Raw genomic sequence first — 71,923 nt, forward strand, 5'->3', positions numbered from 1 at the left:
CTGGCGGTGTCCCCATCCATAGCATAGATGAGGCTGGTCCCATAGAGACTAAGTGTGATGGGGACATCTGGTTGACCTGGTGCACCATGGCTTCCATTCGTGGCACTGGCAGAGGCACTTGCAAGCGGGCAGGGGTGGTAGGAAAAAAAAAAGTCATAGCTTCAGTCACGTATTGAGGAACTGAGGGAGAGGGAGTGGAGAAGCCTGCAACAGCAGAGTCCTCTGGTGGTGACACATTCCATAGCATCAATGAAGCCGGCCCCACAGAGAGTAAGTGTGACGGGGACATCTGGTCAACCCCATGCACCATGGCTTCCATTTTAAAGACCAGCGGTGGCGCTTGCCAGAAGGCGGGGGTGGTAGAAAGAAAAAAGTCAGAGCTTCGGCCGCGTAGTGAGGAATGGAGGGAGAAGGAGTGGAGAAGCCTGAAACCACAGAGCCCTCTGGCAGTGTCCCCATCCATAGCACCGACAAGGCTGGTCCTGCAGAGACTAAGTGTGCCAGGGACATCTGGTCAACCCTGTGCACCATGGCGTCTGCTCGGAACATCAGCAGAGACGTGAGTGAAGGGGCGGGGGGCAAGGGGGTAGAAAATAATCACACCTTTGGCCACGTAGTGAGGAAGGGAGGGAGAGGGAGTCAAGAAGCCTGCAACCACAGAGCCCTCTGGCGGAGGCCCCTTCTATAGCATCAACGAGGCAGTTTCCATAGAGATGAAGTGTGACGGGGCCATCTGGTCGACCTGGTACATCATGGCATCTGTCCACGGCACTGGATGAGGTGCGAGAAGCAGGAAAAGGGGATATAAAAAATAATGTCACAGCTTTGGCCACGTAGTGAGAAAGAAAGGGAGAGGGAGTCGAGAAGCCTGCAACCGCAGAGCCCTCTGGCAGTGTCCCCATCCATAGCATTGAAGAGGTCCGTCCCGCAGAGAGTTAAGTGTGACGGGGCCATCTGGTCTACCCTGTGCACCATGGTGTTCATGCGGGGCACTGACAGAGGTGTTAGCGTGCGGGCAAGGGGAGAAGTGGATAGAAAAAAAGGTCACACCTTCGGCCATGCAGTGAGGAAGAGAGGGAGAGGAAGTGGAGAAGCCTGCAACAGCAGAGCCCTCTGGCAGTGACACCTTCCATAGCATCGATGAGGCCGGCCCCACAGAGACTGTGACAAGGACATCTGGTCGACCCCGTGCACCATGGTGTCCATGTGTGGCACCGGCAGAGGCGCAAACGTGAGAGAGGGTGGTGGGGGGAGGGTGAAGCAAAAAACAGTCACTCCTTTGGCCACGTAGTGAGGAAGGGAGGGAGAGGGAGTCAAGAAGTCTGCAACCGCAGAACCCTCTGGTGGTGTCTCCTTCTATAGTGTCGATGAGGCGGGTCCTACAGAGACTAAGTCTGACACAGACTTCTCGTTGACCCCATGCACCATGGTAGGGTTAGGGTTAGGCTAGGGTTAGGGTATGGTTAGGGTTAGGGTTAGGGTAAGGGTAGGGTTAGGGTTAGGGTTAGGGTTAGGGTAGGGTTAGGGTTAGGGTAGGGGTAGGGTTGGGTTGGGGTTAGGGTTAGGGTTAGTGTTATGGCTGGGTCTAGGGTTAGCTTTAGGGTAGGGTAGGTTTAGTGTCAGGGTAGGGTAGGCTTAAGATTAGGGTTAAGGGTTAGGGTTACTGTTAGGGTTTGGGGTTAGGGTTGTGGTTTGGTTTAGGGGTTATGTTCCGGGTCAGGGAACTCATACCCTTACTCTGACCCCAACCACAACCCGACCTGGAACACAACCCCTAACACCAATATGTGTTAGGGTTAGGGTCAGGGTATGTGTCAGGGTCAGTGGTAGGCCTAGCGCTGTGTGTTGGTGTTAGGGTGTGCAGAGTGTGTGGTATGTGCATGTAGCATGAGGTGCGCTGAGCTTGCAGTATGTTGCTGTCATGTGTGGTGCATGGAGCATGCGGTATGGTCCGTTTGCCTATGGTACACTCAGCATGCATTATGAAAATGTGTGTGGTGCACTGAGCACGTGGTATATGCCTGTCACACTCGGTGTGTGGATCACGTGGTGTGCACATTTTCCATGCGGTGCATGGAACGCACTATTTGCATGTTTGGCACATGGTGCGCCAATCGCGTTTTATTCACCTGTTGTGCGCGGTGGCAGGATGTACATTATGAGCCTGTCATGCGAGGTGCGCACATGGGGTGGTGTCCATCTGTTGCACACAGTGTGAGTTCTGCATGTTATGAACCTGTTGCACATGGTGTGCAGAGCATTCGATATGCTCCAGTCACTTATAATATGCAGAGTGCACAGTATGTGCGTGTTGCGTGCAGAGTGTGGTGTGCACTATACGTGTGTCACGGTCGGTGCGCAGAGCATGCATTAAGCGTGTATCACACATCGTGTGTTGTGCACTCGGTATGTGCATGTCGTACGCAGTGCACAGTGCACGGCAAGTGCGTTTCATTCACAGTGCACCATGCACATGTTATGCGTGTTTTGTGCATGCTTTGCAGATCACGTGGTGTGCTCATCTTTCAAAAACGGTGCCAGAGCATGTGGTATGGGCATGTCCTATGAATCAAATGGAGCATGCAATATGTGCATGCTGCCCACAGTGTGTGATGCAATGTATGCGCGTGTCGCACTCGGTGGGCAGAGCATGTGTATGTGCATGTTGCACAGGGCACCCAGAACGCATGCTAAGCGCATGTGGCACACACTGCGTGGATCGTGTGATATGTGCATTTGGCATGTGGTGCACGGAACGCGTGATATGCATGTTTGGCTCATGGTGTGCAGATTGCGTGGTATGCACCTGTGGCGTACCATGCGCAGAGCACACGGTATGCACGTGTCCCATGCAGTTTGTGGATAGTCCGTTATGTGCGTGTTGCCCACAGTCTGTGGTGCCTGGTAAGCCCATGTCATGCTCAGTGTGCGCATTATGTGGTATGCACATGTTGCACCCCATATTCATAATGTGCGTCATGCATGTTTGGTGCCTGGTTTGTGGATCACTTTTTATGCACCTGCCATGCATTGTATCGAAATGTACATTATGAGCCTGTCACGTGATGTGTGCGAACGGCGTCATATTTTCCTGTTGCGCACAGTGCACAGTGTGCATGTTAGGCCCCTGTTTGGCATGGTGTGCAGAGCATGCGGTATGCTCCAGTCGTGCATGATATGCTGAGTGCACAGTATGTGCATGCTGCATGCAGAGTGCAGTGTGCACTATACGCATGTTACAATAGGTACGTGGAGCGCACGTCAAGCGTGTGTCACGCATCATGTGTGGTTCACTTGGTATGTATATGTCATATGCAGTGCGCAGTGCGTGGCAAGCACATTTCTTTCATGGTTCACGCTGCACACGTTATGCGTGTTTGGTGCACGGTTCGTGTATCATGCAGTACGTGCGTGTCGCGCTTGGTGGGCAGATCACATGTATGGGCATGTTGCACACGGCACCCAGAATGCATGTTATGTGTGTGTCGTGCACTGTGCGCAGCTCGCATAATATGCACATTTGACATGCGGTGCACAGAATGCATGATAGGCATGTTTGGCGCATGGTGCGTGGATCACATGGCATGCGCCTATGGCACACTGTGCACGGAGTGCACAGTATGTGCATCTCCAACACAGTGCGTGGATCATGCATTACATGTGTGTTGTCAACCATGTGCGGTGCATGGTAAGCACATGTCATGCTCAGTGCGCAACTCACGTGGTATGCCGTTGGGTTAGGGTTAGGGTTAGGGTCGGGTTAGGGCGGAGTTAGGGTTAGTGTTAGGGTTAGGTTTAGAGTAAGGTTAGGGTAGTGTTAGGGTTACGGTTAAGGTTAGGGTTAGGGTTAGGTTTAGTGCAGGGTTACGGTTAGTGTTAGGCTTAGAGTTAGGGTAGGGTTAGGGTTAGGGCTAGGGTAAGGGTAGGGTTGGGTTGGAGTTAGGGTAGGGTTAGTGTTATGGCTAGGGCTACGTTTAGGTTTTGGGGTAGGGTAGGGTTAGTGTCGGGGTAGGGTATTGTTAGGTTTAGGACTAAGGGTTAGTGTTAGTGTTAGGGTTTGTGGTTAGGGTGGGGTTTGGTGTTAGGGGTTGTGTTCCAGTCGGGGAACACATACACTTGCTCTGAACCCAACCATGACCCCTACCCGGAACACAACCCCTAACACCAGTATGTGTTAGGGTTAGGGTAAATGTAAATGTCAGGTTCAGTGGTAGGCCTAGCTCTTGGGGTTGGTGTTAGGGTGTGCAGAGGGTGTGGTATGTGCATGTAGCGTGAGGTGTGCTGAGCATACGGTATTTTCCTGTAATGTGCGGGGCACAGATCATGCGGTATGGTCCGTTTGCCTATGGTACACAGAGCGTGCGTTATGCACATGTCGTGTGTACTGCACCGAGTGCACGGTATGTGCATGTCGCCCTCAGTGCGCGGATAATGTGGTATGCACATTTTGCATGTGGTGCATGGAATGCACGATATGCATGTTTTGAGCACGGTGCACAGAATGTGCATCATGCGTGTTTGCCACCCAGTGCGCAGATCACGTTTTATGCATCTCTCACACATGGTGGCGGAATGTACATTATCAGCCTGTCATGCGAGGTGGACGCATGGAGTGGTGTCTGCCTGTTCCACACAGTGCAAGTTCTGCATGTTATGAGCCTGTTGCACATGGTGCACAGAGCATGCGATATGCTCTGGTCACTTATGATACGCCGAGTGCACAGTATGTGCGTGTTGCATGCAGAGTGCGGTGTGCACTATACACGTGTCACAGTCGGTGCACGGAGTGCGCATTAAGCATGTTTTGTGCATCGTGTGTGGTGCACTGGGTATGTGAATGTTGTACACAATGCGCAGTGCGTGGCAAGCATGTTTCGTTCACAGTGCATGCTACACACATTATGCATGTTTGGTGCATGGTTCATGGATCACGCAGTACATGCGTGTCGTGCTCAGTGGGCGAATCACTTTTATGTGCATGTTGCACACAGCACCCAGAATGCATGTTATGTGCGTGTCATGAATGGTGTGTGGATAGTGTAATATGCACATTTGGCATGCCGTGTATGGAACGCATGATATGCATGTTTGTTGCACGGTGCACAGATCACGTGGTATGCACCTGTGGCGCACTGTGTGCTGAACACACGGCATGCGGGCCTCCAACGCAGTGCATGGATCGTGCGTTATGTGCGTGTTGCCCATGGTGTGCGGTGCGTGGTATGCACATGTCATGCTCACCGTGTGCCTCACGTGGTATGTGGTTGGGTTAGGGTTAGGGTTAGGTTAGGGTTAGGGTTAGGGTTAGGGTAGGGTTAGGGTTGGGGTTAGGGTTAGGGGCGGGTAGGGCACGGTTAGGGTTAGGGTTAGGGTAGGGTTAGGGTTAGGGTAGGATAAGGGTAGGGTTGGGTTGGAGTTAGGGTTAGGGTTAGTGCTATGGTTAGGGCTAGGTTTAGGTTTTGGGGTAGGGTAGACTTTGGGTCAGGGTAGTGTAGGCTTAGGTTTAGGGTTAAGGTTAAGATTAATGTTAGAGTTTGGGGTTAGGGTTGGGGTTTTGTGTTAGGCCTTGTGTTCTGGGTCGGGGAACACATACCCTTACTCTGACCCCAACCCAGTACACAACCCCTAACACTGGTATGTGTTAGGTTTAGGGTAAGAGTAAGTGTCATGGTCAGAGGTAGGCCTAGCCCTTGGGGCTGGTGTTAACGTGTGCAGAGTGTGTGGTATGCACATGTAGCGTGAGGTGCGCTGAGCTTGCGGCATGTTCTTGTCATGTACAGTGCAAGGACGATGTGGTATGGTCCGGTTGCTTATGTTACACAGTGCGTACTTTATGCTCATGTCGTGTGTGGTGCACCGAGCACGCAGTATTTGCCTGTCACACTCGGTTCACGTTATGTACTATGCACATTTTCCATGCGGAGCATGGAATGCACGATATTCACGTTTGGTGCATGGTGCGCGCCATGCATTTCATGCATGTTTGCCGCCTGGAGCAAGCATTGCATTTTATACACCTGTCATGGGTGATGGCAGAACGTATATTATGAGCCTCTCACACGAGTTGCACGCATGGCATGGTATGCGCCTGTTGCACACGGTGCACGGAGCACGCGGTATGCTCTGGTTGTGCACGAAATGTGGAGTGTGCATTAAGTGCATGTTGCACTCAGAGAGCGGTGTGCGGTGCGCATGTCACGCTCAGTGTATGGATAGTGCATTATGTATGTGTCATGCAAGATTCGCTGTGCAGTCAGTACGCGCGTGTCACACACGATGTGTGGTGTGTGGCAAGCGCGTTTTGTGTGTTTGGTGCATGGCGTGAGGATTGTGTTGTATGCGCATATCACACTTGACGCGCAGAGTTCCTGTTATGTGAGTGTCCCATGCAGTGCGCAGAATGTGCATTATGTGCTTGTCGACATGGTATACTTTGCTCGGAGTGCGGATCAAGTGTATGTGCATTTTGCAGGTGGTGCATAGTATGCGTGTTATGCACGTGTGGCACATGGTGCATGGATCATGTGCTATGCGCATGTCCCACGTAGTGTGTGGAGTGTGTGTTATGCACGTGTTGCCCGTGGTGTGCAGTGCACGATGTGCGCATTGGGCTTGGTGCACAGATCAGGTGTTATGCGCATGTTGCACATGTAGTGCGGAAGGCGAGTTATGCATGTGTGGCTCATGGTGCATTATCACATGGTATGCACGTGTCATGTGTGGTGCGTGGAACATGCTATATTTGTATGTTACCTGCGGTTTGCCGAGTGTGCAAGATTCACGTGTTGGGAGCAGCCCGCAGAGCATGCAATATACACGTGTTTTGTGTGGTGCGCGGAGTGTGCGGTATGTGCATGTTGCACGCAGTCGGTGACGCCTGGTATGAGCATGTCGCACATGGCATGGGTTGTGCATGGTATGCGTGTGTGGTGTGTGGTGCGTGAAGCATGCAGTCTGCACATGTGGTGCACAGTGGTGTGCGCATGTTACACTTGGTAGGCAGATCACGTGGTATGTGCATGATGCATGTGGTGCCTGGAAAGTGCGTTATGCACATGTGGCATATGCTGCATTATTGCGTGATATGCGTGTGTCCCACACAGTGCACGGAGGTATGTTATGCATATATCGCCATGGTATGTGGTGCTCGGTGCACAGATCACGTGTGTGCACATGTTGCACGTGGTGCACAGAATGCGTATTATGCAGGTGTGGCACACAGTGCATGGATCATGTGATATGCGCGTGTCCCATGCAGTGCACCAAGTGTTTGTTATGCGCATGTTGCCTGTGGTGTGGTATGCGGTATGCATGTGTCGCGTTTGGAGTGCGGATTGGGTGGTATGCACATGAGGCACACGTAGCATGGAGGGCGAGTTATGCGCATGTGACGCATGGTGCATTATCGCGTGTTATGCGCATGTCATGTTTGGTGCACAGAGCATGCTATATTCGCGTGTTACCTGTGGTTTGCCAAGGATGCTATATTCACGTGTTGGGTGCAGCCCACCGAGCATGCGATATGCACATGTTTTGTGCGGTGTGCGGATTTTGCGTTATGTGCATGTTGCATGCAGTCAGTGGCACCTGGTATGAGCATGTTGCGCACGGCACGCATGGTGTGCGGTATGTGCGTGTGATGCATGGTGAGTGGTGCGCGCGGTATGTGCATGTTGCGCTTGGTAGGCAGATCATGTGGTATGTGCATGATGCACGTGGTGCCTGGAAAGTGCATTATGTGCGTGTGGCACATGGTGCGTTATCATGTGTTATGTGCATGTCCCACACAGGTCACGGAGGGTGCATTATGCACACATTGCCACGGTGTGTGGTGCTCGGTGCAAGGATCACGTGTATGCACATGTTGCATGTGGTGCACAAAATGTGTGTTATGCACGTGTGGCTCATGGTGCACAGATCATGTGCTATACATGTGTCCCAGGCCTTGCATGGAGTGTGTGTTATGCGCAGGTCATCTGCAGTGTGCAGTGTGTGGTATGCACATGTCGTGTTCCGAGCGTGGATTAGGTGGTATGCGCATGTTGCATGCATAGATAGTAAGGCGAGTTATGTGTGTGTGTCGCACAGTACATTATCATGTGGTATGCGTGTGTCGCACGTGGTGCATGGAGCGTGCTATATTCATATGTTACCTGTGGTTCACCGAGTGTGCTATATTCACATGTTGGGTCCGGCCCACTGAGCATGCGATATGCATGTGTTTTGTGCAGTGTGTGGCGTGTGCGGTATGCACGTGTTGCACTCAGTGGGTGGTGCCTGGTATGAGCATGTCGCACATGGCACGTGTTGTGTGCTGTATGCGCGTGTGGCATACAGTGAGTGAAGTGCACAGTATGCACGTGAGGTGCGCGGTGCACAGTACACACAGGATGTGCATGTTGAGCTTGGTAGGCCCATCACAATTTATGCGCATGATGCACATGGTGCCCAGAAAGCACATTTTGCGCTTGTAACATGGTGCATTATCACGTGCTATGCATGTGTCACACGCAGTGTGTGGAGTGTGCGTTATGTGTGTGTTGCATGCGTTTCATGGCCCCTGGTATGCACATGTATCATGCGGCAGGCGGTGGTGCCAGGTCTCTGTGTGTGGCATGTGGTGCATGGAGCGTGCAGTATGTGCATGTGGTATGTGGTGCACGGTGCGTGTGGTATGTGTGTGTGACATGTGGTGCACAGAGTGCACAATATGCACGTGTGGCATGCAGTGCACGTGGTTATGTGCGTGTTGCACACGGTGCAGGGTGTGTGATACCTGTGGTATGCGTGTTTCATGTCTTGTGCACAGTGCACGTGATATTCGCCTGTCACGCCCGGTCCACAGAGCACACCTTATGTGCTGGTTGCACACGGTATGTGGAGCTGGTGATATGTGCGTGTTGTGGGCAGTGCGGTGTGTGAGTGTCATGCTTGGTGTGCAGAGCACGTGTTATGAGCGTGTTGTGCATTATGCATGGTGCACACGGTATGCACGTGTCAAACAAGGTGCGTAGTGTGTGGCAAGTGCATGTCATTCACGTTGCATGGTGTGTGCATTATGCGTGTGTCACGTGGGGTGCTCAGAGCATGCAGTATCTCTGTGTCGCACGTGGTGCATGGAGTGCACTATATTCACGTGTTGCATGCAGTGTGTGGTGTGTGGTGTGCAGGTATCATGCTCAGTGCGCAGATCACATGGTATGTGTGTGTTGCACGTGGTGCGCAAAACGCGCATTATGCGTATGTGGCTTATGGTGCACGGATCGCTTTTTATGCGTGTGTTACACGCAGTGGGCTGAGCACACATTATGCATGTGTCACACATCTTGTGTTGCACACATATCTGCGTGTAGTGTGGGATTCACTGGGCATGCAATATGTGTGTATTGCACACAGTGCATAGAGTGAGCTATATTTTTGTGTTGTGTTTGATGAGAGGTGTGAGCTATGTATTTCTCACACTTGGTGCACGGATCATGTGATATGTGTGTTGCATGTGGTGCACAAAACACGGGTTATGCACATGTTGCACACGGTATGGTTAGGGTTAGGTTTAGGGTCAAGGTCGGGGTTGAGGTCAGGGTCAGGTTCAGACTCGGTGTTGGGTTTGGCATTAGGGTTAGGTATAGGGTTAGGGTTAGGGGTTGGGGTTTGGGGTTAGGGTTTGGGTTAGGGTTAAGTCTTGGGGTTGCAGTTGGAGTTGGGGTTGGGTTAGGGTTAGGGGTTGGGTTTGTGGTTGGGGTTTTTGTTAGGGTTAGGGGTTAGGTTTTGGGTTAGGGTTTGGGCTTAGTGTCAGGGTCATAGTCAGTGTCAGGCTTGGGGTTGTTTGGGGTTAGGGTTAGGTATACGGTTAGGGTTAGGTTTAGGGTTTGGGGTTGAGGTTAGGGTAAGGGTTAAGGGTTAGGGTTAGTGTTAGGATTTGGTGTTAGGGTTTGGTGTTGGGTTTGACGTTGGGGTTTGGGTTAGGTTTAGGGGTTAGGGTTAGGGTTTGTGGTTAGGGTTAGGGTTAGAAGTTGGGGGTTTGGGTTGGTGTTAGGGTTAGGTTAGGGTTAGGGGTTGGGTTTGGGGTAGGGGTTATGGTTATGGGTTAGGGTTAGGGGTTAGGGTTAGGGATAAGTTTAGGGTTAGGGTAGGGTAGTGTAGGGGTAGGGTTAGGGTTAGGTTTAGGGTTAGGGTTAGGGTAGGATTAGGGTAGGATTAGCGTTAGGGGTTAGGGTTGGGGTTGTGGTTAAGCTTAGAGTTAGGCTTAGCGATAGCGTTAGGGCTAGGGTAGGGTAGTGTAGGGATAAGGGTAGGGTTTGGTTTAGGTTTTGGGTTAGTGTAGGATTAGTGTTAGTGTTAGAGTTAGGGTTAGGCTTAGGGATAGTGTTAGGGTTAGGGTAGGGTAGTGTAGGGGTAGGGGTAGTGTTTGCTTTAGGGTTAGGGTTAGTGTAAGATTAGGGTAGGGTTAGGGTTAGGAGTTAGGGTTGGAGTTGTGGTTGGGGTTGGTTTTAGTGTTAGGGTTGTGTAAAGGCAGGGTTGGGTTGGAGTTAGGATTAGGGTTAGGGTTGGGCTAGGGCTAGGCTTAGGGTTAGGGATAGTGTAGGGTTAGGGTAGGTTAGGGTAGTGTTAGGGTTAGGGTTATGGTTAAGATTTAGGGTTAGTGTTAGAGTTTGGGGTTAGGGTTGCAGTTTTGGCTTAGATAATTGGGTCGGGGTTGGTGTTAGGGTGTGTGGAACAGGCCGCAATGTGAGTGAATCACACATTTCTAGGGTGTGCGGTATGCACGTGTGGTGTGTGGTGCATGGATTGCGCTATTTGTACCTGTAATGTGTGGTATGCATATGTTTCACACCGTGCATGGTGCTCGTGGTATGCGTGTGTTTTGCTTGGTGTGCGCTGTCCTGGTATGAACATGTCATGTCTGCAGCACAGATAGTGTGGTATGTACATGTCATGCATGTTGCATAGTGTGCACAGTATGTGCATGTCACATGCAGTGTGCTGATCGCATGGTATGCTTGTGTTTCACACTCAGTGTTTGGTGATCGGTTTGCATGTGTGGCACTCAGGTGTTGAGTATGCGATATGTGCACTTTTTGTATGGTGTACGGTGCACCGTCATGCACAGGTCACACATGTTGCATGGAGCATGTGGTATGCACATGTCACGCTGGGGGCATGGAGCACACGGTATGTGTGTTTTTCACACAGTGCATGGAGTGCATGGTATGCATGTGCAGAACACAGTGTGCGGTGCTTACGGCATGTGCATGTTGTGCATGGTAGGCGGGGTGCACGGTACATTCGCGTGTCGCACCCGGTACACAGAGAGCATAGTATGCACCTGTCACACACAGTGCGCGGAGCTGCGTGTGGTGTGCATTGCATGCGGTATGCTCATGTTTCGCATGCTGAGCTGTGCATGTGGTATACCTGTGTCCTGTGTGGTACATGGAGCATGCGTTAAGTGCGAGTCATGTGAGGTGTGTAGTGTGCCTTATGTGTGTGTCACCCACAGTATGCGGATTGAGCAATATATGCGTTTTGTGCTTGGTACATGTATCGCAGGTTGCACGCGGTATGCAGAGGACGTGGAATGCATGTGTTGTGCACGGTGCACAGATCACCCCTTATTGACATGTTTCAGGTGGTGCGCGGAGCATGTATTATGCACATGTTGTGCGGAGTGTGCATTATGCACATGTTGCGTGAGGTGTGTGGTGTGTGGTATGCATCTGTGGCCCAAGGTGGGCAGATGAAACAGTATGCGCATGTTGTGCGCTGTGCACCCAGTGCACATTATGTGCGTGTTGTGCTTGGTGAGCAGTGCATGCAGTATATGTGTGTCGCGCATGGAGCATGCTTTATGCATGTGTTGTGCAAGGTGTGTGGTGCACGGTATGCGTGTATCACTCAAGGTGCGTGGATTGGGTGGTATGCGCATGTTGTGCATGGTGTGTGGAGTGTGCATCATGAGCGGGTTGCGCATGGTGTGTTGAGAGCATGGTATGTGCATGCAGCGCAGGGTTCGCTGAGCGTGCAATATGCACGTGTTGACGCAGTGCGCAGCGCCAAGTATGTACAAGTAGCGCGCAGTTCACCGAGTGCAGGATATGTGCGTGAAGCTCATGGGTCACCGAGCGCAGTATGCGCATGTTGCATGTGGTGTGAGGAGCACGTGTTATGCATGTCTTGTGCACGGTGCGTGGACAGCATATTATGCGCATGTCACATACAGTGTGCTGTGCGTGCAGTATGCGTGAGTAGCACGCAATTTGCCAAGTGAATGATATACGCGGGTTGCGTGTGGTGCACGGAGTGGGCGGAATGCACGTGTTGCATGTGGAGTGTGGAGCGCATGTTATACACGTGTTGCATGTGGTGTGTGGAGCGAGTGTTATGCTCGTGTTGCGTGTGGTGCATGGTGCGTGTGGTACGCACGTGTAGCATGTGGTGCTCAGAGCGCACTCTAGGCACCTGTAGGTCGTGTGGCACATAGCGCATGATAGGTGCATGTTTCGCGTGCTGTGCAGTGCACATGGTATGTGTGTGTAATGCTTGGTTCATGGAGCTCATGGTATGCACTTACAGGGCACAGGGTGCAGAGCACGGGGTATGTGTGAGCAGCACGCAGTGCATGGAGTGCATGTTATGTGCGTGTTATTTGTGCTGTGTGTCATGTGGTATGCACGTGTAGCATGTGGTTCATCGAGCGCATGGTATTTGTGTGTTGTGCACGGTGCACGGAGCATGTGATATGCATGTGTTGCACGTTGTGTGTGGCATGTGTTGTATGTGCATGTGGTGCATGGAGCATGGATTGAGCAGTATGCTACTTTCGCACATGGTGCATGGAATGCATGTGATAAGCATGTTGTGTGTGGTGTGCTGTGTGCAGTACATAAGTGTTGTGCATGGTATGTAAATTGTGTGATATGCACATGTTGGGTAAGGTGTACATAGCGCGTGTTATGTGCAAGTTGCACGAGGAGTGTAGTGCACGGTATGCACACGTAACTCCTGGTTCATTGAGCTAGTGATATGTGCATGTTGCACATCGTGCGTGGAGTCCATGATAATGCGCGTGTGGTGCACGGTGTGTGGAGCACGTGTTATGCGCATTTTGCACTTGGTGTGTAGTCACCTGGAATGCACATGTGGTATGCAATGCGTGGAGTGCGCAGTATGTGCCTGTCTCGCGAGGTGTGCTACATGTGGTATGCATGTGTTGTGCCTTGAGCACTTTATGCATTTGTAGCATGTGGTATGTGGTGCATGCAGTATGCACGAGTAGCACACGATTTGCCAAGCACAGGGTATGCATGCGGTGCGCGTGGTTTGTGGAGCACGTGTTATGCCCGTGTTGCACCTGGTGTGCAGCGTGTGGTATGTGCAATTCAGGCGCGGTACATGGAGTGCAGGTTATACACGTGTTGTGTGTGGTGCATGGTGAGCAAGGTTTGTGTGTATAGTGTGTGGTTTGCCGAGCACACAGTATGCGTGTGTTGCACGTGGTGCACAGACTGCACATTAAGCGCCTGTTGTGTGTGGGGAGCGGTGAGTGCGGTATATGCATGTTGTGCACGGTGCACAGGGTGCACGTTATGCGTGTGTTTCGCAAGGTGTGCAGTGCACTGTATGCGTGTGTCACCCAAGGTGCTCGGATTGAGTGGTATGTGCATGTTGTGCACGGTGAGCAGTGCACCCGGAATGTGAGTGTTGCACTCGGTACATGGAGTACATGGTATTTCCATGTTGCACGAGGTGTGCAGTGCATCATATGCGTGTGTCACATGTGGTGAGTGGTGTGCAGTATACAAGTGTTGGATGCAGAGCGTAGAGCACGCATTATGCGAGTTGCGCACGATGTGCGGTGCGCGGTATGTGGGTGTTGTGCACGGTGAGCAGAGCATGCATTATGCGCTTGTCGCTCATGTTGTTCAGTGCGTGGTATGCGTGTGTTGCGCATCTTGCGCAGAGCATCTGGTTTGTGTGTGTCACACGGTACACAGAGTGTGCGGTATACATGTGTCGCATGTGGTGCTTGCTGCACGTGGTATGCACATCTTGTGACTGGCATGCATGGTATGCGCATGTCTCACGTGGTGTGGGGAACATGTGGTTTACACATGTCGGCATGGTACATGGATCATGTGATAAGTATGTCTGTCGTGCAGTGCATGGGGTGCATGGTATGTGTGTGCTTCAGGCAGAGTGTGCATTATTCGAGTCGCGCATGATGTGCCATGAGCAGTATGCGGGTGTTGTGCATGGTGAGCGGAGCACACATTATGCACTTGTCGCTCATGTTGTTCAGCGCGTGGTATGCGCGTGTTGCGCATCTTCATGGAGGATCCGGTTTGTGCATGTCACATGGTGCACAGAGTGTGTGGTATGCATGTGTGGCATGTGGTGCTTGCTGCACGTGGTATGCGCATCTTGCGCATTGTGACTGGTGTGCATGGTATGCACATGTCTCACGTGGTGTGCGGAGCATGTGGTTTACATGTGTTGGCATGGTACATGGATCATGTGATAAGTATGTGTTTCATGCAGTGCACGGAGTGCATGGTATGTGTGTGCTTCACGCAGTGCATGGAACGTGACATACATGTGATTCACACGGTGCATGGAGTGCACAGTCTGCATGTGCAGCACACCAGGTGCGGTATGCATGTGTTGCATGTGGTGCATGGAGCACGTGTTATGTGTGTCTTGCCCGTAGTGTGCGGATGCCCAGAATGCACGTGTGGTGTGCAGTGGGCAGAGCATGCTGTATGCGAATGTCATGCGAGGTGTGCAGCATGCGGTATGCACGTGTTGTGCATGGTGAGCACTGCACACAGTATGTGTGTGTTGTGCGCTGTACACAGAGTGCACCTAATGGGTGTAGCATGACGTGTGCCGTGTGCAGTATGTGTGTTTTGCGCCTTCAGCGCGTTATGCGCATGTAACATGCAGTGTCCGGTGCGTGCAGTATGTGCAAGTAGTGCACAGTTTGCCAAGCGCAGGATATGCACAGGTTGTTCATGGTACATGGAGCGCGTGTTATGTGCCTGTTGCATCTGGTATGTGGTGTGTGTTATGCACAAGTCAGGAGCGGTGGGTAGAGTGCATGTTATGCACGTGTTGCACGTGGTGCATGGTGAGCACAGTTTGCACTTGTAGTGTGTAGTTCACTGAGCATGAGATACGCGTGTGTTCTTTGTGGTGCACGTAGTGCGTGTTATGTGCATGTAGTGCACGGGGTGCAGAGCACGCATTATGCGCGTGTTGTGCACATTGCGCAAAGCGTGCATTATGTGCCTGTTGTGTGTGGTGAGCGGTGAGCACGATATGCACATGTTGTGTGAGATGCGCAGAGCATGCACTATGCACATGTTGCATGAGGTGTGTGGTGCACGGTATGCGTTTGTCGCCGAAGGTCTGCAGATCGTGTGGTATATGTATATTCTGCATGGTGCACAGTGAGCCTGGAATGCACGTGTTGCACATGGTGGGTGGAGCACACAGTATTTGCATGTTGCACGAGATGTGTGGTGCATGGTAGGCACATGTTGGACACAGAGCGTGGAGCACACGTTATGCGCATCGCGCATGGTGTGCAGTGCGCAGTATGCGGGAGTCGTGCATGGTGAGTGGAGTGTGCATTATGCACGTGTCGCTCACGTTGTTCAGTGCATGGTATGCATGTGTCACCCATAGTGTGCGGAGCATCCAGTTTGTGCATTTCACATGGTGTGTGGAGTGTGCGGTACGCATGTGTTGCACATGGTGTGTGCTGCACGCGGTATGCGCATCTTGCACGTTGTGACCAGTGTGCATGGTATTTGCATGTCACACACAGTGCACGGAGCATACGGTGTACACGTGTTGCACATGGTATGCGGATCATGCAATATTTATGTGTTTTGCGCAGTGTGCAGAGTGTGTGTTATACATGTGTCTCACGCAGTGCATGGAACACGGCATGCCTGTGTTTCACACGGTGCACGGAGTACGTGGTATGCATGTGCAGCACGTGGTGTGCATGGTATGCGCGTGTCTTTCACGGTATGTGCAGTGCATGGTGTGCATGAGTGGTGCATGGTGCGTGGAGGGCACTATATTTGTGTGTTGCACGTGGTTCACAGAGCACGCGATATGCACATGTTTCACATGGTGCGCAGTAAGTACATACATCAGGCAGTGCACGGACCACGCATTATGCATGTGTTGCTTGTGGTATGTGGGATGCGGTGTGTACGTGTCATGCAGTGTGGGGATTGTGGGGTATGCACATGTCACACACGGTGTGTGGAGTGCATGATATGTGCATGTCATGTGGTGTGAGGAGCGCGCAGTGTACACATATTGTGCTCTGTGCGTGGAGTGCATGATATGTGAGTGTTGGGTGTGGTGTGCAGAGTGTGTTATGTACGTGTTGCATGCAGTGTGCAGAGCACACTTAATGCACGTGTTGTGCTTGGTTTACAGTGCATGTGCTATGCATGCATACCACGCCATTCACAGAGCACGTGGTATGCACATGTAGTGCGCGGTGCCTATAGCATGCGATAGGCATCTGTTGCGCCCATTGCTTGGGGTGCACGGTAGGAGCATGTAGCGCACAGTTCACCACACGATATGTGCATGTTGCTCATTGTGCGCGGAGCGCATGTTATGTGCTTGTTGTGCCTGGTGCTCAGTGCACACGGTATGCATGTGAAGCATGTGGTTGGCAGAGCATATGGTATAAACGGATTGCGTGCAGTGCGCGGAGCACATGGTAAGTTGATGTTACATGCTGTGTGCAGAGCGCATGTTATGCATGTGTTGGGCATGGTGTGTAGTTTGCCCAGAATGCGCATTTTGCAAGTGGTGCTTGGAGCATGTGTTTTACACATGTAGCGTGTGGTTTGTCAAGGGCACATTATACACGGTTTGTGCAGGGTTCACCAAGCGTGCTAAATGAGTGTGTTATGCATGGTGCATGGAGCGCATGTTATGTGTGTGTTGTGCTAGGTGTGCAGTGCGTATGGTAATCAACAGTCATGCACGAAGCATGGAGCTCATGTTATGCGCGTGTTTCATGTGGTGCATGGTGCGCACAGTATGCATGTGTAGTGTGTGGTTCACCAAGCACGTGATATGCATATGTTCTGTGTGGTGAATGGAATGCACATGTTGTGCGTGGGGCACAGAGCACACATTATGTGCATGTTGCATGTGCTGCACAGTGTGTTTGGTACGTGCGTGTAGCACATGGTGCATGGAGTGCATGGTATGCGATTGTAGTGCTTGGTGAGTAGTTCATGTGGTATGCGCGTGTCATGCATGGTTAGTGGTGTGTGTGGTATGCGCATGTCAAGTGCGGGGCATGGAACGTGCATTATGTGCATGTAGCATGTGGTTCATCGAGCATGTGATATGCACGTGTTGTGCACAGTACATTGAGCACATCTTATGCACATGTTGTGCATGATGTGTAGTGCGCATGGTATGTGCATGTTCCATGTGGTGCACAGAGCATGCATTATGTGCATATTGTGAGTGGTATGCAGTGTGCTCGGTATGTGCATCTTGTGCACGGTGCGTGGAGTGCTCATTATGGATGTGTTGGGCTTGGTGTGCGGTGCATATGCTACACGTGTGTGCCATGGTATTTGCAGGGCACGCTGTGTGCTCTCATTGTGTGAGGTGTACAGAGCGTGCCGTATGCGCATGTTCCACATGCTGTGCAGTGTGCATGGTATGCACATGTGGTGCGCCGTTGGCTGACCACATGATATATGTGTGTTGGGCATGGTGCCTGGAGCACGTTATGCATGTGTTGCATGTGGTGTGTGGACTGCTTGCTATGCATGTGTTGTGTGTGTCATGCAGTGCGCGTGGTATCCATGTGTTGTGCGAGGCGTGCATAGTGTATGGTATGCGCGTGTCATGCACAGTGAGCAGAGCGCACGGTATGTGCATGTTTTGTGTGGTGCACAGAGCGCACGTTAGGCGCATGTTGCATGAGGTGTGTGGAGTGCAGTATGCATGTGTCACCTATGGTGTGCATATCGAGCAGTATGCACCTGTCATGCGGGGTGCAGGGAGCGTGAGTTACGCGCGTGTTGCATGTGGTGTGCAGAGCGCGAAGTATGAGCTTGTTGGACACGATGTGCAGAGCGCACTGTATGCGCATGTTGGTGGTGCGTGAAGCACACATTAAACATGTGTTGTGTGTGGTATTTGGTGCTCCGGCAATGTGTGTGTTGTGCGCGGTGTGTGGAGTGTGGATTATGCACGTGTTGCATTTGGTGTGTGGTGTGCACAGTATGCGCGTGTAGTGCACAGATCACCAAGTGCACAATAAGCACGTGTTGCACGTGGTGTGCGGAGTGTGTGTTATGCACATGTTGCACATCGTTTGCAGTACACGTGATATGCGTGTGTTGCGCATGGTGCATGGAGCATGCATTATGAGCATGTTGCACTTGGTGTGCATTGCACCCGATATGCGCATCTTGTACCTGGCTCGCAGAGTGCACGATATGCATGTGTAGTGTGCAGTGCACAGAGTGCGTGGTATGCGTGTGTTGCACGTGGTGTGCAGTGCACGTGGTATGCTCCTTTAATGCCACAGGACATGCCCCTACCAGAAGGACAGCACCACGCTCCCCGCGCTCTCCGCTGGCTCCGTTGCCCCACTGCCTCGCCCTGGCACTTCCCTAGAACACTTGTCCACGTCCGGGGCAGGGGGAGACCAATGTCGTGCCGGCTCTGGGAACACAGACACACACCCCCACCCGAACACACGGGTGCGCCACCGTCACAGACCCCAACAAGCAAAGACACAGGCACACGTGCAGAAACAGACTTCCAGATGTGGGGTCAGAGAGCCAGAGCCAGGGAGCATGCCAGAGAGGTCCCTCTGGCCCCCAGGTGAGGGCACGGTGTGGAGGAGGTTTGGGGGCGGGGCCAGGACAAGAAGGCAGGGCCATGGGGCTGGCCCCTTCACCCTGAGGTCCTGAAGACGTGCAGCCCTGTCTCTGGGGAGGCTTGTTCTGCCTCAGTTCCCATGGGGCCTGCATGTGGCAGCAGCACCTGTGGGCCCCAGAGCTGGCTCTCCTGTTCCTTGGTCGGGTGGCGGTTGGGATGGATTGGCATGGGTAGCCATGGGTTGGTCAGATGGCGTGTCAGTGGGTTTGGGTGCGTGTCCTCTGTGCATTCCTTGGTTTCTTGTTGCATGCCCTCTCTGCCCGGGTGGCCAGTGAAGCTTATGCCTTGTTACCTTATTTTTCTATTTAGGAATGCTAATAAAATGGGTGACTAACAGTTCAAAGTTACTTTAACTTCCTAGGTTTTTCTAAGAGTTGACATTATCATCCTTATATGTAATTGAAACTTCTAGATGAAAGGGAAACAATTCTATCCAAAAAATTTTTAATAAAAATATTAGAAGTGTTTCATTAAAGGATAATTTTGTCTAATTTATTTTTGAAACTCCTTAAATTCAATCTGTAAATGTTGATTAAAAATTAAGTGGATATAAAAGTTAAAGGTTATCAAAGGTCTATAAAAGTCTTCATTTACAGTCAAATTGGTTAAAATTAAATGGATTTATTTAAGAGATTTTATTGACATTAACTTTAGCATTAATACATGAATACAACGAAATTCGGTTTTCTCTTTTGAACTAGATTGTCATGTGCTACTAATAGAAATAACAAAAGATTTTTTGTTTACCTTTTCAACTGCAAAAAAAGGAAGGGAAAGAAAGAAAGACACAGATTTAGCCTCCTTCTTTATTACCTTGTACTTCAGTCTGTCTCCGAGGTCTTATACTTGTTTGAGAAACTGAGTCTCCTCTCTCAAAGAATAGGATTCTTGCCTGTAAAAAAGTTTCCATTACATATATGGCCCTCAGTCTCCCCCTGCCCCGGACGCAGACAGGTGTTCTATGGAAGTGCCAGGGCGAGGGGGTGGGTCAATGGAGCCAGCAGAGAGCGCGGGGAGTGCAGCAGGGTCCTTGCAGTGGGGGCATGAGCTGTGGCTCCTGTGGGGGGTGGGGCAGGGGGCCTCTGGTGGGAGGGGAAGGCCAAGGTGCCGGGGTCCTGTGGACATGTCCTGAGCGTGGCCGGTCTGCTCAGCTCACGGGAAGTCGGTCAGGCGTGGGGAGGGCCCTAGTGTACAGGTCTGGGGGAGGGACTGGGAGGCCGGGCCCCCAGCGTGACCCAGGCCTCTGGCGCCCCGCCAGGCAGCAGGACAGCGCCTCACGGCCTATTCACTGGGGCAGGGGGAGCTGGGTGGCGTGGAGGCCCATCGTGTGCCTGGGAGCCCGGCCCCCTGTCCCCTGCCACCCTGCCCCATGGCCCTGGGGCTGAGAAGGTGAGGCCAGGAGTCAGCTCTGGTGTGGAGCAGCGGGCAGGACTGGCAGGGAGGGATGCGGGGCAGCTTGGCCTCTTGGGGCATCCAGGGGCAGTTGCCATCCTGTGCGGCCAGAGCACCCTGAAGGCGCCAGATCTCGTCTGATCTCGGAAGCTAAGCAGGGTCGGGCCTGGTTAGGACTTGGATAGGAGACTGCCTGGGAACACCGGGTGCAGCCATAGGCTTTTTGCCTCTTCTTTTGTCCAGCCCATTGGCCTGCATGGAAGGGGGAAGGGGGCGCCCTATGTCCTATGGCCCAGCCTGGCGCCCCACCCCGTGGCCTCCTCCCGTCCGCCGCTTCAGCACCGCTGGGCTCACACTGGGCCGGACACCGCCTGGATATTTAAGTGTCAACGGAAAAAAAAAGCCAAACTGTGTATAACAATTTAAAAAGATTTACTCTGAGCCAAATTTGAGGATCATGACCCGGAGCCATGCCCAAGAGGCCTTGAGCAGGTGGACTTGCTGTGGCCATGAAGGGGTACGTTTAGTCAATTGGGGTGTGTGTGTGTGTGTGTGTGTGTTTGCGGGGATGAGGTGAGCCTTAAAATTTTATTTTAGTTCACAATTCCCCCCTTTGACCAAGATATGTCAGAGACAGCATCTGTGGCCCAACTTTCATTTTGTGTCATCCTTTGCCAGGATGGTGTGGGTACCTGCCCTGGGTCCATCCAGTCCCTCAGTGGGACCCTTGTGGCCAAGATCCTTTCTTTACATTATTCTTTCTGTTTAACCTTTCTTACCAAAAAATGTATTTCTATATTCATTGACCTTTTTACATCTTTCTCTTACTCACAGGTGGAATTTTGTTTTTCTTTTCTTTCTAAATTTATTTGGATTCAACCTTTAAATAACCTCGGAATTAGACAAAGTTATACATATTTTAATAAGAATACCTTCCATTCCTTTTATAATTTTTCTTATTAAAAACCTCTTATTCCTTGGTACACCTTATAGATAAAATCACATGCATTGAGTAGAATTCCTATATTTGGTAACCTTAAATTTTAGTGTAAATCTTAAAGTTGTGAAGTCATGAATTGTTCATCATAAGACACTCATCATGAAGCAAGACTGCAGGTTACTATAAAATTATAGCCAAACTGATAATTCAATTTTTTAGAGGCAAGAATCCTATTCTTTGAGAGAGGAGACTCAGTTTCCCAAACAAGTATAAGATCTAAGAGACAGACGGAAGTACAAGGTAATAAAGGAGGAGAAATTGGTGTCTTTCTTTCTTTTCCTTCCTTTTTTGCAGTTGAAAAGGTAAATAAAAAATATTTTGTTATTCCTATTAGTAGCACATGACAATCTAGTTCAAAAGAGAAAACTGAATTTCATTGTATGTGTGTATTAATGATAAAGTTAATTTTAATAAAATCTCTTAAATAAGTCCATTCAATTGTAACCAATTTGACTGTAATGAAGACTTTTATAGACCTTTGATAACCTTTAACTTTTATATCCACTTAATTTTTAATCAACATTTACAGATTGAATTTAAGGAGTTTCAAAAATAAATTACCAGTGTGAGCAAGAGTGAGACCCTGTCTCTACTAAAAATAGAAAGAAATTAGCTGGACAGCTAAAAATATATAAAAAAAATTAGCCGGGCATGGTGGTGCATGCCTGTAGTCCCAGCTGTTCGGGAGGCTGAGGCAGAAGGATTGCTTGAGCCCAGGAGTTTGAGGTTGCTGTGAGCTAGGCTGATGCCATGGCACTCTAGTCCAGGCAACAGAGTGAGACTGTATCTCAAAAAAAAAAAAGAACTAATGTTGTAGTATTTTACCTTATAAATGACCCAGACACTTTATGATTATTTTTAGCTGCACGTGATGACTTTAAGGTTTTAAATTATATGAAAATTTCATTTGCATTTCATTTGCACTGGGTGCGGGCCAGCCCACAGCAGTAAACCGTCCCCTTGGCTCCCAGACCCCCAGCCCACCTCAGACTTTGTCTCAGCTGCACACTGGGGCCTCGGCCTCAGGCCTTGGCCTCACGAGGGGCAGGCTCTTTGCCGGAAGTCTGTCTCTGCGTGTCTGCCTCTCTGCTTGCTGGTTCCGGTGTGCGACGGAGGTGTGTCTGTCTGTTTGGGTGGTGGTGTGTGTGGGTGTGTGCGAGGTGGTTTCACCAGCATGCCCCTCAGTCTCCCCCTTCCCCCGATAAAAACAGGTGGTCTGTAGAATTGCCTGGGCAAGGTGTGGACAACTTTGCGGTGGGGGTGGTTACCTGTGGTGGGCGGGGGAGGGTGCGCCCAGGGTCTCCTGCGGAAGGGCAGAGACAGGGCTGGGCCTGTTGGTTGGTGGGGTAAGATGGCACCGGCAAGAAGGGCAGTGAGAGACCTGGAGATGGCAAAGTGTATAGGTGGGCAGCAGGCAGCTGGGGAGCGCCAATGCTTTGGGGGCCTTGGCCCTGACCCTGGCCAACCATAGCCTACCCTGAGAATGGCCTCTCTCTTCGGATGACCTGAGTAGTCTAGCATCGGTGGGGGCCCATAGCCTGCAGCTCTGGGAGTGCAGCTGGGAAGCCAGGCCCCCAGCATTACTATAACCCAGGCCTCTGGCACCCCGCCATGCCGTGAGACTGTGCCTCCCCTGTCTGTGTGGCAAAGGGTGCTTGGCAGCGTAGGGGTGCATCGTGTGTGAGAACAGCCTGCTGCCCTTTGTCCTGGGAGCCCATGGGCCTGGGTGGTGAAGGGGAGGCCCAGGAATGGCCCATGCGCCAGCAGCTAGGGGTCAGCACGAATGGGCCTGAGGTAGGCATAGCAGCAGGGCCTCTTGCATCCATCTATGGTCATGCCACCCTGAAGATGCCAGATCTCCTCTTATCTCGGAAGCTAAGCAGGGTTGGTCCTAGTTAGTACTTGGATGGGAGACCACCTGGGAATACTGGGTGCTGTAGGATTTTGCCTCTTTTTCTGTCTCGCCCACCTGGTCTGGGAAGAGGGGACCCCTCTGCCCTTAGCGCCCTCCCCTGCTCCCACCCCTGGCCAGCCAGGACCCTGCCCCATGGCCCCTGGATATAGTGTCATATTTTAGATATGAAGGCTCAGTCCCCAAGACTGTCTCCCCTTAGACACCTGTCACAGGTCCTGGCCTCCAGAACTTCTGATCAACCAGCTCTAAATTCAGGACAAATTCTAAATTTGTCCAAGTGGATGACCACATTACCATATTAAAGGAAAAATTTGGTCATATCAATATATGCAGAAGAATAGAATCTAAAAAGTTTGATATTCATTCACGATACAATAATTTAAGAATCCAGATGAGAAGACATCTAGAAATACCTTTCAAAAGTGTAAATCTTTAGAAAATATTCTTAAGGATTAAGAAGTAAAAACATTCTTTTGAAAGTCATGAGCAAGACCAGGGTGTTGATATGAAATTCTTCTATTCAATACTGTAAGAGAGGCTCTAAAAATATACTAAAACAAGGTAAAAATTAAATATATTGGAAAGGAAATCACCTTTTTCATTTTCTTCACCTCTTATGGTTCTCAAAACAGAAATGTTTGCCATTATACGTGGGAAACCTGTAGAAATAATAAGTTAGTTCAGCAAGATAGCTATATATAAAATCAATTTTCAATCAAGAGTTTTAATATTTCTTACTTCCTAGCAAATACACAATAGTAAATGCAATTTTTAGAAAGGATAACATTCAAAGTCCCAGAAAATTTACATAGCACCTAGGAGAAATATGTGCAAACTTAGATGGAAAACTTAGTAAAAACATAAATGAAGGCCCAAAGCAATGGAGAGTTATACTGTATTCATAGATAGAAAGACACAGAATCCCCAAAATAATAATTTCCCCCAAATTAATTAATAATCAAAATTAAACAGGGTTATAACTAGAAATTTACAATCTGATCTTAAAATTAATATTAAAGAACAACGAGCCAATATGACAATAAAAATTGGAGAGAGAAGAAGAAAAATGATTAGAAGGAAGTAGGGTTAGGATCAAGGGAGAGTCAGGGATAGACTTTCACTTTGAGCACTGTCTCTCGTGACAGTGGGAAAGTGGAGGGTGGCTGAAGGTTCTACGCTCCTGTATCACCCACCGTGAGGTAAAATTGAGGACAGATTTCCAGTGTTTCAAGAAAGGAAGAGCACTTATGGAGGCCATCTGTCTGTATGTGGGAGGGTGTCCCTGAAAGTGGCTTTAAGAGCCAGGATGTGCCTAGGCCAAGAAGGCACAAGATCCTGAGTGAGAATGGTCCATCAGATACAGTCCATAGGAGGCCACCTGTCTAGATGGAGCTTCCCCCCCTCCAACCACCCTCCCTGGGCCCCGCAGAGCAGACAGACTCAGAATGGAGTCACTCGGTGCCGGTGCCCTGCCCGGGTGCCCCATCATTCAACTGAACTGGGAAACAAGTGGGCTTTCCGAGCCTCGGGAGGGAGCTTCACCGCGGTCGGACAGATCAGAAGGGGCCCGGCTCCCTTGAGTGGGCAGGCTGGGGGCGGTCAGTGGGGTCTCTTGACGTGAGGCATCACGGGATGCTTGAGATATTGTCGGGGGCATCTATGTTGCGTTCCAAAGCTAGGGTCTGAGAAATGGTCCTGAAAGAATGATGGCGTAAACAAATCCCCTCCATTCAAGAAGGGAGATTCATTTCTAGAGGAGCGCCACCCACACGGGAGAATCGTAGGCTTCCTGTGGACATTCTCTTCAAAAGGGAATTCACTCAGTGGAGTCAAAATCAGAAAATCACTGTCTTCTGACGCATATTTCTGCCTCGGCCTATGTTCAGGAAATTTGGGGGTTTGAGACTGAGAAGGCCTACGCTATTTCCTCCTTTGTGAGCAAAGTAGACTCTCTCCTTCCTCCTCAAACCGCTTGTCCTCGTTATTCGGCCTCATGGACAAATGGCTGAGCTTTCGGTAACAAGTCCACACCCCAGGGTGGAGGGGTCCAATCCACCTCTGGCCAGGCCTGGGCCCTTCCTGCCTCCCTCCAGGATCTGTTTGGCAGCCCAGCCACCTTGGACTGCACAAGGAGGACACAAATTAAGGTCCCATCCCCCCACTGTAGCGGCGGTGGCAGTTCTCCAAGGGTTTGCAGGTTTTCCTGAAGTAGGAGATGGTGGGGACTGATTTTTTTAGCGCCCCACACACACACCACGAGTGACTGACCTGAGCTCCCTCCCCTTCCCTATGCGCTGTGCCTTGGCCTTGGCGCAGGCCTGGAAGCGGCAGCTCGCGGGGCGGGATCGTGGCTGAAAGCGGCTCCGCCCGAGAGAAGCCCGAGGCGGCTCCGTACAGCGCCCATGCGCAGTCAGCGCGGTGAGTCGGGGATGGGGCGGCGGGAGGAGGGGACGGCGGAAGGGCTCCGCCGGGGGCCCGTCCACCTGTGCGGCCAGGCTAGGGGTTTGCTCTTGGGCCGGGAGCTCGTACCCCTCCCCCAGCCCGCAGGCAATCCCGAGGGGCAAAAGCACGACTTTCTGGGCACCTCCTCCGACAAAGCGGTCGCAGTGGCTGGGTTACGTGGGGTCCAGATGAGCCTTGTTCTGGGAGCGCCACCTCCCCCATGCGCCTCCCCTCTTGGGCCTTTCCGCCCAGTCTGGGGCCCCAGGGGAGGGCAGGGGAGGGAAGGGGAGGAGTGGGGGCAGGGAGACGACCTAAGGGAGGGGCCAGACCAACTGAATGGAAGGTTTTCGTGAACTCCTGTCTCCCAGGGAAACACCATTTCTGGAGTCTATGAACTAAAATAAAATCTTAAGCCACCCCCTCGCCCCCACCACCAGCTGACTGAATGGACCCCCATCCCATGATTGGCCCAGGGAACCCCAGAAAACCTTTAAACCTGAGCTGCTGCCCACAAGGACAGGAGAAGTCAGACACCCCTCCCTGATGGAGTCACTTCTTGTAACAAAGAGATACCGAATGGCTGAGGGACCTAAGGCCAGGCAAGACAAAGCTTAACGCATATCTAGCAGGCCAACCATTTACTTAACTACAGAGCACTTGAGTTTTGGGGAAACTGTCCAGTGGCTTGTCTGTGACTAGCAGACATCCTTCTCTTAACTGAAAACTTGCAAAGCCTTTAGGCAGAAGTTCATTTCTTTCATTAATTGGAAATCAAAGAATCTTTAAACCCAGCTGTAAACCTGTACACTGCGCCCCCCTTCCGCCCCCCACTTCCAGATGTCTTGCCTTTTCAGGCCAGACTAATGTACCCCTTCCATGTATTGATTTGTGATTTTACATGTAATTCTTGTCTCCCTAAAATGCATGAAGCCAAACTGTAACCTGCCCCATCACAATGGTACCACTTGCTCAAGGCTTCTTGGGTGTAGCTCTCTGGGCCATGGTCACAGACATTGGGCTCAGAATAAAACTCTTTAAATTATTTTGCAGTGTTTTGGGGTTCTTTTCCATTGACAAGTCAATCATGTTCACATTCTTTTAGCTATGGGAGCTTTTTCTTTTATATTATGTCTGATCCAGATCACTAGCCAGGTATTCATATTTTTGGTTGTCAGTGGTGCTCAAACTTATCTTTGTACATATATCCCAAATTGGCATAAGCCACAGTGAATATGTTTTACAGCTTCCAAGGGCTAGCACTTATTGCCGTATCATAACCAGGGCTCACAGCAATTTTTTTTTTTTAAAGCTGCTTCCATTTTTCACCTAGGTATACAAGTATACAGTTTAAATGAATGCTTGCATTAAGGGACCAGGAAGTGTTGGGTTTTTGGTTTTTTTTTTCAGTCATTTATCTGATCCTCAACCCTCATTATTTATCATCGCCCCAACCCTTCATCTCTGTAGAAAAGCTCATGGAAATTGTTTATCCACCAAACGCTTTCTGTTGACAGTACCTGAGATGATAAGGAGCACCATGCATTCTGTTCTAAGATTAAAATTGCATATATCGTATAATTATATTTTACTTCTTGTGGGAATTTAGTGGATTTCATAAAAGCTGATCTTGATTTCCACAACGGAGAAAAGTGGGTTTCTGTTTTGTTTTTGTTTTTGTTTTTCTGGAGGGCTGGTGTCATCACATAAGCGATCACCTTTATAAGTATGATATATCCTAGAAATTTTGGAAAGTTGCAAATAGGGACTTGTTGACAATGCTTACATTGAATGATGTATCTGAATCTGTGAATTGAAGGAGTCAGCATCCGACCAGAAAGCACTGTAAGAGGAAGAGAGGTTTCAGTTCTTTTCCTAAATTTTATCTGTCTATAGCAGATAATATTTGTTTCCCTATGACATGGTATTTTCCTCACAAGCAGTTTTAATGGCTCCATATGCCTCTAGACTGAATGCAAAGCACAGACTCCACGATCTACACTAATTGACTCTGTCTGTCCAAGAATGGCCTCCACAGCTCTCCTCTGTGGGATACCTACTCTCAGAGGTGGCACAGTGTAATGGGTAGGGGGAAATGCTGGATTTAGAAAACTCAGTGTTTGAGCCCCAGAGCTTTATTTCTTAGCAACATGAACTTTGTCAGATCACATCACCCTGCTGAAGCCCAGTCATCTAAAGGGTAGAAAATGCAATGGGTAGATTGATTTTCTTTTCTTTTCTTTTCTTTTCTTTTCTTTTCTTTTCTTTTCTTTTCTTTTCTTTTCTTTTCTTTTCTTTTCTTTTCTTCTTTTCTCTTTTCTTTCCTTCTTTCTTTCTGTTTCTCTCTCTCTCTTTCTTTCTTTCTTTTTTTTTGACAGGCTCTCACTCTGTTTCCCAGGCTAAAGTGCAGTGGCATCATAATAGCTCCTTGCAACCTCAAACCCCTGGCCTCAAGTGATCCTCTCATCTAGGCTTCCCAAAGTGCTAGGATGGAGTTTTATTTTTATCTGTGACACCATGGGAGGAAATATCTTTTAGGGTCATAGGGTCAGAAATTTAGATCTATTCTTTGCACTCATCATAGGGGCTAATTGGGATTTTCAGTGTGTAAACATAGGCTACTTGGAATTGCACCAGTACTCCCATTCCTTTTCATCTATTAAGGTGGTAAACTCTTCTTTCCCCATCATCTACTGTAGAAATGGGTTGGCCACAAGGATAATTTGAATATCAGATTCAGGGCACAAATAATTAAGATCTTGTAATGTTAATAAATAAAAGGGGCCACATACAAACCTTTTGGAATTTTGTGCCCATTCTTTAATGTTATATGTTGCTCAGTTGTGAAAAGGCAAGGGAACATAAAATCCAAGTTTTAGGGATGACTTATAGATTGGCTCAGTATTCTTTTTTTGGTGGGGGGGGTCCTCTAAAATCCTGTGTGAATATCAAGGAGGGTAAAAAATTCAGTGTTCTCAGTTCAGTACCCAATATCTGTTTCCAGAGTAAAATTTAAGCGTCCTATTACAGCTTTATTTCCGTTTTGTATGCTAAGGCCAAACTCGGCAAAGAGGTCACTGTTTATTCTCTTTACTAAAATCACATGTGCCATAGTCTGTCTGCCTTGTCTAGTTTCGGGGTAACCATCCAATCCTACTCCGGCCCCTCACATCCTCATGACAATAGGCCTTCTTGGTTTACTGAAATAGAAAATACCGGCTCATCAGCAATGTTTGATTGGTTTCTTCAGAAACAACTGTTGCTCTGCTTTCTTTACTATGTTTTTTTTTTTTTTTTTCATCAGACCCAATCCGATATAGGTGGGAGAGAAGGTAACCAGAGCCTCTTGAAAAACTGAAGTGAATCAAAGTGAGCTCACAGATTCAGATAGAAATCGGGAGGAAGAAAAATTGAGAGATAACATGGATTTTCTGTCCAGCAGGTGCCCTCACACTTAAGATTTCCTTTAAATTTTACCAGAAGCATTAAGTAGGATAAGATAATTGTGACAAACACTGTTCTCATTGGACAGATAAGGAGGCAGGCTCAGAGTGACAAGTAACCTGGGCCCAAATATATTGCTAATAAGCATCATAGTGTGTTCCTTGATTACTTTGTTTTGTGAAGCTCAAAAAGTTTGGGCTCTGTGTGTGTGTCTGTGCGTTTGTGTGTCCATGTGCGTACGCAATCATAGGGGTTTTAGTAAAACCGATATAAGGTAGGATTTCCCATACCTTCAATGATTTCATGTCATATAGGAACGTAATGTTCTGGGATCAGGTTTTTATTCTGCCTTCTGTGCTGCATGCTCAACATGCCTGTGACTTTACTGCCAAGACTTGCTCAGGAGGAGCCTATTCTCATCTTCTGGAAGATTCTACTAATCTTTAAAAGATAAGGACATAGGAAGATGATCCTATAACAATGACTGTGACCATGATTAAAGGCCTCATGTTTGCCACATGTGCTTCTGTGCACTTTGCCTGCATTTGCTTTTTCACTCTGCACAATATCCCTGTGGAGTAGGCAGCATTGTTTCTCCATTTGCAGATGAGGAGGCTGAGGAACAAGAGGATTTATGACTTGCCAAGTGACCAAAAAGGAAGTGTCATCCAGGTAGCCAGTCCAGGCCCCCAAGCTCTACAGCCACTCTGCAATGCTGATTCTGAGCCTGACCAGTTCATCACTGGTGGCTCCCTGAGAACCTTGACTTGGCCCTCTTCCCTAGTTGACTTAGGAAAATATGTTCATGTGTGTGTATTTCTCTCCCCTCCTCTTTCTCTCTCTTTCTCTGTCTTAGTTTTTTTGAAAAGTGAATAGAACAATAAAAAAAACTTTAAAAGTAGAAAAAAGCTTATAGAATAAATAAGGACACCAAGAAAGAAAATATCTGTGTACAACCATGCAATGTGTTTGTGTTTTAAGTAGTGGTGTTACAAAAGAGTCCAAAAGTTAAGAAAACGTGGAAAAGTTTATGACGTGAAAACACTTACAGTAAGCTAAGGTTAATGTATTATTGAAAAAAGAAATTTCTAAAGGTAAATTTCACGTGGCCTAAGTGTCCAGTGTTTATAAAACCTGCAGTAATGTCCTTGGCCTTCACATTCACTCACCACCCACCGCTAACTCACAGACTCACCCAGAGCAACCTCCCACCCACCCTGCAAGCTCCATTCACCATGAGTGCCCTGGCTAGGTGTCCCACTGCACAAAAACCTATTAGACTGCATTTCTTCCATTATTATAAGTAGTTGTACATTTTTTAGGACTGTAGGCATACAATATACCTTCAAGCATAGTTAAGGGGTGGGAGAGGAGGGAAGAGACCAATCTCCATTTATTATTGGGTAGCATGGGGGCAGGGGAGGCAGTTTTCTCCCCTTCCTCCTTCTCCTCCTCATCCCCCTTCTCTCTTGTTTTGCTTCTTCCTTATTTTTTCTTTATTCCTCTCCCAGTTCCCCCTTCCATCATCTTGATGGATTTGGATGAGATGCAGACATTTTCTATGTCAGGCTTTAATCATACTGAGGGAGTAGGAGAAAACTAAGCTGCCTACCATGACACAATGGAATGAAAGTTTGTCTGCCACTGACTGCTGTGCCATTCTGACATTTAGTGTTTTCAGGACATTCTGTATTTCTGCTATTCCACTAGAATATATCCCCTTGATAACTACTGTGTGCCCATATCCAGCTTTTTTGTGATCCACCCGCAATGATCATGACAACGCAGTGTGGGGACTCCCTGTGTTTGGCTCCTTAAAGTCGTTCATGTGGGGTTTTATATCAAGATAGCAAAATGCTCGCATTTAAATAACCTGGCTGGGCATGGTGGCTCATGTCTGTGATTCTAGCAAATTGAGAGGCAGAGATGGGAGCATCACTTGAGCCCAAGAGTTGGAGACCAGCCCGGGTAACATGGCGAGACCCCATCTGTACCAAAAAAAAAAAATTATGCCGGGCGTGGCAGCATTTGCCTATAGTCCCACCTACTCAGAAGGCTGAGGCGGAGAGGATCACTTGAGTCCTGGAGTTGGAGGTTGCTGTGAGCTACAATCAGGCCACAGCGGTCTGGGGGACAACAGAGTGAAAGAAATCCCAACTCAAAAAAAAAAAAAAAAAAAGGGAAAGAAAGTAAAAACAAAAGATCGATAACATAACTTACAAGTCTTGGTGTTACCAAAAGCTCGGCCACTTGTCCACGAGGCCAAATAACAAGGACAAGCGGTTTGAGGAGGAAGGAAAGAGAGGGTCTATTTTGCCAGCAAAGGAGGAGATAGGGTAGAACTGCTCATCTCAAAATCCCAAAGCTCTTGAACATAGGCCTAGGCAGAAATACAGAGCTTTTAAAGGGAGGATTCTCAGCTTTAGCAATCATTGTGGTCAATTATTTCAATCTTCCCAGCTCTGCCAAAAACAAAGCCTGTGAACTCTGCCAGCCACCCACCTGGGGGCTGGGGACCACTGGGGCGTTTTAAGAAAAGATTTAACTTGCCTTGGGGATATAGGCCAGACTACAAGTTCCCAACGGCATGGGGGGCGGGGGAGTTTTAAAAGGACAGAAAATCTTTCTGTCCTTTTTTTTCCCCCCTTTTTCCCCCCTGGGCCATTCCTTCTATGACATTGGGAAACTCATGATGTGAAATAGTTTATGCCTAGAAGAAACTTTGCAGTTGGCTATGTTAATTATGAAGCGTGTTTTATTGTTTCAAGGATGTTATAAAAAATTCAGCAGACTTGTCCACGATCATTAGGAAAATGAATGATTTTCCTCTTGTAAATGTGTAGATACCACAAGCTGCACGAGGAATGTCATTGACACCTATCCACCAACAGAGGTTATTTTCACCATCCCAGAGGCCCCGCAGGAATTCGGTGCTCACCATATTCACTTAGGAATGTATATTCTCAAATAAATAAAATTTCCCTGCCCCCGGTTACTGCAGTCAAGTCACTTAAATCTGATTGCTGAGTTTGCTCCATCTCAGCCAATGACCAACGAAGCCCAATTTTGTAAGATCAAAGAGCATGGTGCCAAAAGATATGAGCCTGATGCCGAAAATAAATAGGTTCAGGCATCCACGTGCACACACAAAGAGACAGGATTGGATACATCGTGTTGACAGTGTTTTGAGTCAGGGAAACTGGAAGATGAATTGGAAGTATTATGAGCAACTTTGTATTTCTTCCAGGACAGGAAAATTGACAGGAAGAGAAAATGCATTGTTCTTGTCATAGGATAAAAAGACACATCTTGTTATATAATTCATTCTGTGATTTAAATTTTTATATGACATGATATTCAATAAACCTAAAAAACAAGATAAAACAGAAACAAACAAAAGAAAAAAGAAAAAAAAACTATGGGCAGAGGCCTATGGTGGGGGAGATGAGGGGCGCCTCCGGCAGACAACAGGGCGCATGGGCGGAGACCCACTAGAGGCTAGAGCTGCCTCGGGCGGGCCCAAGAAGAAGAGCGTGGGACCGACCGTGCTCTACATTCCACTGATCTGAACCCCGCCCTCCACACCTCCAAGGAGTCAACTCTTAAGCTCCCAACATCAACCTACTTTTCCCATCCCGATGTCTGATCAAAGTGGCTGCTAAGTGACACCCAAAAACCGGTGCCAGTGTCAGCCTGAAAAGAACTGACCCCCTGATGGGAGTGGGGTGGGGTGGGGAGGAGTAGGGGTGGGGCGCACCGTGCGTGGCCCGGCCAGCTCCCCTTCCTCCTTGGAACGCATTTTCGGAGCGGACTTCACCCGTGAGCTCTACGGAGTAACACAGGCAGGCAGTGCGCATTGTCAGTCTTACTAATTAAAAAAAAAAAGGTAGAAAATAGAAAAAAGAAAGAAAAAAGAAAACAATTAAAAAGTCGTACCCCTTCCATCTGTAGCTCCGAAGCCTGAAGATCGGGTGTTGATGCCCACGTGTGAGACGTGTTTTCTCCCTCACACTGCGTTTCGTCCACACATCACCCATCTGACGCGAAAAAAGAAACAGAAAGAGATTAAAAAGGGAAAATGGAAAAAGGGAAAAAGAGGAAGAAAGAAATTTTAAAAAAGAAACAAAAGTCACAAGAAGGAAGAATACTGACCTGAGAGCGACACCTAGTGACCTTACAGGAGCCGGCATCCAACAGCCCAAATCGCCAGAGACATCTGGTCGACCTCGGGGCACTGTGCCAAGGGAGGCTGAGGGCAACATGTGATGGACCCGGGGCCACGGCCTCTGCAGCCGATTCCCAGGCGGGCACACGAGCCCGGGGAGCTCATTCTCAGCAAGGCGAAAGGGGGCAGGGAGAGAGGGAGGGAGGGAAAGAGAGAGAGGAGGGAGGGAGGGAAAGAGAGAGGGGACGGAGGGAAAGAGAGAGGGGACGGAGGGAGGGAGAGGGAGGGAGGGAAAGAGAGAGAGGAGGGAGGGAGGGAAAGAGAGAGGGGAGGGAGGGAGGGAAAGAGAGAGGGGAGGGAGGGAGGGAGAGAGAGGGGGGAGGAAGGGAGGGAAAAGAAAATAATCACAAAGTCACACCAGATCACTTTAGAGTTCATAAACATGGTGATTGCGTCTTCACACGCACGTGTGAGATGTGCCTCCTAGAGTGTGGGCACATCACCCGTGTGACGTGATACAATGAATACAGGGGAAAAAAAGGGGGGTCAGGAAAAGGAAAAGAGAGAATAAATAAAATGAAAGGGCAAAAAAGAAAGTCACACCGTGGGTCACGTAGTAGGGGAGTGAGAGCAAATCAACGAGCCGCAGACACAAACTCCCAGAGCAACACTCCGGTTCGCCCCGCGTCCGGCGCCGGAAGAATACCGAGGGCGACCCCTAGGGGCAATGGGGCCAAAGAGACGAAATCCGTCCCAAAGCCTCCCCGTCGCGATGGCTGCCAGAGACCGGACGTCTGGTCGACCAGCGAGTTCAGAGGCACACCGGCCGGGGGAGCATTGCCAGCGGGGGCCTGTGCGCGCGGGGGGAGGGGGTAGGAATTAAAGTCAGGCCAGGTCCCGTGATAGTTCATGAGCGTGATAATAGCGTGTGTTTGGGAAAAAAAACGGGGGTGGGGAGTAAAGACAGGAAGAGAGAGAGAGAGAGAGAGAGAGAGAGAGAGGGAGGGAGGGAGGGAGAGAGAGAGAGAGAGAGAAGAAAATAAGAAGTCACACCTTGGGCCACATAGTAAGGCAGTGAGAGGGAGTCAAGAAGGTGCAGCTGCAGAACCTTCTCCCGGAGACCCCTAGGATGGACGAGGCCGCAGGGGCCCATTCCAGCCCGCAGAGACTGACTGTGACAGAGACATCTGGTCGACCCCGTGGACCATGGCGTCCGCGAGTGGCACCGGCGGAGGCCTGAGCACGACACCCAAGGGACCCTTCCGCTCTACCCCGACAGCCGGCCTGCTGGAAACCTCGACTCGCGGGAGAGAAGAAGGGCAGGCAGTGGAGGCAGGCGGGGTCTGGACCGAACGACCCCTTCCACCCCCACAGCGGGGGAGAGGGCCACGGCGGCCAGACTGCCGCCCCCACCGGGCCCGCGCGGCCACCCCCAGGGACACGGGGCACCACGCAAAGCCACCCCGCGGAAGACCACCGCCACCTCGGTCGCTCACTCCCCCACAACAGCGCTCTCCTCGGAACCAGAGTCCCACTCCTGGCAGGAGACCTGGCGGGGTGGGCGGGGAGGAGGCGTCGGGGGATGGGCCACCCCGTGGCGGGACGCCGGGCGCCGCGGGAGGGCGTCCCCTGCCCCGATCTTCCCCCTCCACTGACGCCCCAATCCCTGCTCACCCCGCCAGGGCTCACCCAATCAATACAATTAGCCAAAAAGGCAGAAAGTTGGTCTGGGGCCAGGGCAGGGCAGGAGGGCTTCTCGATGGGAGACCAGCCTGGCCCAGGGAGTGTGTCACTCATAGAAACAGGCCATGGTCCCAGGCCCCGTCAAGGGCAGGATGGGAGGGAACTAAGGCTCAGGTCACCAGGGTCTCTCTGTTCAGCGGGGCTTCAGCCATGGGACCCAGTGATGTGACACTTTGTGGTTAATGTGATGTTCTGCTCATAGGGCCAAGATCATCAAAAAGCCACATTTGAATAAGGCATACAGAGGGACAAATACTGTGTGACGGCACTTCTATGAGCTACCTGGGACAGGCAAATTCATAGTGACAGAAAGTGGAGATAAGGGTCCAGGGGCCTGGGGGAGGGGCCCTGGCGAGTTAGTATTTAATGGGCCTGGAGTTTGTGTCGTGTGATAAACAATGTCAAGTACAGATAGTGGTGATGGTTCAACACGTTCTGAATGTTCTGATATCACGGAATTGTACACTTACATATAAATGGGTCACAAGATCAATATTATGTATACTTTCTCACAATGAAAAAAAAGACCTTGCCTAAGTGTGAAATCAGCATTTAATCACTCCAGTCGATTGGTTCATGAAATGTTTAGTTTGATTTATTAGTTGCGTAGCAGCGTTTAAAGATTTGGGGAAATGTGCTTTCTAGATGTAAATGCTTCATAAGTTGAACCTTAATAATAAATAAATCTTACAAAGCTCCATGTCAGGGCGGGCAGGAGAGAGAAGGTCTGTGTAACCCAGCGGGATTTCCAGGCTTTTCCACAGAGGGCTGAGGCGACAGCTCCCTCCCTCTCAACTCCGGGGCAGAAGAAGTCCCTCCCCCTGTGCTCATCTGATGGAGAAGACAACCCAGCCACCCGAGGCTCTGGTGTTGAGAAGCTGGATTCCTTGGATGTTGCTGTCACCGTTCCTATTTGTGGAGGAGGATGAGCATCCAGGGAAATGACACAGAGTACCGCAGGGTTCCCTGAAGCACCCTGGGGAGGGCTCCACGTGGCCTCTGCTCCACCATCCTCCCTGTCCCATGTTCACAGTCACTCCTCAGGGTCACATGGAGCTGGGATTTGTGGGAATGAACCTGCCCCAGCTCCCTGCCATGGCTGGTGCTCAGGTGAGTCACAGCAGGGAGATGGCACAGCTGGTACCAACAGGGATCTTCCTGCCTTGTTCTGAAGCGGACCCATCCACTTTGGCTGCTGACCTCCAGGGACTCTCCTAGCCTGAGGATGTCATTCCCCATCCCCTGGTCCTGCATGTGGTGGGGCTTGGAAGCTGCTTCTCGTCCCAACTCACTAAACCACCATAGGCCAGAGACCTCCCTCCATCTTTGCCAACAGGGAGTCAGCCCAGGCGATGGCAGAGGCCCTCTCAGCCTGACCCACCACCACTGATTGGGCTGTGGCTGTGACCAGGGCACCCCTTTTTACCCATGGATGCCCCGTGGTGTCTCTTATTGGAGACAGCGTGTCACTGGATTCAGGGCCCACCCGAATAATCCAGGATGATCTCATCTGGAGATCCTTTGCTTAATGTAATGTCTACATAGACTCTTTTTCCAATGAATATCACATTCACAGCTTCTGGGGGTCCTATGTCACTTTTGGAGGCCGCCATCCACTCCACTACACCCCCTGAGCACACTGCATGTAGAAATCAAGCACCTGCTGGAGTCCAGTCAGTTCTCTGGGCAAATCTCTTCCCTTTCTCTCCCTCTCAGGTGGCGTCCCAATCAGACCCAGCTGGCCCATGATGCAGAATTCTCTTTGAAGACTAACGATCCCAGAATCAAAACCACCACCACAGATAACCAACTCTGGAATGTTTAACATTACCTAGTAGGACTGACTCTCCCAGGCCAGGCGATGTTCACAGGGCTGAGCTAAGGGGCATCATGGGACAGTTAGGGGCCCACACCCTGCCAAGGAGGATGCCCATGCAGCCCCCATCCAAGGGCTCATGTCTTGGGTCAAAACCTGCTTTTAAGTCTTTCTTGCTACTCTTGGGGGCTTGTGCAAGACTCACCTCTCTGTTCCTCAAAAAGTTAAGCACAGAATTACCATCTGACCCAGCAACTCTACTCCTATATAAAGACCTAAAGGGATTAAAAACAGAAACTCAAACAAACCCTTGTATCTGATTGTTCACCTGACCCATACATGTTCAACATCCTCAGGTGGTCTGCTTGTGGCAGGCCTTCCAGAACGTGGATCACTTTCAACAGATTCTCGACCATCACTGAAGTGTTTGTGCCACACTTTGATCTGTGCTGCACTCGTCGCATCGTCCCCGACAGCCTTCTGAGTTACCCAAATGGTTTCTGTGGAGGAAGGTTGAAGCTTAATGCAAAATGTGATGCAGATTCATTGCTCCACTCGCTCAGTCATTTTGAATGTGACAGCCACACGGTGCACATGCTCACTCCATGGCGTCTAGCGCCCCACTGACTAGTGCAGTGATGTCATTGCTCAGACAGGTACATCCCAGTCCACCTCCTTGGCTGCCAGGTTACATTGACGTCACGCAAACTGTTCTCGTTATATGAACAGGGTCTGGTTACTTTCCGGACAGATCTTGTATACGGTCAACCTGCAGGGGGAGGACACCACAGGCTGAGCAGGGCCACAGGAGGGGTTGCACCTGGAAGGAGAGTGAGCTAGGCTGACACCACAGCACTCTAGCCCAGGCAACAGAGCAAGATTCTGTCAAAATTAAAAAAAAAGTTATGGATCCTTTTCCCAGAAAACTGCACTTCCTGGATATATGCAAAAATATGTATGTAGTTTCCATTTGTGGATCACCTCTTTAGGGCAGAGGCCCATGAAAAGAACAGATTGAATTCAGGGGGCCAAACCTGAATGGGAATAAAATTAAATCTCTATTTTCACAAATAGCAATTCAGAAATCAATGATGAGATGACACATAAACTGTTCTGAAATGCCAGTTAATTACTTTGAATGTAAGTATTTTTTTCCAAAATCATTTATGTCCATAAACTGATTCCTTCGACAAATCAATAAGAAAATGATAAAATGATTCAACATTAAAAATGGACAAAAGACAGAAAACTCAGAAAAGAAACCCAAATGTTCAATAACCATATAAAGATTTAAATTCACAAGTAATTAGAAAAATTCAAATTCAGATGGGACCCCTTTTGTTCACCCATTATATCAGCAAACAGTTGGAGAATACTCAGCCACAGAAGGGGAAAATGAACACTGTCATATTCTGTTGACTGTAGTGTAAGGTGGCACAACTTTTTTGAGAATAATTGAAATTTCATACTGACATAGTCTTCACACCAACAATTCCATTTCTAGATGTCTATTCTACAGAAATACTTGCCCATGTTTATAAAGAAGCATGCACAAGGATTTCATAGCAGCAATGCATATAACAAGAAAACTGTACATAAAATATAAACATCCAGCAATAGGGGAATTATTAAATAAACCATGATACATCCATACTATGGAATACTATGCAGGAGATTAAATGAATGGAGTAACCCTGTAAGTACTAGGGAAGAAAGAAATCTAAGACATATCATGAAGTGAAAAAATCAAGTTGCAAGATGTTACCACTTATGTAAAAAAAAAAAAAAAAAAGATAAAAAGACCACACAACAAATCTGTTTTGCTATATGTAAATATGTATGTAGGCAAATACTTGGGAAAAGATCTGGAAGGATATATGCCAATCTCAGAGTAGTGGTTACCTCAGGGACCAGGGACCAGCACACAAGGAGGGTTTTCATTATACCTGTTGTTTCACTTTTATACATTAAGAATATAATCATAATCATGTATTACTTGTATAATACAAAATAAATTTAAATTACTTCTTGGCCAGGTGCGGTGGCTCACTAGCACTTTGGGAGGCCGAGGCGGGTGGATCGTTTGAGCTCAGGAATTGAGACCAGCCTGAGCAAGAGCAAGGCCCTGTCTCTAAAAAAATAAATAAATAAATAGCTTCTTATTTTAAAAAGAGCCCACCAAATTTAATTTTAAAATAATCATAGAATTACCATCAACAGAGGTTCATTTGAGATAGGGAGGGGGAAATAACTTTCCTCAAAATTCTGGACCAAGAAGGATCTCATTTTTGTACTCATAGTTGGAGAGAATATACTCACAGATTCTCAGTCCAACGGTATGAGTTCCATACATTCTCATCAATGTAAGAAATAGCATTTCCTTGGAAATTTCTGTGAAGAAACATAGTTCATATCCTTGAATAAGTAGGAAAAGAATGAATAGAATAAAAGAATCATGGCAACCTTGTAGGGGATATTCAAATACAGAAAATAATCCCAGCTTTCTAATTTCCAGAGCTCTCAGCTTCCCAGTTTGCATAATTAATCTAGAAATGAGGTGGTACCACTGGCACAGATGATGACGCATCTCCTCAGCAGCTTAACTATTTTTTTTTCCAGAAGCACTTATGTGTCTAAACTGACTACTTCTACAAACCAATAATAAAATGATAACTAATTCAACAGAAAATAATGGGCAAAAGTTTAGCATTATCAGCAAATAAGAACAAAGAAAAGAAACATACGTCAGGTAACACCAAAGCTTTGGCTAAATGCCTTCTGTTGAAACCTCTCCAGGTATTGGAAGGATAAGGGCAATTAGAAATTAAAGGGACTAATGTACTGACGTGGAAAGATCTCTTAGACATATTGCATAGGGAAAAAGCACAAATCACAGAGCAAAGAGTGAAGTAGTACCTCATTAGGAAATAAAAAATGCAAAGGAGAGAGTTTAGAAGGAAGGGCACACACCAAAATGGTTAACGGAGTTATGGGTGGTAGGATGCAGGGGACAGGGGCGCTGGGAGGATGGCAGTGCGGATTTTCATATTTTATCCTACATATATATGCTTCTTCTTTTTTTTTAAGTGGGAACATATCCATGAATGACACATATTTAAAAGAAAAGCAGGGCGCAGTGGCTCACACCTGTAATCCTAGCACTCTGGGAGGCCTAGGCGGGAGGATTGCTTGAGCCCAGGAGTTCGAGACCAGCCTGAGCAAGAGTGAGATCCTGTCTGTACTAAAAATAGAAAAATTAGCCAGGCTTGGTGGCACGTGCCTGTAGTCCCAGCTACTCGGGAGGATGAAGTAGGAGGATCACTTGAGCCCAGGAGTTTGAGGTTGCTGTGAGCTATGAAGACACCACTGCAACTCTACCCAGAATGACAGAGTGAGTTTCTGTCTCAAATAAATAAATAAATAAATAATTATTTTAAATTTATAAATAAAATAAAAAATGATTTTAAAAAATAAAAGCAAGCATTATTTCCTCATGATTAGGTTCTTATTAAACATTTTTGTCAAGAATGCTAGACAAGTGATATTGTCTATTTATTATATGATACCAAAGGTGATATAATTTCAGGGTTTTCCACTATTGGTGATATGTTCACTTGGTTAAGGTGCTGACCACCACATCACTCCATCATAAGGGGCAGTTTGTCCTTTGTCTTCAGCAGGTTGGTACTTTGCACTGTTTGAATATCTTATCTTTCCATTTAATTTTTATTTTTTGTGTATATGTTTATAATATATATTTAATTGTTATTTTTACATATATAAAATATTGTATTTTTAACTGCTTCCTTAATTTGTATATTCTCCCAGTTTTTGAAAGCACTTAATATATATTGATGTGTTTAAGTTTTTTTTTTTTTTTTTTTTTGAGACAGAGTCTCTGTTGCCCTGTCTAGAGTGCCGTGGTGTCAGCCTAGCTCACAGCAACCTCACATTCCTAGGCTCAAGTGATCCTCTTGCCTCAGCCTCCCAAGTAGCTGGGACTACAGGCATGCGCCACCATGCCCGGATAATTTTTTCTATATATTTTTAGTTGTCCAGGTAATTTCTTTCTATTTTTTAGTAGAGATGAGGTCTTACTCTTTCTCAGGCTGGTCTTGAACTCCTGACCTCGGATGATCCTCCTGCCTCGGCCTCCCAGAGCACTAGGATTACAGGCATGAGCCACCATGCCTGGCCTGATGTGTTTAAGTTTTATTCATTCACTATTTGGACCTTGTTTTCCCAGTTTCAGCATATGTTGAATGACATATGACATATGTAGCAAATTAAGGTATTTGAGTTCCTAAAAAAATAAATAAATGAAAAGGAAAAGGAAATAAAAAAAAGCTGTTAAGTACCTTATGTTCAGTTTCAACTCTGTGGATGACTTTGAGTCTTTACCTTTAACTCTGTCCTCATTCCTCAGCAACAATTTTACTTATTCAGTTTCTAGATTCAGTTCAGTTCAATTTCCTCATTCAGTTTGCCAGTGGGGGACAGAAATCAGTCAAAACAGACATGTGTCTGCTCATCTGCCTAGTGCACATTTCCATTCAACCAGAAGCTTCTGGTTGCTTAATGCTCACTATAAAAAATTTAAAAATGTCCAAACTAAACTCCCTCCCTGAAACTGACTGTTTTCCCTGAATGCTGCACTTCATTCTCTTCAACATCCAGGACAAAACCTTGGAGTCACATTTGATTTCTCCCTCCCCTGTACACACCGTCACCTGACTCCCTAGTCGGTCACTAAATCCTGTCTGTTCTCTTGCTCATATTACCAGGACTTTCTTCCCACTCCTGTCACAGCCACTCGGATTTAGCCCCTTCTCACTTTACTCCTAGATTTTGCTAGAGCTTTCTATTTGGTCTTCCCGAGTTAAGCTTTCCCCTCTAGAGAGCTCTACATGTGGATTCTAAAGTAAATCTCCTGTCTTAATCATTTCTCTCTCTTGCTTGAGAACCTTCAATGGCTCTCCATACCTCATCACATAACTTTCAAACTCCCATAGTTGCTATTCGAGGTTTTCCCTAATCATGTCTTTCATTGCTTCCTAACCCAATTCGTTGCAGCCAGACTGATCTACTAAATCATCATCATTTCTTTCTTTCTTTCTTTCCTTCCTTCCTTCCTTCCTTCCTTCCTTCCTTCCTTCCTTCCTTCCTTCCTTCCTTCCTTCCTTCCTTCCTTCCTTCCTTCCTTCCTTCCTTTTCTTTCTTTCTTTCTTTCTTTTTTATTTTTTATTTTTTTATTTTTTTTTGAGACAGAGCCTCACTCTGTTGCCCGGGCTAGAGTGCTGTGGCATCAGCCTAGCTCACAGCAACCTCAAACTCCTGGGCTCAAGCCATCCTCCTGCCTCAGCCTCCCGGGTAGCTGGGACTATAGGCATGCACCACTGTGCCTGGCTAATTTTTCCTCGTTTTAGTTGTTTGGCTAATTTCTTTCTATATTTTTTAGTAGAGATGGGGTCTCCCTCTTGCTCAGGCTGGTCTCGAACTCCTGAGCTCAAGCAATCCTCCTGCCTCTGCCTCTCAGAGTGCTAGGATTACAGGCATGAGCCACCATGCCCAGCCTAAATCCCCATCATTTCTGCAGCCATATCTTTGCCTAGGCTTTACTCCCTATTTTTCCTTCTATTTAACAAATTATAGCCACTCTTTAAGCCCCAGGCAAAGTTTCAACTTATGCAGGGAGCTTTCCCCTGACCCCCACACCTCAGTGATTATAGATTCTGGTGAATTACAGCACCTCTGGTCTGCATCTCTTGTAGTACTTCATTATAAATCACCTCCCTTTTTGTGCCTAGTCCCTTTCTTCCCACCTATCATTTCCATGTTCTAGAGACAATGTCATACTTTGCCCTGGGTTGGGCACAAAATGGCTGCTACATATAGAAAGCCAGGTACAAAGTGAGTTCTGGACATAAGTAACAAACTGAATAATAATAATAGCAGCTAACATTCATAAGTATGCCAGGCACTGATATATGCATTACATGTACTCACACACCTAAATCTCACAACAGTCCTCTGAAAAGGTAACTATCATAATCCCCACTTTAAAGATGAGGAAATTGAGTCACAGAGCAGAATCACTTGCCCAAGGTCACAAAGCTAATAAATGACAGGCCTGGGTTCAAACCCAGGCAGGCTGGCTCCACAACCCACTCTTAACGACTTTGTTGTATCATTGCTAAGGAGATGGGGAGAGGGCCATGCCCTGTGAAGAGAGTGGAGCAAACACAGTGGGGCAGAGGTTAAGCAAGGATATGATGGGGCTAAACAAAAATGGTTAAGGAAAAAGGAAGAGTCATCACAAGTAAAAGTTCGGAGAAGGGGCACAATAGTAAGAAGGAGAATGAGAATAAGGAAAAGTTGACAAGTAAAAGGTAAGAGGAGAAAGTGAGTCAATGAAGAAGGCCCAGGAAGGTCTCAAGGAAAATGCTGCCACATGAGGCAGGTGCAGAGAACCAAGAAGGAAAGGCGATGCTTATGAGATGGTGAAGGTGCCATTATGGGCATTAAGTTCCTGCACAGGCACTCGACAGAACCTCTGCTTTGGGCTGAGACCCACACATGACATTGTCTCATCTTTGCAGTTGCAGAGCTCACATATGTTGGTGGCATATGTGGTGGCACTCTGTTCTGAGATGTGATTTACAGTAAAATCCATCTCAGAAGGTTGAATTGCAACTTCAGGCTGGTTTGGAGGCTGAGTCTGAACCTGGTCTGTTCAGCCTGCATGGTGGATACTGAAATCATGGTAAACTCCAGGTCCGAATGTTGAACTGTGACACTGGGTGACGTTGGATGCTGAGGTTGAGCTTGACTTGGTGTTGGAACTGTTGTCTCTAATACACAGGAGCTATAATCTCCTTAGGCAGCACTGGAAGCTGAGTTGGGGTCTCCTGCATGATTGAAGAAAGTTCGACCTCTGTAGTGGATTCTGGAGTTATGGTAAGCCACACATGTCCAAAGGTTGAACTGCGACAGTGGGCAATGTTGTATACTGGGCTTGATCCTAACCTGGTGATGGAACTATCATCTCATAATTCACTGAAGGTTGACCTACAACCCCCTCAGGGGGCTCTGAAGGCTGATCTGGAAACTCCTGCTGAGGTGGAGAAGTTCTGACCTCTTCAGTGGACTTTGGAGGATGGCCCTACTGAGTCCCAGATGGTTCAACCTCCTTAGGGGATGCTGGTGGCTCAGCTGGGGCCTCCTATTGGACTGGAGAATGTACTAACTCCTTAGGGGGATCTGGAGGCTGAGTTGCGTGCTGTTGCTGGCCTGGCGAAGGTCCAACACACTCAGGGGGCTCTTGAGGTAATGCTGAGATTTCCTGCTGGCTTGGAGATGGTTCCTCAGGAAGCTCTTCAGGCTGAGTTGGAACCCCTTGATGGATTGGAGAATGTTCATCCTTTTCAGGGAAGTTTGGCTACTGAATCATAACCTTTTCTTGGCCTTTCATAGGTTTAAACTGCTGAGGGGACACTGAAGACTGAGCTGGGGCCTCCTGTTGGGTTGGAATTTCAACTTTATTAGTGGACTCTGGAGTTGTGGTAACCACAGGATCCACAGTTTTTACATTTGTGTAACATTGGAGGCTGAACTTGAGAAACTGTTACTTCATGATGATCTGGAGGTTGGGCTGCAACTTCATTCGGGAGCTCCAAAGGCTGAGTTGGGGCCTCCTGCTGGGTTGAAGGTTCTACATCATTGACTGGCTCTGAGAGCTGAGCTGTAGCCTCTTAGTGGATTGGAGAAGTTCCCACCTCTGTAGTAGGCTCTCCTGCTATGGTGAGCTGCAGATCTGGGGATGTAACAGCATGGGGCAAGTCTCAATGCTGAGTTTGACGGTTATCTGGCGGAGAAACTGTTACTTCATGATGCTCTGGAGACTGAGCTGATTGTTCCTGCTGTATTGGAGGGGGTTCCACCTCCTCAGGGTGTTCTTAAGGCTGAGCTGGAGACTCCAGCTCCACTGCAGAAGATTCAGTCTCCTTTGTAGGCTCTGAAGTTACGGTAACCTCCACATCCAGAGGCTTAACTGCAACATGGGGCAAGTTATAACAATGAGGTCAAACTGTCACTTCATGATTTGGTGGACTCTCCACAGGGGACTCTGGAGCTTGAGCTATGGCCTTCTGCTGGGTCAGAGAAGGTTCACTCTCCTCAGGAGACTCAGAAGGCTGAGCTGGCTGCTCTTGCTTACTGGGGGAATATTCAGCCTCCACAGGAAAGCCTGGAGACTCAGCTGGGGTCTCCTCCTGGGTGGCAGCAATTTCCACCTCCTCAGGGAGCTCTGGTCTTTGAACCGGGCCTTCTTGTTGGATTGAGGAAGGTTCTACCTCCTCAAGGTGCTCTGGAGGCTAAGCTGGGACCTCCTGCTGGGTTGAAGAAGGTTCTACCTCCTCAGGGGATTGTTCTGGGGTTTCTTGCTGGAGTGAAGAAGACTGGATCTCCTCAGGAGTGTCTGGATTTTGAGTTTCATCCTCTAGATGGAATTGAGAAAGTTCAGGGGGCCTTGGAGACTAATCTAAGTTCTCCGGGAATTCCAGAGGTAGGCCACCAGGATAAACTACATCCATACTTGGATCTAGATAATCATCATCCTGTAGAGTTTGTTTTTGATGCTGAGGTTTTGATGCAAATTGATTTGAAGTTCCAACAACCACCTTAGCAAGCCGTCGATGCTGAGCTAGATCTTTCTTTAGGTTCTTTGGTGAAATAATAAACCTTGTTGGTTTTGAACTCTGACTATCTAGAGGTGGAACAAGTATTTCAAATGCCTGGTGATCTGCAGCCTGATCTAGACCTACAGCTTGAATCTTGCTTCTGAGTTGAGGAGGCAGAGCTAGGACTTGAGTCTGATCCCAGCCTGGCACCGGAACCACCTCTGGGAGCCTTTGTTGTGGAGTCAGCTTGTCATTCGGATCCTGATGTGGAACAGCAAACTGATCTGGCTCTGGAGGCAGCTCTTGAGCTGAATTCATGTCCAGCAATACAGCCAAAGTCTCAGTCAACTGCTGAGGCGGGGCCAACATCTGGGAAGAAGCAGAGCCCCCAGGTAATCAAAGCCCTAGGGATCTGTCGAGGGTGTAAGCGCATGGGGCGGGCGATTCGGGTGGGAGATCAGGGAGGCGGGAAAACCAGGGCTCGGTCGGTCGATCCTAGGGATTTAGAGGTCAGCGGGACCGGGTCCCGGGCCCACTTTGGAAGTGAAGCTGCCTGGACCAGCAGCCACGATTGCCACATGAGAAGCATCCACAGGGTCCAGAAGCGCAGTAGGAACATGACGTGCAGAGGCTCCAGCGCCAGCGGGAGCCGAAACATTTATGGCAGCCCTGCAACCGCGCACCCTGCCCCGCCCCGTTCCACCCCGCCCTTTATCTATGACACTTTTATTTCCGCAGTAGCCTTTATTTAGCTCAGGCCCAGATCGGCTCCGTGCCACCAGGGCGAGCTTTTCCCCACAGTCACTGGGCCCAAGCCTCTCTTCCCCCGCAGAGATACAACTGTCCTCCGCAGGAACACCACTACCCCCTTAGCCAGGCAGGATTTGGGCCACAGATCTGGGTGGCCCCACAACTCCAGCAGCCCATTGGGGTAGGGATGGCTGAAATGCTAGTCCAGTTTTGGCAGCCTTAACTCCTCTTCCTCCAAGCTAAAATCTGAGAGATGTTCTTCCTCTCCCTGGCAGGACTGCTTCCAAGACACACAACTGACCTGTAAAATGAGCGCCATTAGGGTGCCAGGCAGAACACACATTACGGTTATTTACTCCAGAATGTTACCATTTTTGCTCAACTTTCAGTATCCTTTGATAATTAATTCACCACTCTCTTAGATAGGGGTTGCCCCAGAATCAGTGATGACTCCAAAATTTCTGTAGGATGGGTTTTAGGAGTCGGGCAATTCCATCTAGGAGAGAATGTGTGAATTGAAGTGAATAGCCCTTTATGTCAGCATGGGCAAACTTCCCCCATCCTGCCTTGGCTAAGCACAGCCATAAACCTAGAAGTAACTACACCACTTTTCAGAGGTCTATCCTGTGTGCACACATGGAGAAGACACTTAGAATCTTAAAGTCAGCGGGTTAAATAAATTTTCTTGAAATACTACTATAATAGAACCCAACTGACTTAATTCACAATGCTTCCTATTTTATAACTTGTTTATTGTTTGGTACAAGACATAATATGTAAACTGAGAAGGTGCTTCATCTTTTTCCCAGTGTCTAGCACATGGCTTGGTGCATAGCAATGATTTTAAGTTCGAAGTGATCCTAAGATTCGCCTCATTTAGGAATGGACCTGTTGTTACAATCATATTTCTGACATCCGTGCTGACTTCCTTCTTTCTTCTCACATTTCACAGGAAGCTAGTATTCTTAACGTTTGACATTACCTTCGCTGGTTTTATTTAAACAAAATTAAAATAATTATTTATTACATGGAAAAAAACTTCAAATACTTTTCAGAATGCAACCACTTTCTCTCCCTTTTCAAAACAAAACACTTTGCAACTCTGGAGAAAGTTAAATAATCAAAAATCTAGCCCCAAATTAAGTTCCCACTAACACGAAACACATTGTTTGCTCCTTAAAAAAAGAAAATCCTATACATAGTAAATAATGACTACTTTAGATATTATGTTAGCAACTTAATCCCTAATAAAGGGATTTAATATACAGTTATACATTGCTTGCCATGTGAGGAGGAGCTTGAAAAATGCATCATTGGGCAACTTTGTTGCTGCACAAACATCATAGAGAGCACTGACACAAACCTAGATGGTATATCTTACCACACGCCCAGGCTACATGGTATGGCCTATTGCTCCTGAGCTACAAACCTGTACAGCATGTTACTGTACTGAATACTGTAGGCAACTGTAACACAATGGTAAATATTTGCATATCTAAACAGAAAAGGTACAGTAAAAATACAGTATAAAAGATAAAAAAATGGTATACCTGTATAGGGCCAACCCATTATATTCTCATGGAATCACCATCACTTATGTGGTTTGTTGTTGACCAAAAAAAGGTCGTTATGTGGCAAATGACTGTAATTGATCTACAGAAAGGATCTTCAGCAAAATATTCCTTCCAAGATATATAGGAGATATTGAGCTCTATGTAATAAGCCACATTTCAAAGGCATAATAGTTTTCGAAAGCTATAGCATAATCACACTTAAGGCAATTGTTACTTTCTGCCCAAATCTCTGGCATCTTGTTTGAGGGCAGTTTTTAAAAGGCCTGTCTTCAAGCAGCCCAGAATCATTAACCCCTGGTAGGAGAGACTAACTCCTCTCTTGTGTCTACAACAGTAGTAGTATTCTGATAGTCCTCAATTCTGCTCTCCAAACTTCAGATAAGGGCTCAGAGCCAAGGGCCAGGACTTCAGTAAAAGCCCCAGAAATATCCTACACTCAAAAGCAGTTTCGGAGTTTCACATGTTCCTAAGAATGATACATGCTGAAGTCTTCCAAATACAGCTGGTTGTTTTGAATTATGGCTACCCTGGCTATGTTACCCTTAAGCTTTTATCTCCACATACTTGAATTAAATCATGTAGTTCTTCACGTCTTCTTTTTTTTTTTTTTTTTGAAACAGAGTCTCACTCTGTTGCCCAGGCTAGAGTGCTGTGGCGTCAGCCTAGCTCACAGCCACCTTAAACTCTTGGACTCAAGCAATACTCCTGCCTCAGCCTCCCAAGTCGCTGGGACTACAGGCATGTGCCACCATGCCTGGCTAATTTTTTCTATACATTTTTAGTTGTCCAGTTAATTTCTTTCTATTTTTTAGTAGAGGCGGGGGTCTCTCTCTTGCTTTGGCTGGTCTCGAACTGCTGACCTTGAGCAATTCTCCCACATTGGCCTCCCAGAGTGATAGGATTACAGCTGTGAGCCACTGGGCCTGGCCTGCTGACATTATTTTGATTTTGAACTGGGGTGGCCAACAGCTAGGAGCTGCTGAGAAGACAGATGACAATGAAAACAACAAAAACAAAAAAAAAAAAAAAGAAAAAGAAAAGAAACAAAATCAATGAAGGAGACTTGAATAGAACATATTCAGTGAAAAAAACTTCAGAGAAACCAAAAACATGGTATTTGAACTGAGAAATGAACACACGAGCTGAAAGTTGAGAATATTCTCTCTTCAGAATAAACTTGAGAGGCAGGAGAGCACAGTGGTTAATGGCACAGCCTCTCAGGCCATGATGCCTGGCTCAGCTTCTTGATGTCTCTATGCCTCAGTTTCTTTGTCTGTAAAACAGGGGTGATGATAGAGATATTATGCCGGGTTGTCAGGAGAAGTAATGAGTCACCAGGGGTAAGACACATAGAACAGTGCTTGGGGCATGCAGAAGTGCTCTGCCAGCATTGGTTATGGTATTACCCTGTGTGGCCACCATCTTGGTCCTCACTGGGCATGGCAGATGTGGCTGTTGGCATTTCTTGTCTGCTCCTACCTCGAACACCCTCTACCCTGCCCCCACATGGAGTTGTTTATTCATTCAACAAGTATTCCTTGAATACCTGCTCATGGACCAGGCTCTCAATTCTTATTTTACTAGCACAAGTAAGGCTTATGATGAACAAGGATTCATATGAATCTTATTTAATGTTATTTAGATACAGAAACTGGTGACTGTGTACCATGTAGTGCATGGAGAACCCTTTTTAAAGAACTCGCAGGAGAGACTGAATTTCCATCTGGCAGGGGATGGTTCGGGTGAAGGCTTTAATTTCTGTGATGTTTCTGATTAAAACCTTCCAGCTCCTCTGGCTGAGTTAGGCTGCTTTGGTCTCTTTGTTATTTTGTTCTTTCCTAAGACTCTGAGCTGGGGATAGATGACAAATATGGTCCTCTGCTGGGTCAGCTGTGGGCCTCCCAGATCAACCCCTCCTTTGCAGAGGAGGATGGGGTGGGGGTGGGCAGGACAGTGCCCCCAGCCGGTAGGTGCTGACACTGAGGGTGGGTCCCCTGCTGTGGGAGGATCTCCCAATGACTCAACTCTGATCCTGTCACTTCTCTGCGTGGAACCTTCAGGGGCATCCTATGGCTCTCCCAGTGGGGTTGGTGGTGGGCAGCCTGCTCGCAGCCCTCCCCAGCCCAGCACGGCCCTGCCCCCTGTCCCCTCCCCCACACCCTTCTCCCCCCACTGCTGGAACCAGGCTAGCTCCTTCTCTGCTCTCCCATCCTCACAGCCACTCTGGCTGAAGCAGGCTCCACAGTTCCTCTGGGCTCCAGCCTCCTGTTGGCCTCCTTCCTGGCCTTCAGCACCTGCAGATGACCCACTTACGGGTGCAAGTCTTTGGACAGAGTCTGTAAGTCCACTGGGGTCCAAGTTCCTACCCTCACCTTGTCCTACTCACCGCACTGTGCCCAGCACCCAGCTCAGCCAGCCTGCACGAGGCACCCAGGAAATACCTGTTGAATCCATGATTTTATTGAACCATACCTTATTAACCTGCACAATAACGGGTTCAACAAATATCTCCTGAAGATGGGCTTAGAAGTCACACAGACTGGGGTTCATATTCCAGCTTAGCAAGCCACTGGAGCTGAGTCCTCAGGTGCCTTCACAGGGGGCATTCCACCTGGCTCACTGCACACCTGTGGGGAAAATGGGGCCACACACATAGAGCACTTTTCAAGTGAGCCCAGGTGATTCTGACCTGCAGCAGAGGGGATAACTGCTGCCTCACTCCAGGTGCGACTTCAGGGCCTTCCAGCTTCTCAACAGTTTCTTTCTCCATGTGCTTGAAACCCATTTGACATGGCACGAAGTTGAATTCAGAGGCCGACTTCACAGAGAAACTGGCTGAATCTTATTCCTACATGTGCTCATCAGGCAGTGGTCAGATTCTTTCCTGTCTCCCTAGCAGGGTGGGGATTAGGGCAGAGGGGCTGGGCCCTGGAAGTGGGGTGAGAAAGAGGATCTGGTGTCTAGAGACCTACGTCAGCCTTGCCACTGTGTAAATATGAGCAAATCGCCCCTCTCAGTTCCCCCTCCATGAAATTCTCTTCCTTTGAGAGCCAGCACCTTGCAGCTAGGGACACAATCCCTGAGAACTAGGCTTTCAGCAATCCCAAAGCCTGCACCTCTGTGTAGCTCCCCGGGGTCTCACTGGCCCTGCTTTCTGAAATGTATTTGCCTTAACACAATCAAGTTATTATAAAGTTTAATTCCCAGAAGACATCACTGTACTTTTGAGGTTATCATGCAACTCAAAGTAAATCTATAAAGTGTTGCCAAGTAGAAGTCACAGAGACCAGCTTTTTATTGCACAGAAAAGAACCTTCTATAGTCAGCTGGGGGCTTGTCTGCAGCGAGATATCATCTGAGAGAGTGAAAACATTTCTTCTCTTGAGCAGGTCACCATGGAGCCACTGTAATAACTTTTGCACAAGTTGTTTAAGGTGAACCCTGTTCTGATTCCAGTGGTTACCAATTGATGAGGTTTTTATAGTTCTTGGAATAAAGAAAAAATGGAAATTCTAAGGAAAGAGACAGGAGACCTACAAAGCACTTTTAATTAGATGCAGGAGTGAGGAGTGTTGTGGTAGGGAATATCCTGGAAGCAGCCTGAAGGGTGGGCCCAGGAAGCTGTCCCTGGGTGACTACTCCTGGCTTTCAGACTTTTTCCAGAGTCACGGCCTAGGGCCTCCCAGCTGTGGAGCCTAATCAGGCTGCAGTGATTAGACAAATCATGGATATCTAGCACTAGACCAATCAGGCCCAAATCCAACATTTGAGGTCAAGCTCTGTTGGACACAGAGAGGAAGGGTATTTGGGAAAGGACAAAGTTTTTCCAGAGACCCTTTGGCACCCAGCCTCCCTTCCCCCAATTCAGATTTGGGAGCACATTCAAAGCAAGGCAACAGCACAAAGACTGGGAAAGCTTTCTAGATAAAATCCACCCTATCATCTGAAAATATACATTGACTGAGTCTCCTTGTGTCTGGCACTGGATTAGATCCTTGAGGAGGAGGTGGAAGGTAGGTGGCTTGGCATTATCTCTGTTCTCTAAGGAGGATTGAATAGTCCTGTGTTCTATGCATTGTGCCAGGGATTGGGGGTTCAGAGGTGAGGACCTGCCCTTCCTCTGGAGGGGTTTACACTTTGTAGAAGAGACAGACGCTAGGCCTGGCCTGACTACCCTGTGTCCCACCCAGACAGACCCTGGCTCTTGTTTCCACTTATGGTGATCTTTAAGCACTCCCTACACCACTGTACCCCTCCTTTATCCCACTGGCTGCCTCATGAACTATCTGGTTGACTCAGCCTCCAAATAATAATTTATCTTGATTAGTGAGTTTTTGGTACCTCCTGAAGGTTTGCTCTTGAGGTAAATACCTAACTCATGTAACCACAACAAACCTATAACTGATGGCAACACATCTAAAAGCAGCTGCAAGCCAGAGGGTTGAGTGCTTAGAAAAAAGCCCCATGAGATTCTTTCTGGAGGGACATTTGAGTAATTCCGGGGCAGTGTTTCTCAAAGTGAACACTGTGGAACATCAATCCTATGCAAGTGCTCCTCCAAAAAATAAAAGATTTTGAGAGCAAATAAGTTTGGGAAACAGTGCATACTCTAGCTTCCCCTTTAGATATATGTAATGGACATGAACATAACAAATGCTCTGGAAGAAACATTACTTTCCTTGACCATCCTCTTTGGCTACTCAGCTGGGTCAGCTTGGGCAAGTCTATCAGTGTTTCTTAAAGGACACTCATCTGAGAATCTTTCAGGAGTGCTTGTTAGAAATAGAGAGTACTTAGCACTGCTGCAGACTTTCTAAGTAAGAGTCTCTCTAGCCCAGGAACCAGGAATCTGCTTTGAACACCACCGTTGATTGTTATGCATATTAAAGCTGAGAACCCCAGATAAATCTGCCTAGGTCTTGGCTTTTTCTCAGAGTGTTGCATAAACATTAAGAGATAAGTTTGACCAAAAGTTTAGTCAAAAAGAAACTTAGACACTTCCCAGCTCATTTTATTGGGCTAGTGTTACCCTGATACTAAAACCAGGCAAAGACATCAGAAAAAGAGAAAACTAAAGATCAATATATATCATGAACATAAATGGAAAATTCTCAATAAGATCCCTGCAACCAAATCCAACAACATATCAAAAGGATTATACACCATGACCAAGTGGGATTTACCCTAGGAATGCAAGGTTGGGCTGACATCCAAAAATTAATATAATATACCATTTCAATAGAATAAAAGACAAATACCATACGATCATCTCAATCCATACAGAGAAAGCATTTGACAAAGTCCAACATCCCTTCGTGACAAAAACACTCAACAAACTAACAATAGTAAAGAACTCAGTTTGAGAAAGGGCATTTGCAAAAAGCCCACAGCTAACATCATATTTAATGGTGAAAGACTGAACATTTTCTCCCTAAAATCAGGAACAAGACAAAGGATGTCCACTCTTCCCGCTTCTATTCAACACTGTACTGGAGTTTCTAGCCAGGGCAATTAGGGAAGAAAATGAAAGAAATGGCATGCACATTGGAAAGGAAGAAGTAAAACTATCTTTATTCTCAAATGACATAATCTTTTATATAGAAAGTCCTAAGGAATCCATTAAAAAAATCTTAGAACTAATAAGTATGTTCAGCAAGGCTGCAAGATAAAAAAAAAAATCAGTTGTATTTCTATATACTTATAATGAACAATCTGAAAATAAAATTAAGAAAATTATTCCATTTACAATAACATCAAAAATAATAAAATACTTACGAATAAACTTTTAAAAAAGGGCAAACTTCATACTTTTGAAAACTATAAAACATTTCAAAAGAAATTAAAGAAGATCTAATTAAATGGAAAGACATCCTATATTTGTGGATTGGAAGACTTAATATTGTTGACAATATTCCCCAAATTTATCTATAGAACCAATGCAGTCCCTACCGAAATATCATCTGGCCTATTACTAGAAATCAACAAGCTGATTATAAAATGTATATAAAAATTCAAGGGATTCAGAATAGCCCAAACAACCTTGAAAAAGAACAAAGTTGGAGGACTCACACTTTCTGATTTGAAAACCTACTGCAAAGCTACAGTAATCTAGACAGTGTGGTACTGGCATAAGGATAGACATATTGATCAATGGAATAAAATTGAGAGTCCAGAAATATCCTCACATTTATGATCAGTTGATTTTTGGCATGAATGCCAAAACAATTTGATGGGAAAAGAATTTCAACCAATGGTGTTGGCACAACTAAATATCTACAAACAAAAAAAAATAAAGTGGGATCCCTACCTCACACTATACACAAAAATTAATTTAAAATGGGTCAAAGACCTAAATGTTAGTGCTAAAACTGTAAAAGTCTTCTTAGAAGAAAACATAAGGGCAAATTTACATGATCTTGGATTAGGTAATGGTTTCTTAGAAATGACACCAAAAGCACAAGCCACAACAACAAAATAGATAAATTGACCTTCATCAAAATAAAAACCTTTTATGCTTCCAAGGACACCATCTAGAAAGTGAAGGACTACCCACAGAATGGGAGAAAATATTTTCAAATCATGTATCTGATAAGGGCCTAGTATCTAGAATATATAAAGAACTCTTACGACTCAATAAAAAAAAACATTGATTTAAAAATGAGTAAAGGATCTGAATAGACATTTCCCCAAAGAACATATATAAATGGTTAATAAGCACATGAAAAGATGCTCAACATCATTAGCTATCAGGGAAATGCAAATCAAAACCATAATGAGATCCCACTTCACGCCCACTAGAATGGCTGTAATAAAGAATAACAACTGTTGACAAAGATGGAGAAAAAAATTGATGATGGGAATATAAAGTAGGCAGCTGCTTTGGGAAACAGTCTGGCAGTTCCTCAAAAGGTTAAACGTAGAGTTACCATATGCTCTAGCAATTCCACTCCTAGGTATGTACCCAAGAGAATTAAAAACATACATATGCACAAGCTCTTGTGCATGAATATTCATAACAGTATTATTCAGAATAGCTAAAAAAGTGGAAACAACTCAAATGTCCATCAACTGAAGAATGGATAAATAAGGTGCAGCATTTCTGTACAATGCACCATTATTCAGCAATACAAGAAATGAAGTGTGGATACATGTCTCAACCTGGATGAACCTTGAAAATTATGCTAAGTGAAAGAAGCCAGACACAAAAGGCCACTGACTATATAATCCCATTTATATGAACTGTACAGAATAGGTAAATCTACAGAGATGGAAAGTAAATTAGCGGTTGTTTGGGACCGGGTGGGAGTGGGGGAATGTGGGACGACTGCTAAAGGGTATGGGGTTTTCTTCTGAGGTGATGAGGCTGGGTGTGGTAGCACGTGCCTGTAGTCCCAGCTACTCAGGAGACTCATGCAGGAGGGTCGCTTGAGCCCAGGAGTCTGAGGCTGCAGTGAGCTATGATTGAGCCACTGCACTCCAGCTTGGGCAACAGAGTGAGGGACCCTATCTCTAAAAAAAAGGTGATGAAAATGGTCTAAAATTGATTGTAGTGATGGTTGCACAGGTCTGTGAATATACGAAAAACCACTGAATTGTACACATTAGAAGGGTGAATTGTATGGTGGATGAATTAAGTCTCAATAAAGCTGTTACAAAAAGAAAAGAAAAGAAACCTAGGGAAGGAACTCCAGTTGCACCCCCCGAAAGACAAAGCTCATCAGCCTACACGCACACAGAGCTAACCCAAACATGAATCACCACCAGCCACCTCTGCTTCCTCTGACTTCCTCAGTGTACTTTCCTTCACCTTGTCCTGCACCCCCTGTGACCACTGATTGACACTGCCAAGGAACCCCAGCTGCTGACCCTAGGCTGGTGCTCAGGGTAGATTCATATTGATGCTTCTGGCTAATTTTCAAGATCTCTCTCATTCATCCCAATGAGCATTTATTTAGAATCTATGTTCTACAAAGCACTTTTAAGAAAATAAATACAGCCATTGTCCTCAAGTTGCTTGCAGCCTAGTAGGAGAGATAAAACTGTCACTTAGGATTCATTCAGTTGATATGAGAAAAACCCAAAAGAACCATGGCTTTAACAAGATAGAACTTATATATCTTACACAAAATAGAAGCCTGGAGGAGGCAGTCCAGGACTGGTCTTGAAGTTCCTTGGGGTCACTGAGAATGCAGGCTCTTTGTCTTTTTGTCTTGTTCTAGCTGGTGATTTCCCATCCTAAGGGCCACTCCCTCTCTCCCTCCCTTTCTTTCTTCCCTCCTTCCTTCCCTCCCTCCTCCTCTTCTTTCCTTCCTCCCCCCATTCCTTCAACAATCATTTATCAAGCACTTACTGCATGCCATGACACTACTCTAGATGCTGAGGTTACAGTAGAGAATAAACAGAAAAGAACATCTATGTTCCTGGAGCATACATTCTATTAGGTGGAGAGAGTCAACCAATAAAATGAATAGGTAAGCTGGGAGTGATCCCAGCACTTTGGGAGGCTGAGACAGGAGGATCTCTTAAGCTCAGGAGTTCAAGACCAGCCTGGGTGACATAGTGAGACCCTGTCTCTAAAAAAAGAAAAAAAAATTAGCCAGGCATGGTGGTGCACACCTGTAGTCCCAGCTACTCAGGAGGCTAAGGCAAGAAGATCTCTTGAGCCCAGGATTTCGAGGTTACTGTGAGCTATGATGATGCCATGGCACCCTCCAGGCAACAGAGTGAGACTGTCTCAAAATAAATAAATAAATAAAAGCGTAAGTAAGTTTTATTGGTGTTAGAAAGTGGTAAATGCTACAGAGAAAACTAAAACAAGCAAGAAGGTAGAGCATTTTAGTGGGAAGGAGGGATGAGAACTAGAGAAGGGGCCGTGGAGGAAGAGTGTGTGGATGGGGGGATTGGTGCTGTCCTCACACTCAGAGGATTGGTGCAGTGGGGACAAGAGTCAGAAAGCTAGAGGGAAGGGTGATGGTGTTCATGTGTGGGATGCCGGGAATCAGGATGTCAGAGGTGGGACAAGGTCTAGAGTGTGCTATGCACATGGGTGGCTGGATTGGAGCACAGCAAAAGATCTCTGGGGAAGAGGAGGTCAAAGAACTGAGAAGCCAGAGTATTGAAGGTCCTGCATGTGGTCAGTGAGGTCACAGGAACGTTGACAGAGTGTGGGGGTGGGGTGGAGACTCTGCCTGGAGCTCAAGTCCATGAACAGGAGGCTGGTCGGGAAGCTGGAGGTGGATGCACTGGGGAGAGGTACAGAGTGGTTTAGCGGGTTGATGTGAACTTCAAAGGAACTAGAGTATTTGAGGGAGGAAAGGAAGAGAAATGACTTGGAAAGAACATGAGGGCAAGGAAAACACCTGCTCACTTCCACCTGCTGACTCTGAGGGTCTTAGAATATGAGAAAAAATAGTTTCCTCTGAGGAGGAGGCAGTGTCTCAGGGACTAGCTAGGTTTCCCTTAGGCTCAGGAGGTAGGGGGAAATTTCCAGAAGAGGTAGAGAGTCCAGTGGAGTGGGAATTCTGGAGAGGCCCGGGGAGAGCCAGAAGAGGTGTTGGGCAGCTTGGGATGAGGGTCTGGGTGATATGGACCAACAGAAACTTCTTTCATGAAAATGAATATGCAGTCTTATGGGGGAGTCTCAGGGGTCTCTTAAAAGGAGAAAATGGTCCAGAAAAATGGAGATTTGTTTGTTTTCCCCTTTATCCAAAAGCTTTTATTATGAAAAATTTCAAACAGGCAAAAAAATGGAAAATTGGGCATTCATATACCTACCATGTAGGTTCTACAATTAACAGTTTGCTCTATTTGCTCAGTAACATAAATGTACATCTCTCTCTCCATCCATCCATTCATCCATCCTTCCATCTTTTTGAACTGTTTCAAGGAAAGTTGCAGACAGGTAAAGAAGCTGTACTTTCCCCCTAAACACTTCAGTATGCATATAATTGATTAGCATTAAGTATTTGTCTTTTTTAAGGTAAAATTTACAAACAGGAAATGCACAGATCTTAAATATACAACAGGTGAGTTTTAACAAATTCCTGTACCTGTATAACTCAAGCCCACTGCCCTGGAAAGTAGCCTCTTGAGACTTCCCATTGTGATTTTTTTCACCAGAGATTAGTTTTGCCTATTCTGGGACTTCATATAAATCAATGAAATCGTGGTATAAATACTCTTTTGTGTCTAGCTTCTTTCATTCACTGCTATGGGAGATTCATTAATGTTGTTGCATATATTAATAGTTAATTCCTTTTTATTGTGGAGTAATATTCCATTATGTGATTATACCAGAAGAATTAGTCATTCTTCCGCCTAGAGTCACTGCAGCTGTTTCTAGTTTTTAGCAATTATGAATAAAGCTGCTATGAACATTTTTTCATGGGTGTTTCTGTGGACATATGCTTGCATTTCTCTCTGGTAAATACTTGGAAGTGGAATTGCTGGATCATAGTAGGTCTAGTTTTATAAGAAACTACCAGCTTTTTACCCAAATTGTTTGTACCATTTACATTCTTTCCAATAATGTATGAGAGTTCCAGTTGCTCTATATCATTGTCAACATTTGATGTTGTCAGTCTTTAATTTTAGCTATTCTGGTGGGTGTATGTTAGTGTCTCTTTATGGTTTTATTTTGTATTTCCCTGATGACTAATGATGTTGAGCACTTTTTTACGTGCTTCTGGCTCACCTGTATACCTTCCTTTGTGAACTTTCTATTCAAATATTTTGCCTATTAAAAAAAATTAAGTTATCTTTTCATTAATATTATTGAATTGTAGGGGTTCTTTATATATTCTGCATGTAAGTCTTATGTCAGATACGTTTCACAAATATTTTCTCCGAGTCTGAGACTTACTTATCATTTCTTAATGGTGTCTTTTCATGAGCAGAACTTTTTTTTTTATTTTGATGAAATCTAATTTATCAATGTTTTAAAAATAGTTATTACTTTCTGTGGTCTGTCTTAATATATCTTTTCCTACCCTCCAAGTCCCAAAGATATTCTCCTATGTTTTCTTCTAGAAACTTTATAGTTTTAGCTTTTAAAAAATAGTTTTAGTATATGATACATTTAAAATTAAATTTTGTGAATGGCGTGAGGGGGAGGGGTTGAAGTTTATTTTTTTCCATGTGGATAGTCTGTTGTTCTGGCATGATTTGTTAAAGGACTTTTCTTTTCTCATTGGATTGCTTTTGTGACTTTATAAAAAAGCAACTATTTAATTGTGGGGCTATTTCTGAGGTCTCTCTTTTATTCCTTTGATCTATTTTTTTAATCCTTACGTTAGTGCTGCAATGTCCTGACTACTTTAGCTTTATAATAAGTCATGAAGTCAGATAGGGTGAGTCCTCAAATTTTGTTCTTTTTCAAGATGCTTTGGATAATCTACATCATTTGCATTTCCATAACAATTTTAGAATCAACGTGCTAATTTCTACAGAAGAGTCCACTAGGATCATGATTGAAATTGAGTTAAATCTAAAGATCATTTTGTAGGGAACTGTCATCTCAACAACATTGAGTCTTCCAATCCATGCACATATCTCTCCATTTATTTAGGTCATCTTGAATTTCTCTTAGCAATGTTTTGTAGTCTTTGGTATAGAGGTCTTATACATCTTTTGTGAAATCTATTCCCAAGCGCTTATGGTTTTTAAAAGAGCTATTGTGAACGGAAATTTTAAAATTTTGTTTTCTATTAGTGTCAGCGGAACTGAACACCAGAACAGTGACAGAAAACAGTCCATCCAGATATTCCAGGTGTGGGGAAGCAGGTACGCAGGAGGTGCCACTTATTTGCAGACAGCTGTGGAAGGTCTGTGGGGTTGAAAAGAAGGTGGCAATGTGAAGGAGGAAAGGTCAGATGCATGACACTGTGTGGAAAACTGACTTCCTTTCTCTCTCCTGTTCCTAAGAGGGGATGTTATTCCTCAACACTGTCCTGCAAGGGGAAGGTGGGCAATACCAAGTGGCCACCATCTGGGATGGTGCTCTTGTTCCCCAGAACCTTCTGAGCTCCATCATTCAACCAGCCCTTGGGATGGTTCAACCAGCCTGGGATGAGTGTGGCCCTCTGTGGGCAGGTGAACTGGCCTCAGTGGTGTGGGTGGTGCACTCTGCTCTCTCCTGGAAGAGTCACCTGGCCTCTGAGCCTTAGCTGGCTCAGCTTGCAAAGAAAGACGGAGGCTGAAACTCTTGGGCTTTCCTCTACTCAAAATGTTGCAGCCAAACCCCTGGGCTGGCCTCTCTCTCTCTCCCACTGGCTGCTACCCTCAATGGTTTCTCCAGCCCATTTTGTCATGTCACTCCACCCCATTACAAAGTCAGCTGCCCACATCTTTCAAAAGAGCCAAAATTTCTAACTCAATTCATGCTCTGAGGAAAGATTCTCAAGAAGCAGGAAACTAGACAAGCCCAGACCCCACCCACCCTGGGTACTGTCCCTGTCATTGGGAAGGGTGTGGGTAGGGAAGCAGGGCAGCCAGGCAGGACAGCTTCCCCATTGCCAGGCAGAAGGACCATCAGGGGAGGGGCGGTGGCAGTGGCAAAGTGGTGTGCATCCCACTCTGTACCCGTCACAGTGCTCCCAGAGCCCCTTCAAAGAAAGTCATGCTTGCCATGCTTTAAGACAATGCTAGTTGCCACAAGCAGTAACCCCCTAATGTATTGTGTTTATTTCTGACTCACGTACCAGTTCCTAGCAGGTGTTCCTGGTTTGCAGGGGGCCTTCCTCCATGCAGTGACTTAGAGACTAGGCTTTTTCCATTTTTGAGGCTCTGCCATTCCCTGGTCTAACCATCGTCTTCTGCACCCACCTAGTAGGAGGGGCAAGAGCCCCCAGGAAGGCATAACTACTTCTCAAAAGCCTTGGCCCAGAAGTGACACACGCTACTTCTGCTCACATCCCATTGGCAAGAACCTGTCATGGGGCCAACAGGACCTGGGAAATGTGGTCCCTGGCTCGGCAACTGCTTCCCACTGACAACACTGAAAAGGAGAGTTCAGATTTTGCTGGCCCCACCACTGGGCTCTGTTGAGTTTTCACCAGTCTGGTGGCCTTACTTTCTAAACTGTTGCAGTGCTGTTTGGATGTGAGGCGTTGTCTGCTACTCCATCGCCAGCATGGTTTCTCATGGTCTCCTCCAGCTCTGAAGTTTCTTGGGCTGTTCTCCAGCCCTCTCCACCTCACTCAGCCCTCCCCCAGGGGACTCCTCCTCCTAGAAGCTTTCCTGAGTCTGTCCTCCTCCAAGAAGCTTTTCAGGAATCTCAGCATCCACATAGAAGTCTTCCATGCTCCATGCACTTTGTTTGTCAGAAACGTGAGAAGGAACAATGTTTGGGGGCAGCTGGACTCCTCTCTCCTCTGCTTGCTAATGTTTGGAATTCTTCAACTGAGGGCCAAGACTTTGTCCCCACAATCAACACTGAGGCTTCAGATACACATTCTCTGGGAGAGGGGGCAGATATTGTCACACACAGGAGAGTGGGCACCTGGGGGTCCCAGGAAGGGGAGGGAAGGAGAGCAGGGGACCCTGGGCAGGAGCAACGAGCAGGACGGCTGTCCAGAGGGAGGCTGTAGGTCTAATGCAAATTTTGCTGATGTCTCAGCTGTGTTTTTCAATCATATGCTAAACATCTTCAACTTTTTCTAAACTGAGTCTAATCAAATGGTGTCTGTTTATTAAATGCTTACCACGAGCTGGGCATCACCAGCACTTTTTATAAACATTATCTGATTTATATTCCTGACAACCTAATGAGGTAGGCACTCTTATTTTACCCCCATTTTGCACAGGAGAAAAACAAGGCTCAGACAAATTTGGTAATTTTCCCAAGGTCACATGGCTCCTGAATAGAAGAGCTCGTGCAGTCTAAGCATCTGACCTTAAAGTCTGTGATTTCCTCTGTGCCTCTGTCTCTTCCTCCCCCAGGACAGTCAACGTGGCCACCCTGAAAGCTCATTGGCTGTCCTTGCAGTCAGGCTGGGGCCATGTGATGAACTCTGACCAATAGGCTGAGATTGGCCATGACACATGTCATTTCTGGGCAAAAGCATTTAAGTGCTGGTGTCCAACCCTCCTGTTCTCTCTTTGCTTTTGATGGTGAGCACAGAGGCCATGGCTTGAAATGGTGGAGCCACTAACAGGAGGCAGCCTGGATCACTGGGTCATCGTACAAGGGACAGCTGACCTGGAGAGCTGTCCAACCCGCAGCAGCTTTGTGTGAATGAGAAATACACCTTTGTGTGTGTGTGTGTGTGTGTGTGTGTGTGTGTGTGTGTTAAGAAGCCACTGAGATTTGGAGGTAAATTTGTTACTGAGGCACACTATAGCCTCTCTTGCCTGATGCACAAGAACAGGTCACCAAATATAGCCGTGTTCCACGCCGTTGGTTATTGACAATGTAATGTAAACCATATAGTGCTCCAGAGTAAGGATGGGACCGATGGACTGTACTATACACAAGTTGCCAGAGTAGATGGGAGAATATCGAGGGTCTTCCTCAGCCGCCTGGGTACCCCAGCTTCAATTCCTCCTCTGCCCTGCTTCAAGCTTCTTTCTGCTGCTGGTTTCCAAAGCTTTGGCACAGCCCCTCTGGCTCCACCCCCAGCAGACAGCTTCCAGAAGCTAAGGCCCCTCCCTAGATGCCAGCCAAAGTGCTTGGAAAGTGCCCCACACCTCACATTGTCTTTCAGATGCATCCCCTGGGGACACAGAGCTCTTGCCATCCTGCAATCCTGGAAATCGCCACTTGCCGGCCCTTGGCAGGCAGGAAGCTCCAGTCACGGCTGTCCACTGCCAGGTCAGGGCCAGAGAGAAAGTGGAGGGTCTCAGGCTCCTGGCTGGGGTGGGGAGGGCTGGACAGCAAGTGTGTCCACTCCTCACACAGACAGTCCTGCAAACCCTCACTGAGCCTCGCTGTGTGTGTGGCCCTGTGCTTGGTGCTATGGGCATGCAGAGGCAAAAGGGCTTGGCACCTGGCTTGCAGGAGATTCCTTGTAGGCTCAAGTAGGACACTGTCACCAAAAAAACAGAGCAGAGGGAGGATATCAGTCAGGGATTTGCACTTGCAAGTCACAGGAATCCAGAGTCAGAAAGAAGACGATCTATAGAGAGAAAAGACCGTGCACTTTTCACTTCTGAAGGTAATGCAGATTCAAATGCTATTTTTTAAAAAATAAATCTGTGTTTGTGCGTATGTGTGTTAAACTTAAGATTGCCTCTTCATATTTTCTGATTGCAAAATTCTAAATAAGTTTATCAAGGCTGAAACATTTCTTCCCCCCTACCATTGGTCCCCTAGATTAGCTGGTGCCCTAGGTTCACACTTTGAGTTATGCAATACTGAACCAAGCTCGAAAAGGGACTATTCTGTCCTCATGGGCTGGGCTGGATCCAGGTTCTTATAATATTGTGAAATCTGTCTTTTGCCATCTCCTGGCTCTGCTTTTCTCTGTTTTGGCTTCATTCTTGGGAAGACTCATATTCTTGGGATTGTATCCTGTGCATATCAGTCCCAGTTGAAAAAATGGGCCCATCTCCTGGTCATGTCAGAAAAACCCCGACTGAATTCTGGCTCTGACTGGGTCACAGGCCCATCCCTGAACCAGTCACTGCAGCAAGCGGGGGGGGGGGGGGGGACCAGCGGGGGAGGGGAAAGATGTGATGCTCTGGCTGTGAGGCCTGGGTTATGTGCCTCTCTCTCTGGATCCTGGGGTAGAGTCAGCTGCTTCCAGACTACATGCCTCAAGGTGCGGGACAGGTGATCTCCCAAGGACAATTGGGGTGTTGGTATCAGAAGGCGAAGGATGCTGAGCAGGGTAACAGGCAAAGCCGACGGCTGGTAGGATGGTGGGATACACCCCCAGAGAGCTGTCAGCCCAGGGCTGTGGGAAGTCAGAGGAGGGAGATGTCATTCCCAGCTGAGGGTATCAAGGGAGGCTTCCTAGAGGAGGCATCTGGGCTGGGCCTTGAAGGATGATCAGAGTTTGAGTGTTAGATCTAGGATGGGCAGGGGGAGGAGGGGAACGATGTGAACAAAAACCAAGATGAGGGGAGCAAGGGCTGGTGCTGGATGAGAGGATGCCCCTGAATGCTAAGCTAAGGGGCAAAGAGTGAATTTGGGAGCCATTCATGGATGGCTATGGAGCCAAGGATGGGGTCATTAGGCCTGAGCTCCTCGGAGCAGATACTGCCCTCCACAGGAGCCCTGACGACTGCTCCCCACCCCACCCCCACCCAGCCCTGGGTGCCCACAGATCCCTTTTCCTTGGGTTCAGCTCAGACAAGGCTGGAGTTTTCCAACAGAAATGCTTACTTACTCAGAAACAGAGTGAAAGTGAAAAGACAAAGTGTGATCGCAGAGCTTAGCTTTCTCCTGCCGAAGTAGAGAAGCTCAGGTCCCTCTGTCCTCCTGCCTACTCCAGGCTTAACCCCCTGTCCCCTGTGCCAGCTGAGCCCCAGGCTTGGCTGGGGTGGACAGCACGCCCGCCCTGTGGGACCTTCAGGCTCTCTGGCATCCACTCCTGCCTTCACCCCTGCCCTGCCCTGCCCTGAATAGGACCTGCTCTGCGGTGGCCCTGGCTCCGGGCAAGAGAGGCACCCTCAATTCTCAGCCCTAGGCTCGTCCCCTGACTCTGGAGCCACACTGCCCTCATTGTGTCACCAGCGGGTTTCTCCAAGATGGCTGCCAAGAATCAGATGAATGTCAGCTGGAAGCTGAGTCTGCCCCGTTCTCAGCCCTGAAAGGACAGGCAGGGCCGCATGCCAATCAAAGGTGTGGGCTTCGCAGTTCGTCAAATGTGGTTTTGAATTCCAACTCTGTCCCTTATGGAGAAGTCACGTAGCCTCCCCGTGCCTCAGTTTCCTCTTCTGCAATAGAGAACTAATCAGCTCCAGCTCACAGGATCGGTAGGAAGATGAAAGAGATCCCACATGTCATATACAGGTACAGGGTATGTCTGCAGGAAATGCTGACAATGATGATGATGATGATGAAGATGATGAAGGAAGGAAGAAAAGGATCAACGGAGTCTTTCCTCTTGGATGGCTCTGAGCTGATACGATGAGTGTGTGAGGCCACGTGGCCAGGCTGGGCAGAGGCAGGACACAGCGCAGAGACCAAGGGCAGCACCAGCCCCAAATCACGCTCCTGGCCTCTGAGCTCTTCTCACCTTGCTGGACTCAAGGAACTCTAACATGAACACTCATCATGTCACCCACCTAGAGCTCCCCAAATTAAGGGAGGGGTGGGCTCTGGGTCATGCCAGGAAGCCCCCAAAAGTCAGACTGTGGTGACATTACCCTGGGTGGACCACCTCTGAGCCTCAGTTTCCCCCATCAGTTAGGGGATCCTGGTCAAGTTCTTTGGGGGCTTCCAGAGGAACAGGATCTTAACACAGTTTCTCCCAAGCTCAGAGTTGCTAGACTAGGCCTGGTGGCTGGGGTGGAGCTGGTGTGGAGGGGCGGAGTGGGAGAAAGGCTCTAGCCAAAGGTCCCCAAGCTTATGGGATCTCCTCTCAGCAAAATAATTTGAGGATGTATCCCAACAGATGTATTTATTTACTTATTTATGTCAGGAACATAAACTATTACACTAATATTTTATGCCTACTATATAGTATGTATAATGAAAAATTTAAAAGAGATATCAATGGGAAACAAGTTAAACAAATTAAATATCCCATCCATACAACCAACTCAGCTCATATGACTGAGCTATTAAAGAGGTCTTACAACTTAATAAGAGGAAAATTTTTAAATGGACAAAAGTCAATTGTAGTTGTTATTAAGGAAATGGAAATTAAAATCACAATTAGACACCACTTCACACCAACTAGGATGGCTATAACCAAAAAGACAATGGACAAGTGTGCTCAAGAATATGGTGAAATTGGCTGGGCGCATTAGCTCTGCCTGTAATCCTAGCACTCTGGGAGGCCGAGATGGGAGTATAGCTTGAGGCCAGGAGTTCAAGACCAGCCTGAGCAAGAGCGAGACTCTGTCTCTACTAAAAATAGCAAAAATTAGCTGGGCATCATGGTGGCAAATGCCTGTAGTCCCAGCTCCTCGGGAGGCTGAGGCAGGAGGATCGCTTGAGCCCAGAAGTCTGAGGTAAAAATAAATAAATAAAAGATAAAAAAAGAATATGGAGAAATTGAAACCCTCACACATTGCTAGTGTGAATGTAAAATGATGCAGCCACTTTGGAAAACAGTTTGGCAGTTTCTTAGAAAGTTAAACACAAACTTACCACACAACCCAGTAATTCTACTCTTAGATATCTATCCAAGAGGAAAAAATAATGCCCACACAAAGACTGGTGCATGAATGCTCATAGCAGCATTATTCATAATAAACATGCAAATGTCCAAGAACTGGTAAATGAATGAGCAAAATGTGCCATATCCATGCAATGGAATACTACTCAGCAATAAAAAGGAGGAAGCCACTTAAACACATTACAAGATGGATGAGCCTCAACAACATTATGCTCGGTGACAGAAGCTAGACACAAAAGATCACATATTTGTATGATCCCATTTATATGAAATTTCCAGAAAAGGCAAATCCATGGAGACAGAAAGCAGATCAGTGGTTGCTGGGGCTGGGGTAGGAATGAGGATCAACTGTAAACAAGTCCAAAGGAATAATATTCTAAAATGGAATTGTAGTGATAGTTGCACAACTCCATAAATTTACTAAAAATTGTTGAACACTTGCAAAGGATACATTTTATGAAATTACATCTCAGTAAAGCTGTTAAAAAAACAAAACAAGCAAACTTATTAGGCATTGTTTTATTTACTTATTTATTTATTTAGTTTAGAAACAGGGTCTTGCTCTGTCTCTGAGGCTGGAGTGCAGTGGTGCAACCATAACTCACTGCAAAAGCATCCAATTCCTGGGCTCAAGTGGTCCTCCTGTCCTGTAGCCCCTAAGTAGCTAGGACTATAGACTATATGCATGTGTCATCATGCCCAGCTATATATATATATATATATATATATATATGTGTGTGTGTGTGTATATATATATGTATACATATGTGTGTGTGTGTGTGTGTGTGTGTGTGTGTGTATATATACGTATATATATATATATATATATATATATATATATATATATATATATAGTTTTTTAATTTTTTTAGAGGTGGGTCTTGCTATGTTGCCCAGGCTGGTCTTGTACTCCTGGCCTCAAGTCATCTTCCTGCCTTGGCCTCCCAGAGTCCTAGGATTACAGGCCTGAGCCACCATGCCCGACTCCAGAGCTCTTTTCAAAAATGGAAACTTCATACCCATTAAAGAATAACTCCCCATTCCCCCTTCCCTCAGCTCCTGACAACCACCAATTTTCCAAGAATAAGGCTACCCAGTGTTCCTCATACAGCAGAATCACACAGTATTTTTTTTGTGACTGGCTGATTTCACTGAGCATAATGTCCTTGAAGTTGGCCTGTGTCAGAAATGCCTTCCCTTTTAAGGCTGGATAATATTGCACTGTACCTATACACAAGCCCATTTTGTTTACCCATTCATCTGCCATTGGCACGTGGGTTGCTTCCACCTTTTGGCTAAGGTGAATAATCCCGCTATGAACATAGCTGTACAAATATCTCTTCAAGACCCTTGTATTTTTACATTTTTAAAGCATATGAATGTACTACCTATTTGAAAAAAAAAAAGAACTGAAATTTAAAAGGATGAAATACAAATAACTAAAACTGAAAGTTGTGCTCTTTCATCCCACATCCCTTTTGGAGGCTCCTGGGCAGCCCTTGGGGACAAGCAGATGTGGTCCCCACATCCTTCCTCCCCAGTCCATGGGGCAGCAGCCAGGCTCTCCTGGGCAGCAGCAGCGCAGGGCAGCCCCGCAGTGCCCTTGCCTGCCCGCCACCCACCCAGGGCTCATTCCTGGGTGACTCAGGGGGTAGGCAGCCCAGGAACACCGCTCCAAGGATAAGGCTGCAGCTGGCCCAGCCATGTCCTGGGGCCTGCGGCCGCCACTGTTCCTATTTGGAAACTCTTTAGACTCCTCGCTTCCAAGAGCCAGTCTCCTCCCTGGTGCCCCGCAGGCTGGCCAGGAAAGGAAGGCAGGGAAGCCTAGGGACCAAGCGCCCTCTCTGTGCTGGGACCACAGGCCTTAGCCCCCAAGAAACCGCCCTCCCTTGTCCTCAATTCCAGATACTCAAATGCCTGGAAACCAAACTTACAGGATGGCAAAACCTGACCTGACCTGAGACTAAGTTGTAGACTACTTATCCTGCTTAGCAGTGAATACGCATGTTTGCTGTGGAAATGTCCATGTTTGCTCATAGGGTGCTGTGCTAGGTCCCCTGGGGGTGCTATAGAACATACAACTCATGCACCAAACTGCAAAATTCTGAGTTCCAGACCACACCTGGGCCCAGGATTTTCAATAAGAGGCTGTGGGTCTGTGTTATACCCATTTTACAGAGCAGAGTCAAGGCTCAGAGAGGTGAAGTCACAGCTGGGAAGGGCTGGAGTCTGAGCCTGAGTTTCCCTCTCCCTCACCCAGCTGCTGCAAAGCTCTGCCCACCCTCTCTGTCCCAACCCTCTCGTGTTCCTCTGCTGAGAAGCTTTCCTGGTCCACCTTAGCCAAAGATATTGTCCTTCTTGACAAATGACCTTTCCTTCTTGGGTCCCAGAGCCAGCCCAACACCCACTACTTATGGGCACTTGTTGGGTGGCAAGAGATCTTGGTGATTAAGCCCCGACTCAGGGCTCCAATTACAATACCCAGGACGGAGCCTTTGGCCACTTTTCAGCTGTGTGACCGTGGGCAGGTTGCTTATCCTTTTGGTGCCTCAGTACCCTCATCTGTAAAGGGTAGTGATAGTTGTACCCCTGTCATAGGGTTGCTGTGAAGATTAGAGAATGTGGTCTGGCACGGGGCTGCCAGGTAAGTCACAGGACACTCACATTGCATGGGACATACTTAGGCTAAAAAATTGTTCAATGTTTATTTGAATTTCAAATTGAAGGGGCATCGTTTATCTTTATTTGCTTAATCTGGCAACTTTAGCCTGGCACAGAGTTTGTGCCTCGTATACGTCAGCTGGCATGTTAATAATAAATGTTGCATGGCATGCCAGGCTTATCATAGCATTGGTACATGCCTAATCATCCCCCACTGGATTAAAAATGCTTTGAGACAATTCATTCATTCACTTATTTACTGGGTACCTCTGGCATGCAAGTCACAGTTCTAAGCCTTGGGGATACAGCAGTGAACCAGACCTGGGCCCTGTCTCCAGGGAGCTTCTAGTCTGGCAAGGAAGATGAATATTAAACACCAGTTACACAAAATGATTAATAATTATTGTTATTGTCCCAGCTGCAATGAGAGTCTATGGGGGCCTCATACTTTCCCAGCTCCTCTCTCACTCCTGCCTCGTGGGTGCCTGGGCAGCGGTTCTGGCAGTGCAGGGCTTGGCCAGCATGCTCCTGATCCCTGCAAAGGAGGGCTGGAGAGTCCAGTGGTGTCCCCAGCAGGGGAGCTGGGCCACCCCAAGCTGCCCGCACTCCCTCCCCACCTCCCCTGTGAATGGAGCAAGTTGGCAGGTGGCAGGCGTAGCAGAGGAGAGACTCAGCCTGAGGTCATGGTGGATCTGGGCTACACCCACGCCCTCATCTTTGGGAACTCCTGAGTTTCTTCAGCCAGCCGGCAGGCTCTGAGTGGGGGCCAAGAGAAGGGGTTTGGGGAGAAGAGTCTGTGTGGTGACGTCAGGGGAGCAGAGGGCCTTACAGACCAATCAGCCTGACATTTGATAAGTGAGGAAACTGAGCACTCAGAAGGGAAGTGACTTCTGAAAGTCACAGAGATCTTTCCTGGTGTAGCTGCTACCAAAACCCAGGCCCGAGTCCCTCCCCCAACCCCTGGGCATGGTGTTAAAGGAGAGGGGTCCTGTGAGTTCATGGCCCTTCCCCCAAACTGGGAATTCCCCCTCTCTCCCACTTCCCCCTCAGGCAAGTTTCCCTGTGTTTCAGGCCCTGTCCCTGTGCCCCTGTCTGCCTCTCCCAGCAGGGGGGCCACTGAAGGCCAACCTCAAACACCAGATCAATCTGGCCTTGAAAGTTTCACTGCCCAAGGGCTATGGTTGCTGCAGTCTGGGTATGGGGATCTGACACCCTCAGAGCCCCTTGCCAGCTCCTTGCAAAGCCTGGCCAGGCTCTCTGAGAGCAGGACCCTGTCCTCCGTTCTCCCTGGCCCATGGTACTAATTCGGGCCTCCAGCCCAGGACAAGTGCTTCTCTGAGCATGCGCACCTCCAGCCCCAGAACCACCCACTGGCCCAGCAGTCCCTGGCCCTCCATATCGTCCGCACCGCACAGGACAGCACTCTTACCATCCTAGCATGACTCCTCTCTGGCCCATCCCTGGCCCACAGCCACTGCCTTCATGAAGCCCTCCTCTGTCCTGGCAGCCTCTTGGCCCAGGCTCCATGAGGACTCCCAACCTGTGAGCATTGTGACCCTCCAGGCAGACAAGGCACCTCCTTGGGGATCCCATATGCCTGTGTTTGTACCCCAGTCCCAGCTCTGGCACATCGATCACTTGGCAGTCTGTGAAATCCCAGGATTTCAGGACTGGACCTTATCCCATGGAATCCAGGGTCTAGCTCCATTCCTGCCTGGGCTGCGGAGTGGACACTGAGGGCACTGAGTTGGTCAGAGCTTCCCCTTCCATCCAGTAGACTTTGTCCCAAAACACCACAGCCGCCCTCCCTCCCACGGTAAGGCCCACTGCTCTGTAATAGCCAAGATGGTGTCCGCAGGGCCAGTTTCTTCCCATCCCCTGCCCCAAGGTGGGAGTCCCATGGCAAGCCTGTCAGGACAAAGGAGAAGGTACATTACACGGGTCCCACCTGCACACATGGATAAGGCAGCCTTGGCCCTCTGGGAGGCACCTGTCTGTTCCATGGAAGAGAGACCGCAGGGGGCCTGATGGCTAGTCCAGTGCCCCAGGGTCCCCACCAACACCCTCATGGTGGGAGAGGGGTTTCTGCGCTGATGTTAGGTGGCGCCTCTCTGCCCAGGGGAATTCTCTGCAGAGGAGCAGGGCTGCAGAGGTGGGCCCACCCCTGCACCCTTTAGCCACTCACACCTGGGTCTGAACCGAGTGCTCCAGAGCAGAGGTTGGGGGGTGGGGAGACTAGTGCTGCTGGCCTGGAAAGAGTGTGGCAGAAAGCTTCAGTTTGGGGGTTGTAGGCAGTTCTAAAAAAGGTAGTTAACTCATGCTAAAAGCTAGTTAGCTTCTCACCCCTCAGACCCTCCCACTTTCCCCCGTGTCCTCTTGCCACTCACAAGTCCCTCTCCCTGTCTTTCTCTTAGGCTACCTCACCCCCTGCTGGCCCGTTGGAAAGTCTGCCTGCCAAGTGTGGCCTCAGCTTGGCCACCTCCCTGTCCAGAGTCTCTCTAGGGGCCTTGGGGTTCCCAGGGTACCCCTACCTCCGTGCCCTGGTGGGGACTTCCCAGCAGCCTTTTCCAGAGGAAACACCTCCGGGCCGGCACATGGAGATTGGCACCCTCCTTGTTCCTCTCTGCAGCTTCCAGACTGTTCCTTATCCTTCCTCCTTCACCCCTTGGCTCCTCTGGACACACACCAGCCAGTGCTGGCACCCACCACCTCCACCTCCAGCCCCTCCCCTCGCTTGGGGGACTTTGGCTCTTCTGGCTCATGGCATTTGCAATACCCAGACGACAGCATCCTGATCACCTCACCTCCATACATCTCTTCCTACCCTGCACCCAGCTGCCCACTCCCATGGCCACACCCCAAAGCTTGTCCTTGTTGCTGACAGCACCGTCCCTGCATTTGCACCCTGACCACAGCTCTTGCACCTCCAGCTCACTTTCTCTGGGGCGGCTCCTGCTCAAGTTCCACTCTCTCACAGCCACCACATCTCCCCTGTCCCCTCCCTCCTTTCCCACCTTGGATTCCATAGTCTACCATTTGGATTTTTCTCTGGCAACAGCCCCAGCTCTCGTCCCTTGCTCCCTTTTCATCTTCACCTGGCGGAACCTCACT

At 47.7% G+C, this 71,923-nt stretch overlaps 1 long non-coding RNA gene, 1 other non-coding gene and 3 pseudogenes across 2 annotated transcripts; 4 read left to right on the top strand and 1 right to left on the bottom strand.

Annotated features, from left to right (window-relative positions):
• The first annotated feature begins 20,439 nt into the window (after positions 1 to 20,439).
• On the top strand, positions 20,440 to 20,559 carry LOC123630897 (annotated as a pseudogene).
• A 2,605-nt stretch (positions 20,560 to 23,164) lies between these two features.
• LOC123630985 lies at positions 23,165 to 23,283 on the top strand (annotated as a pseudogene).
• Positions 23,284 to 23,803: 520 nt separating this feature from the next.
• LOC123639833 lies at positions 23,804 to 33,557 on the bottom strand. Its single transcript, XR_006735813.1, has 4 exons — positions 33,291 to 33,557; positions 33,075 to 33,175; positions 27,481 to 27,537; positions 23,804 to 23,914 (listed from the first exon to the last, which is right to left on the bottom strand). It is a non-coding gene; the product is annotated as an uncharacterized LOC123639833 (long non-coding RNA).
• LOC123630978 lies at positions 33,078 to 33,181 on the top strand. The gene has a single exon (XR_006732893.1). It is a non-coding gene; the product is annotated as a small nucleolar RNA U13 (small nucleolar RNA).
• A 167-nt stretch (positions 33,558 to 33,724) lies between the features above and the next one.
• On the top strand, positions 33,725 to 33,816 carry LOC123630973 (annotated as a pseudogene).
• The last annotated feature ends 38,107 nt before the right edge of the window (positions 33,817 to 71,923 follow it).

Source organism: Lemur catta, chromosome 1 (genome assembly GCF_020740605.2).
Source record: "Lemur catta isolate mLemCat1 chromosome 1, mLemCat1.pri, whole genome shotgun sequence".
Taxonomy (NCBI): Eukaryota; Metazoa; Chordata; class Mammalia; order Primates; family Lemuridae; genus Lemur; species Lemur catta.